The sequence below is a fragment of the Peromyscus maniculatus genome, chromosome 14 (genome assembly GCF_049852395.1).
Source record: "Peromyscus maniculatus bairdii isolate BWxNUB_F1_BW_parent chromosome 14, HU_Pman_BW_mat_3.1, whole genome shotgun sequence".
NCBI lineage: Eukaryota > Metazoa > Chordata > Mammalia > Rodentia > Cricetidae > Peromyscus > Peromyscus maniculatus.
Window position 1 is genome coordinate 87,358,457 of NC_134865.1, and position 72,089 is coordinate 87,430,545.

Below are 72,089 nucleotides of genomic sequence, written 5' to 3' on the forward strand. Positions count from 1 at the left end.
ATTGGGCTGTTATGTGTATTCTATGAAAAATACTTTAACGGTACTTTTAAACAACTTACAGGAATTATACTTAAATGAAAATATATGATGGCTAAAATTTTCTCATATTCTAAGAGGCTAAAACCGTTATTGGACTTTCCAGACAGAGTTAATAATGTAATTTTTGGTCAGTTAAGCCTTCAGTCTGCTATAGTACTATGTATTTAGCCAGTTTCTTTAACTTTCCTTTAAGAGAACATTATAATAACCAACTTTACTTGCCTTGGATTTCCCACATAATCAGCATTTTCAACATAAGAAAATGCAAAGTTCTAACCTAAATCTTGTGTTCTTCCATATTCCCGACTCAAGATTATTGCTTGTGTATTTTTATACGTGTTATGACAATCATTTGCTGAGAACAAAATATAGGTTTGAATAAATCTTATAAAAATGAATACCAAGAATAATTGAAGACAGCATACAGATAATGCTTGATAAACAATAATATTTGTAGTACTTTTTATTATTTGGGCTATTTGGAGTGATTTAACAAGGCATCACCCTCATACAACTCTCTTAAAGATATCTGTAAAGCATCCCTTCTTCCTTTTCCATGGGATGCTTTATTTGCTGTTCAATGCACAGGGAAAATAACTTTGTTAATGATGCACATGCACACACACACACGAGAGAGAAGAGAGAGAGAGAGAGAGAGAGAGAGAGAGAGAGAGAAAGAGATCGAGATCATCATATTTTACCTATTAACTATGTGGGTTAACCCTTACCCTGTAGTTTACAAAGAGATAGTGGATCCTTTAGTTTTCAACTTCACACTGTACTGTTCCTTGAGCCATGTTTATTTGTCCTGATCTCAATACTACAATATTCTATAGTCTGTTTGTTCTCCTAAAGTTCTTCACACTTAGCCAAGGTCACTATAATAATATCCAGAGAAGGCTCAACCATGAACCAGTACATATATGTTTTTCCTCTTACAGATACCTGAAATTGATCATCATTAACACTGAACCAACACCAAACATCACTTCTCCCCATGATATTTCCCTAATTCACAGATAAAATGTCCTACCTTTAGCAGAAAGAGAGAGTTCCATAGCAGTAAATATGTAGACAATCTTAACAACAAATCACTAACGAAAAGCAAAAACAGTGACGAAGAATCTCTATTGCCAAAGGGAATGGCAATAGAACAGAGACAGTAGATGACATCAGCTGGCATGTGCACAATGGTCACTCGGACTTTTCCACAAGCCAAGGGCACACAAAACATCTTCAAGGGAATCATTACATGGGCCATTGGGATAGAAAGAAATCTCTACAAGGATGCAAATCTCAAGCATGCATTGTGTGTTAAGTGATAATCACTTGTACCCTATTAGCGACCTTCACACATTGGAAGCCAGACCTATAGACAACTTGTTTTCCCACCATCTGTGAAAAATCACACAAATCCATGGAGGATCTGGCTTCTCCTCCACATGTGAGAAAAATAACAAGAATGGTTTTCACATAACTTAGAATTCCCTGAGATTTCCAACTGAATTAATAACCATCACCAACTCTTAAAATTATGGACTTTCATTGAAAAACATGGGAAGTTTTATTCTTGTTTATTCCATCTGATAGGTGACAAATGGATAGCTTAGATAGTCCATAGAGAAACAATGATATACTTATTAGAAAGTAATTAGTAGTAACTGTCATAGAATGTGAATAGCAAAGGTCTCTAGAGGATTGCTTGAACAGAAGGAGGAAACTGCATATTCTGATATTAAACAGCCATAAGCCTGCTTGTGATGAACCATGTGGTGCAGTACTGCACTTCTTACGGTTCAAGGGGCATCTACTAGTTCTGAGAAGCCTCAGCAGTTCTTAAGTATCTCTGTTGGCTCTGAGCTCCTCTGCAGGGAGGTGTGTCTGAGTTCACACTGAAGTCTCCTTCCCATTTCTCTGGCACAGTAAGACATGGTTGATAGTTCAGATTTTAAAGAAGTGGCTACTGGAGATATCCATATTAACATTGACTCTGGATTTGAGATTCCAAATAGAAGCTGTGTCTCCAACAATCAATACTATAACACCAGCATATTCTAATCTTTTTTTGGGGGGCAGGGGGATGCTGTTGTATCCAGTTAATGGGATAGTTGGTTACAGGGAATCTAGAGACAGAACATTTGAGGGACAGGACCTGTGAGTGTTTCACCAGAACAGACAAGACTCCTGCAGCTACACCTGGGAGAGGACACCCAAGAACACTGAACATTGTCATTAGTCACACACACTATGAGACACATGCTCAGCTCCCTTTCCTTAAACCCTGTGACACTCACTTCAGAGAACAGACACCAGACAGAACAACAGTCCCAAAGTCCATACTTTGATGGACCGTTGCGTGAGAATGAGATTGGAATTCATCAGCAAGGGCTGCACTTTCAGCCTAGAATTTGGGGCTGCTCTAAATGAGGGCACCTATACAGGAAATAAGTGGGTAGCAGATTTCAGGTCAATTGTCCCTCTAAGACAGTGTTATTTACCTTGAGTTTCTTGAGGAACTAGAGGTACAGATCTCAGGGATATTTTCTTTATCACAACCTTGTTTACCTACTCCCAGACAAATGAGAAATGACGTGGATCCTGCCATCCAGACATTATTCTGTGAATATTAAGATGACCTCCTCTCTTTTGTTCATCCATCAGCCTATGCCTCATGTCTACATTGCACTGTTGAGTCTGAGGTGTGGCTGTCAGTAGACAATCCTTATAACTGATGGCATTCTGTGGATCTTGGCCTGGAAGGATGTCCATCCAATTCTTTTTGTTTGTTTGTTTTTTGTTTTTTCAAGACAGGGTTACTCAGTATAATTTTTGGTGACTGTCTTAGATCTTGCTCTGCAGACCAGGCTAGCTTTGAACTCACAGAGATCCACCTGGCTCTGCTTCCTGAGTGCTGGGATAAAAGGCATGAGCCACCAGTGCCCTGCTCCATCCAATTCTTCATCCTTGGACATCTCATATTTTATGAGTCCTTGTTTCCTTACCCCTGATCTTTGGACTACAAGGGTCCATGGTGGAAACAGTGAAGAGACCACTGTTCAGTGCAGGTTCTGAGGGTTTCCCAATACTGTGCATGCTCTGCCACCTTCTTTGTGATGCTGCGAGGATTTTCAGATATTATGTCTCATTTTGGGTTTGTCTCAATTTTCATAATGGTCAGAGAATTTCAAAAAATCACAGAAATGAATGTCACTCTTGTTACACTGAATCAAGGGCCCATGTTGGGAGAGCACTTACTCTGCTGATTTTACTTTGACTATGTGGGTGAGGCACTCTCTTTCAAGATCTGCACTTGGGTTAGATCTCCGTTCCCAATACACTCTATAGGAGGATTTGATCACAAAACACAGACCAAATTCTAATAGTTCAGGTTCAGATTTATCTGCATGTATAATTTTCAGTTATCTTCTAGGTCAGAAATGAATTCTTCTCTGACACATTTAAAAATACTAATTAACAGCGTGAACATGCATATGCTAGGGATGTCTTTCTGTATGCTGTGAATGTGTTGCTCTGATTGATTGATAAATAAAACGCTGATTGGCCAGCAGACAGGCAGGAAGTATAGTATAGGTGAGATAAGCAGAGAGGAGAATTCTGGGAAGTGGAAGGCTGAGTCAGGAGACGCTGCCAGCTGCTGCCACCATGAGAAGTAAGATGTAAAGTACCGGTAAGCCACAAGTCACGTGGCAACTTGTAGATTAATAGAAATGGGTTAATTTAAGATAGAAGAACTTGATAGCAAGAAGCCTGCCACGGCCATACAGTTTATAAGTATTATAAGTCTCTGTGTGTTTACCTGGGTCTTAGTGGCTGTGGACCCCATAGGAACTGGAGAAAACTGCAGCTACATACATATTTATTTAATATGATGTTTTTAATCCTAATACCAAGTGACATATTTTCTTACACAAAATATTCAGTCTTTGGGGGGCAGTAACCATCTTATAGCAGAATCCTTGCATCTCAGCCATACACACTTGACTTTAGAAAATCCCCTCCTGTGCATTACAGGGAAGGCAATGCAGCTGCAGTGATGTGTGATTACCATGCCATTCTCTGTCTCGTTCTCTAGGTATCATAGCAATTGCTGTGTGTGAACAGTCCAGGGTATGCTCTGAAATACAGATGTTTCTGAAGGTGGAGGTGTGGACAATCAAATGTGGGGTCACGTTTTTATTGTGAAAACTATGGCCATGCTGAGGCCAGCTGAGTTCCAAAAAGCTGTTTGTTTTCAATTAAAAAAAATAAATATTCCCAAGACCAGATTGATCACTCAGCTTGTGACTAAGTACACAACCAAAAGGACAAGAAATATTACCATATAGACCATCTTGAGGGGTGCTATGAGTGAGAAATACACAATTGTGACTTTACAAAACACAGTGTTTCAGAATCAGAGAGAGAGAGAGAGAGAGAGAGAGAGAAAGAGAGAGAGAGAGAGAGAGAGAGAGAGAGAGAGAGAGAGAGATGACAGCGAAACCTCTCTGCCCTTAGGTAGTGAGAAGCAAAGTCAGAGAAAACCAGGTAGTTTTATTTCTCTGCTCTAGCGTTCCTGTGCTCAGTTAGGACTGAGCTCCCCCTGCTGGTCCTGAGCTCCTCTGCAGGGAGGTTTGTGTCAGGGCTCCTGCTGAAGTCTCCTCACTGTGTCTCCTGCACAATAGTAAGTGGCGGTGTCCTCGGTGGTCACGGAGTTCAGCTGCAGGAAGAACTGGTTTTTGGATGTTTCTCTAGTAATGGAAACGGAGCTCTTCAGGGATGGGTTGTAGACAGTTTCCCCACTGTGAGTTATGTACCCCATCCAGTCTAGGTTCTTCCCTGGAGACTGCCTCATCCAGATCCAGTAGTAACCACTGGTGATCGAGAAACCAGTGACAGAGCAGGTGAGGAATAGTGACTGTGAGGGCTTCACCAGGCCAGGTCCTGACTCCTGAAGCTGCATCTGGGACAGGAATCCTTCAAACAATAGGGTCAATTCTGTCAATCACAGGTTGTCACAACCCCTCATGGACACATGTATGAAATGGTAACACTCACCAGGTAGGGATGTCACCAGGCACAGAATAGCCGATATTCTCATCTTCTAGGATACACCTCCTTTTCCTCGGAGGAGGTCTGCCTCCTTAGAGAGATGTGAGCTTCCACAGACCAGGAGGGGATTTAACTTAGAGCTAGGTGATTCATTTGCATGTGGGGAACCAGCCTTGTCCTTATGAGGAGGGTGGATATTGACTCCCTTTGATTAATTCAACACAATCATCACAAACTTTGGCTTCCTCTTCTGTGAGTCTGTAATAAGAAAGCATGAGGATTACAGGGATCATAGGAAACACATCTTGGCATGACCCCCTCCTCTTCTTAGTCCAACCTCTACACCTATGTTCCTCTGCTCCTGTATTTGTAAGGTCTCAAGTCAGTACCAACCTTCTTTTCAAACTTGGGTTCCTGAGTTCTTGCTTTCTGATTAGCAAGCCCACATTGCTTCTGATTTTCTTCCCTTCTCTCACTCATGAGATGTGTTTCCATCTTTTCTAAAACTTGGTACACTACCATGTTTTTGTTCCACAGGATCCACCTCTGCCTCTTGGCCCATCCTTGCTGTAAAATGTAGAAAAAGCACAAACTGAGAGAACCGTCTGGACCATCAACATTTCATGCCACCTCCCTTGAGGACCTCATTCATTTTTCATATGCTGTCCTGGCTCACAGCTCACCCATGGTAGACATGTGACAATATCATGGTAGCAATCATTTGACAGACCAAATACATGGGCTAAAGATAAAAACCCTGAGGATATTTATTTTCAGACCTCTGCACACACCAAGGCTCCTCTGAGACTTTGTAACAGATATCTGCATTTGTCCACAATATAAGTTCTTCCCTCATTTCTCAACTTCTTAGTACTTTCAGCTGATGTCCAGTATAATGCTCTTCCAGGTGACTCCAGGTTTCAGTTCTGCTCTTGGGCAATTCATTTCTCACAGGAAGCTACAGAATGAGAACAGGGAGTTTGTAGACTGTATCACATAAAGTGACATAACAGTTACATTGTCAGAATAGGCATCATCAGTGTTTTCATCATCAATTAGAAATCTTAAAACACAAATTTGTCAGAAAAAAATGGGTTATTCTCTGTGTTTTTGGAATCTGGCTAACAAGTTCAGTGAAATAACTTCGATAACTCTAACAAGTTCAAGTAGAAGAGGAATTATTAGGGTTACTGTTGCTGTACTGAAACACCATGACCAAAGAGCAAGTTGGAAAGGGAAGGATTTATTTGGCTTATACATCCACATCACAGTTCATCATTAAGTGAAGTCAGAACAGGAACACAGGCAGGGAAGGAACTTGGAGGCAGGAGCAGATGCAGAGGACAGGGAGGAGTACTGCTTACTGTCTTGATTCAACTATCTAGTGTCTGGGATTCATTCAGGATATCTGAACTTCTCAAAAGGACTTGGGCCACTTCTCTGACTATACCCTCTGCAACACACACACACAACTTTTCTTCTAGGTTCCAACTGAAGAAGTTTGTCAAAATAATTGGGTAAAATAAAGTATAATGAAGGTATTTTACATAATGAAAACACACACTAAAAGAGATTTTAGTATCCATACTGATTTTAATTAAAGATAACAGCATCAAAGAAAACCATTATCAAACAACTCAGATTACTCCACAGAATATAAAAATCTGCAAGCCCAAAGAATAAATTTTCATATAGTGGTTCTTACAAAGTAAATGTTCTAACCTCTGTGAGTGCTGAAAAGCATATTCACTGCAGTGTGTATAGGTAGCAGACAGCCAGGCAGAGATCTCTTAGAAAGCCTTCGATTAGAATGCGGCCACAAACACTGATGTGTGGCTAGGTACACAACTCTCACCTAATGCAATGGAACACTAGGGTAGTAAGCTGACCTTGTATACAGAGAGCGGGGCTGGGTATTGGCTGGGAGACAGAATTTGGCATGGACCTGGTAACTTTCAAAAAGCCTGGAGTATAAAAGAGACAGAGATACACACTTTATTTACGCACTATGCACCATGTGCATTCACCGAGATGGGAACACAGGGGACACTTGTGTGAAAAGGTGTTTCTCTTACATGTCTGCAAACATAAAATGATTCAAAGTAATCTTTTGTAAAAGTCTAAATCCAACAATAAGATCATGAGAGCCTGTGAAGTAGATATCTGATGAAGTTATTGAAAACAAAGCTAGGTATACTTACATTAGTAGATGTTATGCAATGACAATTTGGATTTAAAGCCTACTCAACAAAAAAGGGAATCATGCCTGGTACTGGAAATGTAGTCAACTACTCAGGGTTACATAAATCATAGTTCTCTGAGGAGAGTCTAAACTGCAACTTTACTGAATAGCATAATCTATTACTTCATTATTACTTCATTCTAAATATTTATCCTTTTCCATAGAGCTAGTTGATGCTATCTCCACTCATTAAGGAAACTTTTGTTTGCAACATAAATTAAGTTAAAGTAAAAGAGGCAATGAATTTTAAGCAGAGAAGGGGTCTATGAAGGAGGGTTTTTAGGAGAAATGATGAAATTATAATATAAACTTTAGAAATAAAAATGTTAAAAATTATAATGGAAACTAAACTTTAGTTTGTTTATTTTATAAGATAGGCATAGTTATAATACAAACTGCTTGGGATATAGCTCAGTAGGCATGTATAAAACTCTGGAATCATTTTGTCACAGCAGAAATATCCCCTGTGATAGTGTATTCCTATGATCTCAAAAATCAGAGGGGGTGCACAATATTCTGAAGTCAAAGACAATCCTTCTCCTTATAGCAACATTGAGGTAAGCCTAGGATTTCTGCTGTGGTGATCCTCTACATATAATAAAAATATAACTCTAGAGATAATTGTACAATGAATATTACAAGAAGAGATTTCCACACACAGGAAACCAGACTTCACCTTCCCTCTGCACCTGCTGCACAGGCTGTCTTTTCAGTGTGTGCTCCACAGTACTCAAAAGACTTGGCATCTTTTTCAACCCTTAGCATCTAAGAAGGCATTGACACTGCATTCACCAGAATGCTTCCTTTGGATCATTTGTTATGCCTCCTCTCTGCTTTCCTTCCTCTTGCCCAGTCGTAAACAGTCCATAATCATGTATAATTACTGCAGTTTACAGTAAATTTGAAATGTTAAGAAAATATAAAAGTATTAAATTCAGTGTGCATGACAATTGCCTTGCAGTGCATTTCACAACCTGGATGTAAGCTGCTTCCTCCTTCCTTGTGATGAGCTGAAGCCCCAGATACTCTGAGTCTGAGAAAATTCAAGGTCTCCTATTGCTTCTATCAGAAAAATTTTAGAGGAATAAAAATCCAACACTAATGGTTAATAATATACACACAATATACTATTTCATATATAGATGAAGTTTTTAAGCAATAAACATGAGGAAATCATGGTATTCATGGAAAAATTGAAAGAATTATAGATCATCAAGTTTTTTGATGTAAGACAGTGTCACAATAGGTATCATGAATTTTTTCTTGCATAGCATACTTTTTGAAAAAGAAGACATAGATGTACACATGAGAATATTTGGATGTATTAGGAGAAGAAAAACAGATAAGAGATAACAGATAAAAAAGGATGATATAGAAGCACTCATGATTTCAAAGTATAGTAAATACACAATACTGGAAATGTCACAATTAAGCCTCAAACTATGCTTGATTAATGTATGCTAATGAAAGTGAAACATATATTATAATATTTTTCAGCTAAACTATGACAAATACATCCATAGGCATCAAACATGGCTCATAATAGAAACCCCATATGTACAAACTCATCACAGCTCTGCTCACTATGTATTAGTTGTAAAGCCTAGCATGCTATCAGTAACTGATGGATGGTGAAAGAAAATGTGATCAATATGCATGATCAAATTTTTATACCAAAAGCAGATTAAAATCTTTACAGTTCTACAAAAGTATTTAATTGGTTATCTACATATTAAGGAAAATAACACAGCTTCTAAAAGACAATACTGCAGTATCATCACATGCATCAGACTAAGCAAGAACTAGAATATGGCATTTAAGTGGAGTCTATCAGGAATACCAACAAGGAAAATGGCAAGGAAAGGGAGATTTCAAAGGTTATGAAAGAAAATATGTGACCAAAGTAAGTTATACGTGTATGAAAGCATAAGAAATTCACTGATTTGTAAGGAAGATATATGACTATATGAGAAGAAAACTATAGCATCATAATTTATGAATTTGAATGCAAAATCCTCTAAAACATCCTAAGAAATTCCATATATTGTCCCTTCAAACATAATTCACAACAGTCAACAGAGTAATCCCAAAGTTGTAGAGATGATTAAACATGAATGTCAATAAATGTGATACAGTAACATACACAAAATAAAAGTTGATGCCATTTTACAATGATTACAATATACACAATTGAAAGAATTTAATAATACTCATAAATTAGAATAGAAGAAAATATAACAACTTAAACTGAGGCAGGAAAATTTCCTCAGGGGATAAAATTGCTTCCTATGTAAGTGTAAGGTCCTGAATTTAGGTCCTGTGTAAAGATAGAGTGTAAATCTAGGTGGTGTGTATCTGTAGCCTGGGTGCTTCTATAGAAAATAGCAGGTGAAAAGCAAATACCCAGAAGCCCATGGGTCAGCTACAACATGTGACCCTACCTCAAAGAAGATAGAAAGTCCTCTGACCACAACATGTACTCTGTGGCACATTTTTGCCCACCCTCACGTGGACACAGACACACACATACACATACCATACACACTCAAACACATTAATAACTTAAAATAAAATGACAACAAGCTACAAAACAACAACATAATGAAAAGGCATAACTATATTTCTTCAATCTGGCACAACGTAATTGTCCTCCTTCAAACCAATTTACTGCAGATGGTCCTTGATACTAGTCAGAGCATCAGTCACAAAGGAAGTAAAAGTCATCCAAATTAGAAAACTGAAACAAATTTACCCCTTCAGATGACATGAATTTATAACCTGAAAACAAAGATTCCATGAAATTAGAACCAATAAACACTGATAATGATGGTAAGATAGACCAGAGCTATATTTCTATAAATCAATATTAGCTGTATTAAAAGAAATCTAGAAAGGAAAAATGAACAAACAACATGTCACCTAACCTCTCACTCTCAAACTGCTGGCCTCCTCTGTATTAACTATTACACACACACACACACACACACACACACACACACACACACACACTTATGCATAAATATATGCATACAACCTACTCAATTATTTCACTGTTGCATGTACATGTTTTCAGAGCTGAACAATTAGTATTGGAAATCTGAAAATATTTACCCTGCATAAATATCATTATGAGACTATAAACAAATATGCGGGTAACTCAGTCACAAGAAAAGAAAAATTAAAATTTTAAACACAGTAGATAAGAAATTTTTGTAATTGTGTATATTCATAGATATGCAAACAACCTCCATTTTTTGAATCATTATTGAAATGCAAATTAAATACACACAGGAATGTCCATTATACATGTGAGGATAACGTTTCATAAACAGGAGATAACAAGTGTTGATGACTATGCACAGATTGGACATTTTGTTAGTTTGTGTGTAGATGAGAATAGTCAGACTGGTCTGCACTCTTCAACAAATAAAATGCAGCATCACCATAAATTCTCCCAATCAACTAGCAGGCTATGTATAAGAGACAGTAACACGGGTCAATGAAATGTCTATACCACCAAGTGCAACCACTGCAGGTTTGTTCTAAGGGGCAGAAATAAGAAATGCCCCTCATTCTGAAGTTGAGAATGCTTTGTGGGGTGTGGGAACTAATCAGTTAAAGAGAGGTATTGCTTATGAATATCATCAGAATAAGTTATAGATGTATAAAATGATCAAAGATAAAATAAAAATAATTAGGAAGGAAATCTTCAGAGTGTTTGTGGAAAAAGGAATGGACAAAGAAAGAATGGACACAGAGAATTTATGAAAATGCTGTTATGTGGCCTTGAGATGAGGAAAATGCTGTCCTGTGAGCAAAAAAAATGTGTCACAAAATGATGGAACTGAACATGGTGAGTACTTCATCCACAGAATATTTTGATTGTTCAGTTTTATATCCACATTAATCTACCTCTAGAGTGCTAGGATTAAAGGTGTGAGTGCCACCATTTCCTAGTCTTTGTATCTAGTGGCTGTTCTCTCTCTGACTCCAGATAAGTTCATTAGGGTGTACAAAATTTTGGGGAACACAATACCACCACAAATATCTTAACCTTTTATTTTAGGAATATGTTTGGTTTTAGAGAAGGAGTAAGCCAATTCCATCGCCAAAGCCAGCTTGGTATATTTGGGAATTTGGGCGTAGCTTCTCTTACTACTTCCTTCTGGAAGGGGGTGCTGCATCTTATGGGGACACAAAGAAAATATTAGGATTATGGAATAGCCCATGAGGCTGTATTGTCTGAACCATTTGCCTTGAAACCATTCTGGATGTTAGATCATATGGGCCATGGTGTCATTGGAGACCTTTCAGGAGGTCTGTGCTGGTAAAACCTGATGTATCTTAATCTGGAACAAATCCATAGCCTCTGGCTTTCTGAGAAAACAAAAGCAGAGCCTCCTTTCCAAAGTAACATATCCTTAGATCTAAATTTTGAAGTCAAGGTACCTTTAAATTATACATATTGGTTTAACTCAACAGCTTTTACAATCAAATGTTTTTCTGCAGTTAAAAATCCCAAAGACAACACAATCCAGATTCTCTGTGTAATATCCATTTTTAAATGTTTTTTTATAATAACTTTACTGTCTCTTTAAATACTTAGTTTTAAAAACTATGTATTTCATTGTGTAACTGTATATATTCCTTTTTTTGTCTCTTTGAAGCCTGTGTATATTTTACACACATTGTAAACTATTCTATCTGAAACTGTCTTATTGTGAACCTACTGCTTTAAACTGCAGCATTCTAAGAAGAAAATTGCCCAAGTGGCTGCTAGCTCCACCCACCTCAGCTTTCCAACATGGTGGTGGTACATTTATCACCAGCTCTGGGATTCAACAACTCTCATAAGCAGCGTGTAGCCAAGACAACATTTTTAATTTAATTATGTATTTATGTATTATTTATGTATTTATGTGTTTATGTATTTATTAATTAATTAATTTATTTATTTATACTAGCAAAGACTAAATCCACCACACAGCAGCACTTTAATGTGCAGCTTGGAGACGCCTCCTTCCCGCCATACTGCCCGTCAAACTCGAACACCATGAACACACAATAGTACCTCAAACCTGCAGGCTGCCGCTAACTTGAGAGAGACAATTAGAAAGCTGTTTTTAGTTCCATTTTAAAATCTTTTTTTCTCAGGTTTTAGGTGGAAACTCTTGCCCACGTCTTGAGGGCCATTTGCTGGTAGACTTTTCCTGGTCCTCCTCGGCCTCTTCAGCATATCCTACCGGCTTGCACACCACAAATTGAACATATAGAACATCCCACAGCAGTGGATGGTTAGTACTTGGGTCAAGATGCGTTTTATTAATGGCATTGATGTAGAAAATCTTATTGGACAATTTAAAGTTTAGAAACTCACACTTTCAATAGTTGAGCAAGGGACTCATTGAGTTCAAGTGACAATCACAAAGGTAGCCTGGTTATTACTAGCTGATGCACCTTTCTTGAAAGCAAAGGTTAGAGATGAAAGGTGATGATGAATTTCTTCTGCCCATTTTTGCCCTTTGTGGGAGCCCATGGAGGTTTCCTAGTGATACCTGAGACTGCTTTACCAAGCAGGACTCCATAAGAGAATGACTGCACCACGGGCTTGGGTACCACGTGATTGGAATGGTCTTCTGCACTTGATTGTATCTAGCAAGGGGGGCTCTTTTGCCTCACTCCTTGGAATTGCTATAAAAAGCCATGTTGAATAAAGTTCTGGACTGGTAGATAAGGATCCAGGCTCTCCCAAGGTTATTCTGTGTTTCTGTCTTTCTCTCTCCTCTCTATATTTCTATCTAAATTTTTATTTCTCACTCCTCAAGAGTATCCTGGATTAAAACACTCCACAAATGGCATCCAAAGAGGGACCAGGAACGTGGCAAAAGGAAAAAGTGGGCATCATGGGAACTAGGAGGCCTGCTGGTGAGGAACGTAAAAATAAAGGTGACAATATGTTATTCACAGGAGTGAAAGTAAAGTGGCTGAAAGATGTCCAAGTGAGGTTACAGCATGTATCTCTTTCTACGTTTCTCTTTTTTCTCTTCTCTCTCAAATTTCTACTAAAATTAGGTTTAAAAATGATAGAATAAGTAAGTCATAGAGATGTAGGCTTAGGTATAATGGGGTAGAATAAGTTTTAGGCATAAGGATATTGTGTAGGCTTAGATATATAAGGATAGATTAAGTTTTAAGCATAAAAATATTTTGTAGTCTTAGCTATATTAGGGTAAAATAAGACTTAGGTATATTAGAAATTTATAATAGAGTATTTTCCCCCCAAGCATGGATAGGACCTGGGGTGCACAGGGAAGCATCGAGAACTTAGCAGCCACTGGGAGCTTGGCAGTCTGAGCAGCTTCAGAAGATACAGGAACCACCAACAACAGGGGACACCAGAGCCAGTGCAAGTGGCAACAATCAGACATTGGCAGCTGAGACCTGTGGAACATCAGTGCAATGCAGGTGGCAGATGTCCCAGATGAGAAAAAAATATAGTAATAGGAGGGAAACATCAAGGAAGGAAGATGTAGAAGGAGAACTTCAGGGATCTTGTTGAAGGAGATCAATTAGTAAGAAGAGGAAAAGAGCAGGGTAAAGAACAAAACAGAGAGAGAACAGTGTAGGAATGGCAGAAAGACAAAAATAAAATGAAGAACAAAGATTTGGCCCTCAGGAAAATTTCCTGTGTGTGTGCAGTTGTGCTGACCCCACACCTCTTCAGGACCTGACCTACTGAGGGCTGGTCCCTTAGCAACTGGCTCCACCAAATTTCAAATTAATTGCTGACTGCTCCAGCCACTACACAGCTCTAGGTGTTCCCTCAAAATCTGCATCCCAGAAAGATTCAAGGTAGCCAGCACCAGGTGGTCCAGCCTTACAAACTGCTGCAAATTTTGTCTGCAAGCCCCTGACCCAGAAGGTGCTGTAGAACCTGGTCAGCAAGTGAAACAGTCTGCTCTTCCCAGACTGGGCCAGCACCCCAGCTTCCTTGGGCCCCACTCACCAGTGACGTTCCTGTGACAGCATGGAATAGTTAGTCATAGATAAGATTACATGTCATTACTATCCTTTATTTATAAGAAAAAAAAAAGGCTGGGGTGTTAGATATCAACCTGGGAAAAATGGCAGATGTTTCTATTTAACATATCAAAGCAGACACCAGCTGCCAGGTTCTCCCTGCCTCCCTCAGTCCCTAGCTGTTACAGGGTCATCCTTGCAGGCAAACCCTCCTCTACCCTAAATGTCTCCAGTCAAGGAGATGGGCTTCTTTTCCCCAGCTGCCCTTCCCTATGTAATCCAACTATTTTAGTTACCTGCTCCTTCTCTTCTCTCCTTTGGGTTCCCTGGCTGCTGCACCCTGTTCCCCTCTCTCCACCCTCCTTTCCATCCTCTCTCCTGACACTGGTCAGTGTAATCTTCATTCTGGACTCACCACATGCCCTGCCTCTGGCTATGCTCTCCACGTGTATATAATAAACTTTCTCCTCCACCATACCTGGAAGCAGTCACGTTTCTTTGTTTATTATTTTTTTTTTTATTTTTCACTCACCAAAAACCTTCCCCAGTCACCCCTCCTCCCACAGAGTTACACCTTAGGCACCAGCTGAGTTTGCAATCAGTAGCTTCCTTCTATGTTTAGAACAAAGGCCAGAAGTTATGAACAAAATGCAATGAAAGATATGATGATGAAAGTTACAGATTTAGTAACAAAATCAACTATGAATACAAACAGGTCAGATCTGTGCCTGATGTGTATGGTTATCAGGGAAATCAGAAAGACTTGAGAACTTTTGGTGTGTGTGGCCTCACCTCCCTCATGGCTCCCCCAGTATGAAACGCTGTTCTAATCAGAACAACACTGAGGCTTTGCCCTGAAAGTCCTGATGGAGAAAATTCACAAAGCCTGCGGACCTTCAAAGAAGTTCATCCTGGTGACCTGAGCAGAGTCATTTCTGCAATCAAAGGTGATTTTCCACACATAGTTCGTGTTAGACTGTGTGATGTACATATTTAAAACTTCAGAAACGCAGAACTGTTTTCACAAACCATAAATGTAGAGAACATTCTGAGAAGTGAGTAGATAAAAGGACAGCAGTGACCACATAAACAGCAATCAACTGTTCCTGCTCCTGATCTGAACTGCTCCTCCTCTCCGTGTGCGCTTTGCGCCCCCTGCTGGTTCTGAGCACTGCTGCAGGGAGGTTTGTGTGTGGGTTCTCACTGAAGATCCCTCACTGTGACTAGTACAGAAATAAATGGCGGTGTCTTCGGCTCTTAAGCTGTTCATTTGCAGGTAGAGGCTGCTTTTGGAATCATCTCTTGAGATGGTGAATCTGCCTTTCACAGACTCCGCATAATGTGTTGCATAATTATTAGCTTTGTTTCTAATTTCTGCAACACACTCCAGCCCCTTTCCTGGAGCCTGGCGGACCCAGTTCATCCAAGCATTACTGAATGTGAATCCAGAGGCTGCACAGGAGAGTTTCAGGGACTTTTCAGGCTGCACTAAGCCTCCCCCCGATTCCACCAGCTGCACCTCACTCTGGACACCTGAAAAGACAGAGCATCCTGTCAGTAAGCGCTCACAGATATCCACTGACCCTCACACTCATGTCCACTCACACACCCAGTATCTCTCCTTATCTGTAAATTACCTTTTAAAAGAGCAAGAAGGAAAACCCAGCTCAGTCTCAACTCCATGCTGGAAGTTCTGTGTTCAGTGATTAACACTGAATGAGAGGACTTGTCAACCCCGAGTTGGGTTCCTCTGTCAGAGCTGTAGGGTCAAGGCTGGTTTTCATGAGCAGAGGAGAAAATTATTTGCATGTCTTCCTGCTATATCATGTACTTAGGGGCAGGAGCCTTAGAGAAGATGAATAATGCTTCAGTTGTCTGAGGTGAAGTAAGAATCTAAGTGGCATTTATAACATCAAAGTATCAGTTATTTTCTCAGTCATGTAGTTTAGTTGGTAGAGTATTTTTGGCATGCCTGAAGCCCCGTGTTCATTCCCATCATTTCATGCTAGGCAAGAGGTTGGAGCAGGAGAATCATAGGTTTGAGTTATACTTGGTCTATATGAAACTGTGTGTCAACAGAGAAAATGAAAGAAAGAAGGCACATTAAAAAGACAGTTATTTAGTATGAATTTATGGTTTTACATAGAAATATAAGTTTTCAGTCTTACTTTATTATACTGTGTAGTTATAAAAATTACCACTGTGTTTTCATAAATTATTAAATTATTAGGAAATAAAGATTAGAAAAACTAATATATAAACATTTAGAAAATATTATATTAGTCAGGCAGTGTTGGCCCACACCTTTAATCCCAGCACTTGGGAGGCAGAGGCAGGCAGATCTCTGTGAGTTCAAGGCCAGCCTGGTCTACAGACTGAGATCCAGGCAGCGTCCAAAGCTACACAGAGAAACCCCGTCTTAAAAAAAGAAAGAACTGTTGTATAAGATTCAGTAAATTAAAAAAAAATGCATTCATTAACTGGAATTAACAACCAACATTGGTTGAGGCCATAGCTCAATGGTATAGTATATCACACATAAAGCTCAAAGATTGATCCACAAAAAATAAAATAACTATTATATAAATATAAGTACAATCTGAGATTATTTTTTAATAATGATAAAAATACACTTCGAAGACCTGAGTTTACCATTTAGCTCCATCAGGGCTGATCTTCCCCATCTATGTACGATATAGACCTGTTCTTCCCCATCACAAAGGTACTGCCAATATTTCTGTGACCCCCCCCAAACACCCAGTAACCCTATTTCCTTCCATGCCATATCCTTCTGCTCTCCAGATCTTCAAGAACTTGCCTTTCTCTCACTACCAGTCATGTCTACTGTTTTCCATAGCAAAGGTCCACCTGGACCTTGAGAGATTTGCCTGCCCTGGACCGCCAGGGAATCCATCTCCATCCTCTCCCACAGGCTACTCTCTCCTCATGCCATCTTGTTATCATTGCTCTTTCCCATGTCTTAGGCAGTGTTCACCATGGTCTTTTTTTGTCCGAAGTGCTATTTAGACATTGCTCTTTCTTAGCACATAGGTCTCCTACATCTCAATGTTCTTGCTTTCCATTGATGCCAGACTGCCCAGCCTTTTCAGAATTTTTTGTCCCTATGCCTTCTTTAGCAGAAGAGTAGTTTGGGATTTCTCCTCATCCCCAGGGCTATCTAGTATCAGCTTCTCAGGCACCCGAGCAGTGTCAAGAATGGGCACATGCTCATGGAGTAATCCTAAAGTACAAACAGATATTTTTTGTTACTCCAACACAATGTACTCTGCCTGCACAATATCCAAGCAGAAAGGTAAACACCAACCCAGCTACAAACCCTGTGACTTACAATGGTGTCCTTCCTTCAAGACACAAATATGTTTTCTGACTGTGTTTTAAAAACATATCTTTATACCCTCAGATGAAAGCTCTTACTCTCTCATTATTGAGGCTATTGTTTTTAATTACAGAGATCAATATCAGGTAAACATGCAGAGAACAAGTGACCCTGGGGTGGCCAACTACACTTGATACCTCTTCAATGTAAATTCTACAATGAAGGCTCAGGGAAAGACCTGAGAAGAAGACAGAAAGATTGTAAAGTCTAGAGGACAGGATGCCACTGTGAGATGGTATCTTCTGTGCAAGACTGGGAGGTTGCACCCCTGAAATTTCAACAATATTGATGCCTAAATTAGACCTCCTCAGTATAGGAGGAAACCTGTCAGGTCCCCACTCCTCAATGAGGAACTACAGGTAATCAATGCTTGCTGAGGGAGGGAGAATCTTTTTTCTTCAAGGACAAGCTCCCTTATAGGCTATTGAATTCCAAGTTCACTGCTCTAAACACATGTGCATATACATAACAATAACCTGGCTCAGAATATATCACACATATACACAAACACACACACACACACTCACAGAGGTAAAAATATTTATTAAGTTGATGAATTCATGAATTTGGGAGGTAGTGAGTATTGGACATAGGAAGAATTTGAGTGGGTATCTTGAATGTGTACAGTACTTGGGTTAAGAAAATTCTCAAAAATTATTTATTTAAAACCCACAAGGAAATCTATTCTCATACACAACACCTTGGTAAGTGGTGTGTGTTCAGTGCTAAACACTGAATGGGCAAACTGGAGTATACCAGCGCTGGGCAGGGACAGACTTTGTTTGCATTTCCTGCTGCTGTATAATGAGTTTTGTCATGAAAGCACTACACAGCAGATTGCCTAGAGCAAACAAAAGAGAAAAACCTGAGTTATTGGGAAAAGATTAAATAATTACCTATTATTTATTACATATTTGTTATATAATTCAATGTCTTATTTCATTGTGCTTTTTACCACACACAACTCTGTGCCTAATTTACTCCACAGAGGTCATTATGATAAAATTTTCATAATACTAGGACTAACAATTTTTGAATGTTGAATCCTGATGTTAAATTGAAGATATTTGTTTCAAGTGCGTAGCTTAGTGTAGATTCATATAAAATGACTTGTTTGTGATACCCAGTATTGACAAACCATGATAGAGTATTCTTTAGAGTATTATAGTATTCTTAGAGTATTATTCTTTAGAGTATTATTTTCCTATAAAAATTCTAAAATTTGAACAATTTTATATTTATCATCAGTCTGGTGTGGGCTGTGTTGAGTGTAACACTCCTGTATGTCAGGTTACTATTTTTCAACATTTTCAAAGTAATAAAGGAACCAAGTCTGTGAGTTCCAAAATGTGGAGAGAAATATAGAGCCTCCACCCTAGGTCTGTGCTCTGATGTCGTTCCATGTCTCCAGTCCTGCATTCTCCCTAGGACATGACACTCCATACTGATGGGGGTAAAACTCAGCATGAAAAGACTTGAAATTGCCTCTCCATTGTAAAAGATTGTCAGACTCTAGTTTTCCAACTGATGAATTTGTCCTTCTGTGAGATAAAGTGTCTTCATGGTGACTTAAGAAGCCCATTGAATGATGTCATTTCTGCTTCTGTAGCATTCCCGGGCAATTGACATAGATTTTAGGAATTACCTGAATTTGTCCCTGTCAGATCTTGATTCCTACTAGAGGAATTCCTTATAACTGCTGTAGGAGATGGTCTTCTAGTCCTCATATGTGTTTAAATGAGAGTAAAAAGCTTTGAGTAGAGCCAGGAAACACCATTTCTGGTTCCTCTGCACTTACTCCTCAAACTCTGTATAACTAATTTATTTTGGTGTTCTCTTTTTGCTGTTTCATGGCAAAAGTATTTAGCAACATTATTGATTACATAAACTCGACATCATTTGAAAATGATAATATACAATATCTGACTGTGTCCCTCTGTGTTCCCTCTGTGTTTACTTTGATAGGACATGATCTCCAGTTGATTAATCTCACTTCCATGTAGTATTGCTCTAAAATGTTTGTAGGTAGTTTATAATCACATAGCAATTCTGTACAGGTCAGGAAGTTTGCCCTAGGAACTTTGTGTAACTGTGATGCACCAGGACAGCCATAACATGAAATTCTATAAAGGATGGAAGCTTTGTTTCTCCTTGAAAAAATCCAACCTAGCCCATAGGAAGTCAGCCGTTTGAAACATGCATGAGTCCAGGTAGTTCAAATCTAACAGCAACCCAAATTCATTTCACAATACTTTTTTGGTAAATGATTGCCCAAAAAAACATAGTTAAGGGAACCCTTCTTTCCTTTCAATACTCACTCTGTGGTTTATATTTGAACAAGAAAACTCATGATGGTGTTGACACCTTACATTGCACAGAGGACAAAGACACATACACAAAGATGCTACAATTTTTAGAAACAGAGGAATGATCACCAAGTGCTCTTGATGACATGAAGAAGGCTCTTACATTCCCAGCTGGAATCACACTGCTCTGGCCCCAATGTTAACTAAGTAGCAGTCCAGCTTGTTGCCAAAGTAGCAATTTCTACACCTTGAGGACTCTACACCATGACATCCAGCTACATCTCCAACAATAAAATAATAAGGAATTTGATTGCTAATACCAAAAGCAATTCAGGATTAGACTTAACTATAAATAAATATATAAAATGACATTTATTATGAAAGACAAAGTGACCACTTACAAATCTATGGGGACAAATTACAACAAAGTATTTGATGTGTCAGGTAAATCAAATTGAATTTTGAAAGGGCATTTTGTTTGTGCTGATATTGTTGATTGATTTGTATTTTATTGGCCAAAATAATATTATAGTTTATTCACAACTACTCCAGCAACATTTCCAGTCTCTAATATGTCTGAAATATCATATAATTATACATATCTGATATATATATATAATGTATATATAATGTATGATAATGTGTTACCACAGCTTTTTTTGTTTGTTTGTTTTAGTTATGAAGAATTGTGTCAATAGTGGTGGTCACTAAGAAAGATCTGGTCAAAATATGGTGTACTCTATGGCATTGTGAATCAGCCTCACTTTATTTCAAGCAGTCCTTTTGAAAAGTTTACATAGATTCTATAAGACTGTGACGTGGATTGGACCAAGAGGTGAGTGACTCTTCTCCAACCCAGAGAGTAATGCCTCAAGGACCTAGACTGTGGGACACAGGCAGTCCCCAGGAACCTCCACCCATCTCTGCCCCATTTGCTTGCCTGGAGGAAAACTGCAGGCAACCTCCTCACCAAGATACCCGCATCAGACCCTGATATCTACAGCACCCATGCCCTACCACAATACCCATCCCTCTGTGACCACAGTGGTTTCCTGAGAAACAGAATCTGTCTGCTCTCTTTGGTCCAGGATATGCTGACCAGCAGCGAAAAGACCTGGGAACAGGCTCCTCCACCAAAACTCCCCATTGGACCCACCAAACTATAAGACCCATGCCCTGCCTCAATGTTCTTCCCCCTGCAACACCAGTGGCTTCTTGAGACACAGAATCTGCCAGCTCTCATTGTACCAAGAACGGCTTCCTAAGACACAGAATCTGCAGGCTCTGACTGGATCAAGAACATCTGATAAGATGCTGATAAGACCAAGAGCATCTTCCTGAGTCAAGAACCAGCCACCTTGGATTAGACCAAGAGCAGCTCTCTAAGATACAGAATCTGCCAGCTCCAATTAGATCAAGAGCTAAGTTTTGACCCAGAGGGGCCCCCTGAAACACAGACACAGCAAGCACAGACTGGACTAATAGCAGCTCGCTCAGACACAGGCATTTCTTGCACCTATTGGAGGAAGAGATGGGTAGATGCCAGTGCAAAAATACTTACAACATAAAAACGTGTCACCAGAATGTAGCCCTTCTACAACAGCAAGACCTGAACATCACAATGTAGAAGAAGCAAAAGAAAGTGACCTTAAAAATAGCTTCAAGTAGATGTTAGAGACCATTAAAGGAGAAATGATAAATTCCCTTAAAGAAATCGAGGAAAAGACAAACAAAAAATTGGAAGAAATCAATAAAACCCTTAAAGAAAGCCAAGAAAACCATGAAAAAACAATTAAATATATGAAGGAAATAGTTCAATACCTGAAAAGTGACATAGAAACAATGAAGAAGACACAAACAGAGGGAAGGCTGGAAATAGAAAATAGGAGAAAAGGAACAGAAAACACAGATGCAAGCATAACCAACAGAATACAAGAGATGGAATATAGAATTTCAGGTGTAGATGATACAATACAGGAAATAGATTCACCCATCAAAAAAATACCAAAGCCCAACAGTCAGAACACAAAATGTACAGGAAATTTGAGACACCATAAAAAGGCCAAACCTAAGAATAGCAGAGACAGAAGGAAAAAAATATCAACTCAAAAGCACAGAAAATATATTCAACAAAATTGTAGAAGAAAATTTTCCCAATTCAAAGAAGGAAATAACTATAGAAGATAGAAGAAGCTTATAGAACACCAACTAGACTAGACCCCAAAAAAACAGTCTCTTTGCCACATGATAACTAAACCACTAAACACACAGAATAAAGAAAGAATATTAAGAGCAGCAAAGGAAAAAGGCCAAGTGACTTATAAAGGCAGACCCATCAGAATAACACTCCACTTCTCATTGGGAACTCTGAAAGCCGAAGGTCTTGGGCAGATGTAATTCAGATACTAAGAGACCATGGATGCCAGCCTATACTAATATACCCAGCAAAACTTTCAATCACCATAGACAGAGTAAACAAGACATTCCAAGACAAAACCAGATTTAAACAATATCTATCCAACTATCCACAAATCCAGCCCTACAGAAAGTCAGATATACCCATGAAAACACAGGCAATAGATAACACACCATCAGTATATCCCAAAGAAGAGACATACACACACACACACTATCACCAAAAATCAATAGGAATTAACAATCACTGGTCATTAATATCCCTTAATATCAATGGATTCTATTTACCCATAAAAAGACACAAGCTAACAGAATGGATATGATATCAGGACCTATCCTTCTGCTGCATACAAGTAACAATTTCAAAGACAGATACTACCTCAGAGTAAAAGGATGGGGAAAGACTATCCAATCAAGTGGACTTAAGAAGCAAGCTGGTGCAACTTTCCTAATATCCAACAAAATAGACTTCAAACTAAAATCAATCAAAAGAGATCAAGAAGGGTATTAAATACTCATTACAGGAAAGATCCACCAAGATGAACTTTCAATTCTGAACATGCGTGCTCCAAACCCAAATGGACCCACATGTGTAAAAGAAATATTACTAAACTTAAATCACATATCAAACCCCATATGTTAATAGTGGGAGACTTCAACAACCCACTCTTAACACTGGACAGATCTGCCAAACTGAAACTTAACAGAGAAATAAGGGACCTAACAGATATTATGACTCAAATGGACTTAATAGATATCTACAAAACATTCCACCCTAACAGAAAAGAATACATCCTTTTCTCAGAATCCCATGTAACCTTCTCTAAAATTGACCACATACTCAGTTATGGTGGTATTTTATTTGTACTGAAATGTGATTTTATTTGTATGTTAATAAATAAAGTTGCTTGGGGGTCAGAGCTAATAGCAAGCCATAGCAGGGCTGGGCATTCATGGCACACACCTTTAATCCCAGCACTTGGTAGAAGAGCTAGGTAGATCTCTGTGTGTTCAAGGATACAGCCAGCATTGGAGACACACGCCTTAAATCTCAATACCATAGAAGACCTAGAGGGCTGTACAAACAAGCAGTGACGAGGCAGTCATGTGTTTGGGTTTACAACCAATGAGAAGGCAGAACAGAAAGACTATATAAAGATAAACACACAGGAAGTAGCTCTCTTTTGGAGAGGTCTCTTGCCTGAATAGGCTAGCTGCAGCAGGTGGTAAGGCTCTTAGCTCTGATCTCTTGGCTTTCTTCTTTGCATTGGTTCTGTGCTTTTTATTTAATAAGACGGTTGGTTACATCTACACTCAGTAACAAAGCAAACCTCAACAGATACAAATAATTAGAATAACCTCCTGTATTCTATTGGACCACCATGGCATAAGTTAGATTTCAACAACAACAAAAATTACAGAAAGACTACAATCTCATGGAAACTGCACAATATTCAACTGAAGAACCAAAGGGTAAATGAATAAATAAAGAAATTAAAGACTTCCTAGAATTCAATAAAAATGAAAGTACTATACACCAAAACTTATAAGACTCTATGAAAACAGTGCTAAGAGGAAGATTCATAGCACTAAATACCCACATAAAGAAGTTGGAGATATCTCACATAAGTGACTTAAATACAAATAAAAGCTCTAGAACAAAAAGAAGCAAAGTCACTTCAGATGAATAGATGTCAGGGAGTAATCAAATTGAAAGCTGAAATCAATAAAATGGAAACAAAGAAAATAATACATAGAACCAATGAAACAAAGCGTTGGTTCTTTGAGAAAATCAACAAGATAGACAAGCCCTTATCCAAATAAACCAAAAGGCAGAGAGAGAGAGAAAAAGAGAGAGAGGGAGAGGGAGAATCCAAATCAACAAAATCAGAAGTGAGTCATAACAACAGGCAATGAGGAAATCCAGAGAATCATCAGGTCACACCATTACTCTCCAAAATTGAAAAATCTAAAAGAAATGGATAATTTTCTGGATAAGTACCACATACCTAAGTTAAATCAAGACAATTTAAATAGACAAATAACCTCTAAGGAAATAGAAACAGTCATTAAAATTTTCCCAACCAAAAAAAAAAGGTCAGGACCAGATGGTTTCAATGCAGATTTCTACCAAAAAAGAGTTAATACCAACACTCTTCACATTGTTCCACATAAGAAACAGAAGGAACATTATCAAACTCCTTTTATGAGGCCTCAGTTATTCAGATACCTAAAAAACACAAAGATGCAACAAAGAAAGGGAATTACAGATCAATCTCCCTCATAAACATTGATGCAAAACTACTAAATAAAATATTGGCAAACAGAATCCAAGAACACATCAAAAAATTATCCATCATGATCAAGTAAGGTTTCATCCCAGAGATGCAAGAATAGTTCAACATATGACAGTCTGTCAATGTAATCCACCATGTAAACAAACTGAAAGAAAGAAAACTACATGATCATTTCATTAGATGCTGAAAATACCTTTCACAAAATCCAACACACCTTCATGATAAAGGTCTAGGAGAGATCAGAAATACAAGGAACACAACTAAACCTAATGAAGGCAATTTACAGCAGGTCAACAGCCAACATTAAATTAAATGGAGAAAATTTCAAAGCCATTCCAATAAAATCAGGAACAAGACAAGGCTGTCTACTCTCTCCATATTTATTCAATATAGTACTTGAAGTTCTGGCTAGAGTAATAAGACAACAAAAGGAAATCAAGGGGATACAAATTGGAAAGGAAGAAGTCAAACTTTCACTATTTGCAGATGATAAGATTCTATACATAAGTGAACTCACAAATCTACCAGGGAACTCCTATACCTGATAATCACATTCAGTAATATGGCAGGATACAAGAATAACTCAAAAAAATCAGTAGCCCTCCTATATACAAATTATAATTGGACTAAGAAAGAAATCAGACAAACATCATCCTTTACAATAGCCACAAATAATATAAAATACCTTGGGGTAACTCTGAATAAGCAAGTGAAAGCCCTGTATGACAAGAACTTTAAGTCTCTGAAGAAAGAAATTGAAGATTTGGAAAAGTTCTCCCATGTTGATGGATGGGTAAGACTAATATAGTAAAAATGGCAATCTTACCAAAAGCAATCTACATATTCAGTGCAATCTCCATCAAAATCCCAACACAATTCTTCACAGACCTGGAAATAACAACACACAACCTCATTTGGAAAATCAGAAAACCCAGGATAGCTAAAAGAATCCTGTACAACAAAGCCACCTCTGGAGGCAACACCATCACTGATATCAAGCTCTACTACAGAGCTATAGTAATAAAAAAAAACGCTTGATATTAGCAAAAAACGGATATGTGGACAAATGGAAAGGAACTAAAGATCCTGACATTAACCCATACACCTATGAACACCTGATTTTTGACAAAGAAGCCAAAACTGTACAAAGGAAAAAAGAAAGTATCTTCTTCAACAAATGGTGCTGGCATAACTGGACATCAACTTGTAAAAGATATATATATATCACCATGCACAAAACTCAAGTCCAAGTGGATCAATGACCTCAATATAAAACCAGTTACACTGAACCTGAAAGAAGAGAAAGTAGGAAGTAGTCTTGAATAAATTCACACAGGAGACCACTTTCTAAATATAACACCAGTAGCACAGACACTGGGAACAAAAATTAATAAATGGGACCTCCTGATACTGAAAGACTTCTGTAAGGCAAAGGACACAGTCAATAAAACAAAACAGCCTACAGAATGGGAAAAGATGTTTCCCAACCCCACAACTCACAGAGGGATCATCTCCAGAATAAATAAAGAACTAAAGAAACTATACATCAAATCATGAACAATCCAGTTTAAAAATGAGCTATAGAGCCAAACAGAGAATTCTCCAAGGAAGAATTTCAAATGGTCGAAAGACTTATAAGGAATTGCTCACCATGCTATGTCATCAGGGAGATGCAAATCAAAATGATTCTGATATACCATCTCACACCTGTCAGAATGGCTAAGATCAAAAACACCGAAGAGAGCTTAAGTTGGAGAGGATGTAGAGTAATGGGTATGCTCATCTACTGTTAATGGGAGTGCAAACTTGCACAGTCACTTTGGAAATCAGTGTGGCAGTTTCTCAGAATGTGAATCAATCTTCCTCAAGATCCAGCTATACCACTCTTGGGCATATACCGAAGGAATGCTCAGTCATACCACAAGGACACATGCTCAAATCAACTATAGTCATAGCAGTACTATTTGTAATAGCCAGAACCTGTAAAAAAAAACCTAGATTCCATTCAACAGAAGAATGGATTAAGAAATTGTGGTATGTATACACAATGGAGTACTACTCAGTAGAGAAAAAAATGACATCATGAAATTTGCAGGGAAGAGCATGGAAATAGAAAATATCATCCTGGGCGAGGTAACCCAGACTCAGGAGGATAAACATGGTATGTACCCACTCAGAAGTGGATACTAGATGTAAAGCAAATGATAACTAAACAACAACTCACAGTTCCAGAGAAGCAGGCTAATAAGGAAGACTCAAAGAGGGAAGCATGGATCACCCTAGGAAGGGGAAATAGATGAGAGCTCCATGAATAAACTAGGGATGAGGGGTGGGCAATAGAGTGTAGGGGATAGGGGATGGGATGGTTGAGCTGGAACAGGGATGGAGTGGGAAAACAATGAAAGAGATACCATGATGGAGGGAGAAACAATGGGGATAGAGAGAAACCCATTGCTAGGGAATTTGCCAGGAATTCCCAAGGATGACCCCAGCTTGGAATACTAGAAATAGTGGAGAGGGTTCCAGAAATGAACTGGCGTACCTCAGTGAACTGTGAATACTCTAATTATCATCATGGATCTTTTCTTCAGTGACTGATGGAAGCAGATGCAGAGATCCACTGCCATACACCAGGCAGAGCTCCAGGACTCCAGCCAAAGAGAGAGAAGAGGGATTCTATGAGCAAGCTCATCAAGAACATAATGTGGAAACCTGCAGAGATGACCAAACCAAACTAGTGGGAACTCATGAAAGTTGGATCAACAGTTGTGGAGCCTGCATGGGACTGGACTAGGCCCTCTGCATGGTTAGACAGTTGTGTAGCTTGATCTGCTTGGGGAGCCCCTGGCAGTAGGATCAGGATCCATCTCTGGTGCTTGACCAGGCTTTGTGAAGCCCACTACCTATGATGGGACACCTTGTGCAGACTTGAGGCAATGGGAGGAGCTTCGACTTGCCTCTATGGTATGTGCCTTCCCATGGAAGCCTTGACTTCTTGTGGGGGAGAGTGGATGGTGGATTGGGAAGGGGAGGCTTGGGGAGTTGGGAGGAAGGAAGAGGGGAAACTTTGATTGGTGTGTAAAATGAATGAAAAATTTTTCTTAATTAAAAAAAGTCTGTGTAGTGACAAAAGGACTTCAGAATGATGATATTTGAACAAGTCTCCAGTCTAATCTTCTCTGTCATCTCAGTCCCAGGGCAGCTTCCTGCTCCTCCAGGGTTTCTGACACACTCAGGATGTGGGCTGTAACACTGTGTGTTGCACAGTAATAGACTGCAGAGTCCTCAGATGTCAGGCTGCTGAGCTCCATGTAGGCTGTGCTGGAGGATTTGTCTACAGTCAGTTTGGCCTTGCCCTGGAACGTCTGAATGTAGTATGTATTACCATTTCCAGGATATATGTTTCCAATCTACTCCAGGTCCTGTCCAGGCCTCTGCTTCACCCAATTCATATGGTAGCTGGTAAAGGTGAAGCCAGAAGCCTTGCAGGACAACTTTACTGAGGCACCGGGCCTCACCAGCTCAGCCCCAGACTGCTGCATCTGGACCTGGGAATGGACACCTTGGAGGAAAAGACAGAGTGGATGTCATTGTCACTTTATTCCCAGTTTCCTCTTCAGGTTTCAACTGGAAAGCCCCTTACCTGTAGTTACTGACAGGAGGAAGAGGATGATCCAGCTCCATCCCACGGTGAGGACCTGTGTGCTCAGTGACTGTGGAGAGGACACTGATCATATGTTTGTTTTTGGTGTGGATATCTCTGTATTTACCACTGTAGACTCACACGATTTGCATATTCATGAGGCAAGGTACTTCTTATATAAGGACCTATTCCAGCTGGAGAAGGTGGCAGAGTAAACCTGGGTCAGGCAACAGGATCCTGAGATCAAAATCCTTATCCTGTCTGAGGAAGTATCCTTCCCCTAGACCTGTGGAGTCCACATTGGTATAACATCAAGGCCTAATTTCTAAATTTAAAAGTAGAATTTGTATCTGAGACCTTTGTTCCAATTTGTACCAAAATTTATTTATAGATGGTAGTTGTTATGAGGATAACAGTGTCTGGAAATTGTAAAACTCTTAAATTAGGAGCATTTGTAATCTTTTTTCATATGCAACCTATTAATATTTGCTTTTCCAGTAGATTGCAGGTGTGTAACTCTTGGATTTGTTTTTAAATCCCTTTTTGTCATTTGTTTACATTTTGTATAGAGAAAAAATGTTATGGAGTTGAGTGGTAGGGAGGTGGGGAGGTGGGGAGGATTAGGGAGGAGCTGGGTAGGATAACCATGGCCAGAATATATTGTATAAAAATGTTTTTTACAAAATCAAAAATAAATAACTAAATCTTGAGAAAATAAAAATCTGTGCATTATTTACCAAAGAACTTTTACTGTGTTTGAGCATGGAGACGTCCCATATCAACTGCAGCAGGTGTTGTTCAGCTAACAGACTTTGGAAGGGCCTCCACAGAGGCTGCAGAGTCCCCTCCACTCCTCATCTCATTTCATCCTATTGACTATTGGCTCCACTGTGCCCCCTCTTGGTCCTGAACTCCTCTACATGTTGTATGGCTTGGTTTATACTGAAGTTTTTATGGTTGGTTGTGTTTGTTTAATAAAGAAAACTGAAGGGTTTTTCTAATTATCAAAAAAAATCAGAAGTCAAATGTTGTTATAAGAAAGATCCAAGAAGCAGGGGAACAGCCTACAGTAACTTCCTACCTCTTCTCTTCTTTGTTCCAAAAGGGCTAAGATCCTCTCTTAGCCTCAACTTATTACTTCCTGTCTCATATCGGTCCACGGTGCTCCAAACTTCTATGGTCAGTTTTAGTCAGCTACTGGCTAGCTCTGCCCTCTGACTCAAAGCAAGCTTTACTTTCACAATTAAATCAAATTATCACACGACAGAAAATATGTTTCTTTATTATATGGCAAAAAAGCAGTAGACATGACAATAATAGAAAAAGCAGCTTGATTTGGCACCCTCCCTTCTTTCTGCATTATTGAAAACTAAAATTATTTCCTTATACATGTTAAGCCAGCACTCTACCACTGAGCTGGATCTGCATCCCATGTCTTCACTTTAAACCAAATAGAGGCTAGGTATAGTATTATATACCTGTAACCCCAGCAGGACAAGACAGGAGGACAGGAGTTCAAGGTCTACCTCTATGACCTAGTGACTTTGAAGACTACATTAAATTCACCCCCTTTCTCTCTATATGTATGTATACCTAGGAAGATGCTAGCTGCCGAGCCTGATTCCCTGAGTTCTATTCCCAGAATCCACAAGATAGGAGAGAAAGGTTGTCCTCTGATTTTCACCTATGAATCATTACATGTGTATATGAGCACATAAAAAAGACAAATAAATATCTTTATTAAAATTTTGGAAAAATATATTAAGGTCTGGGATGTAGTTCAGTTGGTGGTATGCTGACTAGAATGCATGAAGCCCTGCTTTAAATCTCTCACTCCACATAAAGTGTAGAAACCCTAGCACTGGGGAAGTGGACACAGGAACATCAGAAGTCAAAAGTCATCCTTGACTATACAATGAGGTTTCATCAGTGAGTCTTCCTCTCACATCTCTGCTTCCATCTTCATTCCTTGGGAACCCCTGTCCCCAGTGCATGGCCTGCCCTCAAACCCATGTCACACACTCTCATTTTAACAATGTAAACAAAAATGGAACATCCCATTCAGCATCAGTCTGTCAATTCCAAGGAAAGCTTATGAGTTCTTCTACTCTGACCATACACCATTCCATGAACCAATTGAGTTCCAGGGAAATTAGCTATTATTGGCCAGTCATGGTTACATCTGTGCTCTTCTAGGAAGGAAGATAGGATTTATGACTATCAAACTAGAGATGGGATATTTAACATCCCAATATAAAAATCACACATCACACCACAAACTAATCTTTGGCTTCTTTATAACCATACATTGCCTTCTTCTATAGCCATGATTTCTGTTCCTTATTTTTATTAAGAGATTATGTATTCATTTTCCATATCAACCACAGATTCATTCCCCTGTCCTTCCTCCTCTGATCCCCAGGCACCCCTCCCCCAAACCACCCCTCATTCCCACCTCCTCCAAGGGAAGGTCTCCCATGGACAGTTAGCAGAGCCTGCTACATTCAGTTGAGGTAGGTACAAGCTCCTTCTCCCTGCACCAAGGCTGTGCAAAGTCTTACCATAGGCACTAGGTTCCAAAAAGCCGGTTCATGCACAAGGAACAGGCCCCGTACACACTGCTTGGGCGTCCCCTGTGGCTGTGATTTTTAAGAATGCCTCTGCCCAATAACTATCCCATTTACTGCTGAAAACAGACTCATCTTCTCCCTAGAGGCAGCCATTACAGAAACTATGACCGCCAATTCCAACCCAGGGATCTCTGGAAGTGGTTCTTCATGGTCTGTGATCATTATAGTGAAGTTTACCTGTCTCTCTTGAACAGTAATGTGTGCCTGAAAATTCAGTGCTCACATAACTCAACTGCAGGAAAAATGACTTTTGGTTTTCTGGAGATACTGAACATGTGTCAGAGATTCATTTTATTTGTGCTTCTATGGTCGTTAGTGTTTCTCATAGTGAAGAGTCTTTCATGGTGTCAGATGGATCCAGCTCCAGCACTACCCGCTGGTACTACTGAGTCACTAAATGATTATAGCATGCCAAATCGCTGTGCCTAGAAAAAAATAAGCATATTGCTTTGGCCTAGAACCATCATGTTTTGCAGGAAATAATGGAGTTGACCTGGCCTTATTGCTTTGAAAGGCACATGTCAGAAGTTTTCAGTTAGAGTCCTTGGCTCCTAGGGCACTATGTGCCTTTCAGAAAAACTGAGGCATTCCCTCATTAGTGAAGCTTTCAAGTCACCTCTGTTTCTCTATTTTCCCTAGAAGACTACAAAGCATATAGAAGATGGAAAGGGCAACTGGTCTTAGACATCAATCTTTCATAACCTGCAAACTGGCAAAAGTCATTGCATCTGGAATATTCCATTTCACTGATCCTTGAAATAATCATTATATTCTGATTCTGAAAAGAGTATAGCAAGTCCAAGAAGAAGACAAACAGCAGGGTAAAAGAACAGAACAGAGAGATAACACAATAGGAATGACAGAAAGACAAAAATAAAATGAAGAACTAAGATTTGGCCCCAGAGAAATCTCCTGTGTGTGTGCAGTTGTGCTGACCCCACACCTCTTCAGTACCTGACCTGCTGAGGGCTGGTCCCTTGGCAATTGGCCCCAACAGATTTCAAATTAATTGCTGACTGCTCCAGCAACTAGCAAGCTCTAGGTGTTCCCTCAAAATCTGCATCCCAGAAAGATTCAAAGTGGCAGCCCCAGGTGGTCCAGCCTTACAAACTGCTACAAATGCTGTCTGCAAGCCCCTAACCCAGAAGGTGCTGTAGAGACTGGTCAGTAAGTGAAACAGTCTGCTCTTCCCAGACTGGGCCAGCACCCCAGCTTCCTTGGGCCCCATTCACCAGTGACATTCCTGTGAGAGCATGAAATAGTGAGTCATAGATAAGATTACATGTCATCACTGTCGTTTATTTATAAGAAAAAAAGGCGGGAGTGTTAGATTTAGACCTGGGAAAAATGGCAGATGTTTCTATTTAACATATCAAAGCAGACACCAGCTGCCAGGTTCTCCCTGCCTCCCTCAGTCTCTAGCTGTTACAGGGTCATCCTTGCAGGCAAACCCTCCTCTACCCTAAATGTCTCCAGTCAAGGAGTTGGGCTTCCCTTTCCCAGCTGCCCTGCCCTATGTAATCCAACTATTTCAGTTACCTGCTCCTTCTCTTCTCTCCTTTGGGTTCCCTGGCTGCTGCACCCTGTTCCCCTCTCTCCACCCTCCTTTCCATCCTCTCTCCTGACACTGGTCAGTGTAATCTTCATTCTGGACTCTCCACATGCCCTGCCTCTGGCTATGCTCTCCACGTGTATATAATAAACTTTCTCCTCCACCTTACCTGGGAGCAGTCACGTTTCTTTAATTCTTATTTCTTTTTTTTCATTCACCAACTTTCCCAGTCACCCTCCCTTCCCACAGAGTTACACCCTAGGCCTCACCTGAGTTTACTATCAGTGGCTTGTGTCATTGTTTAGAAAAATGGCCAGAATTCACGAACAAAATGTAATGAAAGATATGAAGATGAAAGTTACAGATTTAGTAACCGAATCAACTATGAATACACACAGGTCAGATCTGTGCCTGATGTGCATATTTATCAGGGGAATCAGAAAGACCTGAAATCTTTTGGGGTGTGTGGCCTCAACTCCCTCATGGCTCCCCCAATGTGAAATGCTGTCCTAATCAGAACAACACTGAGGCTTTGCCCTGAATGTCCTGAGGGAGAAAAATCACGAATGCTGTGTACCTTCTAAGAATTTCATCCTGATGACCTGAGCAGAGTCATTTCTGCAATCAGAGGTGATTTTCCACACATAGTTCATGTTAGACTGTGTGATGTACATATTTAAAACTTCAGAAAAGCAGAACAGTTTTCACAAAGCATAAATGTAGAGAACATTCTGAGAAATGAGTAGATGGAGCGACAGCTGTGACCAAATAAACAGCAATCAACTGTTTCTGCTCCTGATCTGAACTGCTCCTCATCTCCGTGTGCGCTCTGCGCCACCTGCTGGTTCTGAGCACTGCTGCAGGGAGGTTTGTGTCTGGGTCCTCACTGAAGATCCCTCACTGTGACTAGTACAGAAATAAATGGCGGTGTCTTCGGCTCTTAAGCTGCTCATTTGCAGGTAGAGGCTGCTTTTGGAATCATCTCTTGAGATGGTGAATCTGCCTTTCACAGACTCCGCATAGTATGTTGCATAATTATAAGCTTTGTTTCTAATTTGTGCAACCCACTCCAGCCCCTCTCCTGGAGCCTGGCGGACCCAGTTCATCCAATAGTTACTGAATGTGAATCCAGAGGCTGTACAGGAGAGTTTCAGGGACTGTCCAGGGCGCACTAAGCCTCCCCCAGATTCCACCAGCTGCACCTCACACTGGATACCTGAAAAAGCAGAAAATCCTGTTAATAAGCTCTCACAGATATCCACTGACCCTCACACTCATGTCCACTCACACACCCAGTATCTCTCCTTATCTGTAAATTACCTTTTAAAAGAGCAAGAAGGAAAACCCAGCTCAGTCTCAACTCCATGCTGGAAGTTCTGTGTTCAGTGGTAAACACTGAATGAGAGAACTTGTCAACCCCGAGTTGGGTTCCTCTGTCAGAGCTGTAGGGTCAGGGCTGGTTTTCATGAGCAGAGGAGAAAAATATTTGCATGTTTTCCTGCTATATCATGAACTAGAGCAGGAACCTTAGAGAAGATGAATAATGCTTCAGTTGTCTGAGTGAAGTAAGAATCTAAGTGGCATTTATAACATCAAAGTATCAATTATTTTCTGAGGCATGTAGCCTAGTTGATAGAGTATTTTTTGCATTCTTGAAGACCTGTGTTCGTTCCCATCATTGCAATGCTAGGCAAGAGGTTGGAGCAGGAGAATCATGGGTTTGAGTTCTGCTTGGTCTGTATGAAAGTGTGTGCCAACTGAGAAAAGAGAAGAAAGAAGGGATGAAAAGAAGACAGTTATTTAGTATGAATTTGTGATTTTGCATAGAAATATAAGTATTCAGCTATACTTTACTGTGCTCTGTAGTTGTAAAAGTTTCTGCTGTGTTTTCACAATTATTAAATTTATTCAAATGAAGTTAAGATAAAAAACTAAAATATAAACATTTAGGTAATGTTATATTAGTCAGGTGGTTTTTGACCACACCTTTAATCCCAGTGCTTAGGAAATAGAGGCAGGAAGTTCTCTGTGAGTTCCAGGCCAGCCAGGTATATAGAGAGAATTCCAGGACAGCGTCCAAAGCTACACAGAGAAAGCCTGTCAATTCAGTAATTAATGAATTTGTTCATTAATTGGAATCAACCAAGTGTGCTTTAGGCCATAGATAAGTGGTACAGTGAGTTATGCATAGAGCTTGAAGCTTGATCCTCAAACAATGAAAGAACTATTATATAAATATAATTATCATTTGAGATTATTTTTTAATAATGATAAAAACACATTTGAAGACCTGTGTTTATCATTTAGCTCCATCAGGGCTGATCTTCCCCATCTACCATATAGACCTGCTCTTCCCCATTACAAAGGAACTTCCAGCTCTTCTGTGACCTTCCTGAGAAACCCAGTAGGCCTATTTCTTTCCATGCCATATCCGTCTGCTGGAGAGCATATCCGCCTGCTCTCCAGATCTTCAAGAACTTGCCTTTCTCTCATTACTAGCCATGTCTACTGTTTTCCATAGCAAAGATCCACCTGGACCTTGAGAGAGTTGCCTGCCCTGGACCACCAGGTAATCCATCACCTTCCTTTCCTACAATCCACTCTTCCTGTGATCTTCCTCCTCATGCCATCATGTTATCATTGCTCTTTCCCACATCTTAGGCAGTCTTCACCATGGTCTTGTTTGTCTGAAGTTCTGTTTAGACATTGTTTTTACTTAGCACGTAGGCCTCCTTCTCCTCATTGTTTTTGCTTCTCAGTATTGCTAGACTACAGAGCCTTTTCAGAATCTTTCCACCCTATGCCTTCTTTAGCAGAAGAGGGGTTTGGGTTTTCTCCACATTCCCAGGGCTATCTAGTAGCAGCTTCTCGGTTACCTGAGCAGTGTCAAGAATGGGCATATGCTCATGAAGTAGTCCTAAAGTACAAACAGATTTTTTGTTACTCCAACACAATGTTCTCTGACTGCGTGGTATCCAAGCAGAAAGGTAAACAGCAACCCAGCTACAAACACTTGGACCTACAATGTACAATGGAGTCCTTCCTTCAAGACACAAATATGTTTTTTTTTTAATTTTTTTATTTTAATTTTTATTATTTTTATTTTACAATACTATTCAGTTCTACATAACAGCCACAGATTCCCTTGTTTTCTCCCTTCCTGCCCCCCTCCCCTTCCCCCCAGCCCACCACCCATTCCCATCTCCTCCAGATCAAGGTCTGCCCCGAGGACTGGGATTGACCTAATAGACCTAGTCCAGGCAGGTCCAGTCCCCTCCCAGATTGAGCCAAGAGTCCCTGCATAAGTTCCAGGTTTCAAACAGCTAACTCATGCAAGATGCCCAGGACCTGGTACCACTGCCTAGATGCCTCCCAAACAGATCAAGCCAATCTACTGTCTCACCTATTCAGAGGACCTGATCCAGCTGGAGGCCCCTCAGCCTTTGGTTCATAGTTCATGTGTTTCCATTCATTTGGTTATTTGTCCCTGTGCTTTATCCAACCTTGGCTACAACAATTCTCACTCATATAAACCCTCCTCTTTCTCGCTAATTAGACTCCCAGTGCTCGACCCAGGGCCTAGCCGTGGATGTCTGCATTCAGATTACTCAGTCCTTGGGTGGGGTTTCTGGCACAACTATTAGGGTTTTTGGCCATCCCATCACCAGGGTAGGTCAGTCCCGGCTGTCTCTCGACCATTGCCAGCAGTCTTTTGTGGGGGTATCTTTGTGGATTTCTGTGGGCCTCTTTAGCTCCTTGTTTCTTCCTTTTCTCATGTGGTCTTCATTTACCATGGTCTCCTATTCCTTGTTCTCCCTCTCTTTTCTTGAATTGGGCTTTAGAACTAAACAGAGAATTCTCAACAGAGGAAACTCAAATGGCTGAAAGACATTTAAGGAATTGCTCAGCATCCCTAATCATCAGGGAAATGCAAATCAAAACAAGTCTGAGATACCACCTTATGCCTGTCAGAATGGCTAAGATCAAAAACACTGAAGACACTTTATGCTGGAGAGGATGTGGAATGAGGGGAACTCTCCTCCACTGCTGGGGGGAATGCATATACCCCAGAAATGCTCAATCATACCACAAGAGCACTTGCTCAGCTATGTTCATATCAGCATTGTTTGTAATAGGCAAAACCTGGAAACAACCTTGATCCCCTTCAACTGAAGAATGGATAAATAAATTGTGGCACATATACACAAGGAAATACTACTCAGCAGAGAAAAACAATGACATCATGAGGTTTGCAGGCAAATGGATGGATCTAGAAAAAATCATCCTGAGTGAGGTAACCCAGATTCAGAAAAACATATATGGTATGTACTCACTCATAGGAGGATACTAGATGTGGAACAAGGATGACTGGACTGCTACTCACATCACCATTGAGGCTACCTGGAAAACAGGACCCCAAGAAAGACACGGAGAAATGGCTGAGATCTTCATGAACAGCCTGGACATGAGTGGGAGCAATGAAGGGCGAGGGTCGAGGGAAAGAGAGCGGGAGTTCCTAGCTGGAACAAATATGTTTCTAACTGTGTTTTAAAAACATATCATAATACCCTCCGTGAAAGTTCTAACTCTCTCATTAATGAGGCTCTTGTTTTTAATTGCAGATAAAAACTATTACAGAGATCCAAATCAGGTAAACATGCACAGAATAAATTACCCTGGGATGGCCAAGTACACTTGATACATTTTCAATGTAAATTCTATATGAAGGCCCAGGGAAAGATCTGAGTAGAAGACAGAAAGATTTAAAGGTCTAGTGGACCAGAATGCCACTGTGAGATGGTCTCTTCTGTGCAAGACACGGCTGCTGTACCATTGAAATCTCTACAATATTGATGCCTAAACTAGACCTCCTTAGTACAGGAAGAAACCTGTCAGTTCCCTCCCCCTCAGTGAGGAGGAATTACAGATAAACAATGACTGCTGAGGGAAGGAGAATCTTTTTTCTTCAAGGACAAACTCCCTTATAGGATATTCAATTCCAAGTTTACTGCTCTAAACACATGTGCATATACATAACCATAACTGGGCTCTGTATGATACACACACACACATACATACACACACATACACACACACACACACACACACAGAGCAAATATTTGTATTAAGTTGAAGAACTTGTGAATTTGTGAAGGAGTGAAAGTTGGACATGGGAAGAATTTGAGTGGGTATATTGATGTGTACAATACTAGGGTTAAGAAAATTCTCAAAAAATATTTAATTTTAAATGTCACAAGGAAATCTCTTCTCACACACAACTCCTTAGTAAGTGATGTGTGTTCAGTGTTAAACACTGAATGGTGAAACTACGGTATCCAGGGCTGCGTTCCTCAGCCAGAGCTGGGTGGTCAGGGGGAGGCTTTGTTTGCATTTGCTGCTGCTGTATAAGTAGTTTTGTGGTGGAAGTATTAGACATCTGATTGCCTAGAGCAAACAAAACAGTCAAACCTGAGTTATTGGGAAGAAATTAAATAATTACCTATTACATATTACATATTGGTTACAAAGCTCAATGTTTTATTTCATTGTGTATTTTGCAAGACACCCCTCTGCCTTATTTTCTTCACAGAGGTCATTATGATAAAATTTTGATAAATTTACAAAGACTAGCAAAGTTTATGTATGTTGAATCATGACAATAAATTGAAGACATTTGTTTCAAGTATGTACCTTAGTGTAGATTCATGCAAAATGACTTGTATGTGATACCCAGTATTTAAAAACAATTATATGTAAATTCCTTAGAGTATTATTTTTCTGTGAAAAAATTCTAAAATTCGTACTCTAATTTTATTATTAGCCTGGTGTGGGCTGTGTTGAGTTGTAGCACTCCTGTATATCAGGTCACTATTTTTCAACATTATCAAAGTAATAAAGGAATCAAGTCAGTGAGTTCCAAAAAGTGGAGGGAAATATAGAGTCTTCACCCTAGGTTCTTTGCTTTGTGTCATTCCATGTCTCTAGTCCTGCATCCTCCCTTGGACATGACACTCCATACTGATGGGGCTAAAACTCAGCATAAAAGGACATGAAATTGCTCTCCATAATACAAGATTGTCAGACTCTAGTTTCCCAACTGATGAATTTGTTCTACTATGAGGTAAATTGTCTTCATGATAACTTAAGAAGGCCTTTGAATTATGTCATTTCCATTTCTGTAGCATTCCCAGGCGATTGATCTAGATTCTAGGACTTACCTGAATTTCTCCCTGTCAGATGTTGATTCCTTCTAGAGGAGACTTGTAACTGCCACAGGAGATGGTCTTCTAGTCCTCATGTGTGTTTAAATGAGAGTAAAAACTTTGAGTAGAGTCAGGAAACACCCTTTCTGGTTCCTCTGCACTTACTCCCCAGACTCCATATAACTAATTTATTTTGGTGTTCTCTTTTTGCTGTCTCTTGGCAAAAGTATGTAACAACACTATGGATAATATGGAGTTGATGTCATTTGAAAATGATAATATACAATTTCTGATTCTGTCCCTCTGTGTTTACTTTGACAGGACATGGTCTCCAACAGATTAATCTCACGCCAATGTATGGAAGACTCTGAAATGCTTGTAGTCAGTTTTAAAATCTCTCAGCAATTCTGTACAGGTCAGGAAGGTTGTCCTGGGAACCTAGTATCACTGTGATGCATCAGGACAGCCATGCCATGGAATTCTGTGAAGAATGGAAGCATGGTCTCTCCTTGAAAAATGCAGCCTGTCCTGTTGGAAGTCAGCCCCTTGAACCTTGTATGGGTCCCTCTAGTTCAAATCTAACAGAAACCAAACAATCACATCATTCAATCCCATTTTAGAAAACAGAGGAATGAGCACCCAGTGCTCCTGATGACATGAAGAAGGCTCTTACATTCCCAGCTGAAATCACACTGCTTTGGCCCTAATGTTATCTAAGCAGGAGCCAAGCTTGTTGCCAAAGTAGCAATTTCCACACCCTGAGGACTCCACTCCATGACATTCAGCTCCATCTCTAACTCTACAATAATAAGTAATTTGATTGCTACTACCAAAAGTAATTCAGGATTACACTTAACTATAAATAAATATATAAAATGGCATTTATTGTGAAAGGAAAAGTGACCATTTACAAATCTAGAGGAGAGAACAAAGTATTTGATATGTCAGGTAAATCAAACTGAATTTTGAAAGGGGATTTTGTTTGTGCTGATATTGTTGATTGATTTGTATTTTACTGGCCAAAATAATAATATTAATAGTTTATTCTCAACTACTCCTTCAACATTCCCAGTGTCTTGCATATCTGATTGCTGTGGGATGTTCTGTATGGCAAATGTGTTGCTCTGATTGGTCAATAAATAAAACACTGATTGGCCCATGGCTAGGCAGGAAGTATAGGTGGGACTAACAGAGAGGAGAAAAGAAAAAACAGGAACGCAGAAGGAGTCACTTCCAGCTGCCGCCAAGACAAGCAGCATGTGAAGATGCTGGTAAGCCACGAGCCACATGGCAAGGTATAGATTTATGGAAATGGATTAATTTAAGCTATAAGAGCAGTTAGCAAGAAGCCTGCCACAGCCATACAGTTGTAAGCAATATAATTCTCTGTGTTTACTTGGTTGGGTCTGAGCAGCTGTGGGACTGGCAGGTGAGAAAGATTTGTCCTGACTGTGGGCAAGGCAGGAAAACCCTAGCTACACCTTATGTTTCATATATCATGTAATTATATAGGTCTGATATATATATATATATATATATATATATATACTATATTATAATATATTACCATATATATGATAAAGTGTTGCCACAGCTTGTTTTTTTTTTTTACTTTATTAATGAAGGGTCATGTCAATATGTGGTCACTGAGAAAGATCTGGTCAAGGTATGGTGCACTCTAGGAGCATTCTGAATCAGCCTCACTTTACTTCCAGCAGTCCTTTTGAAAAGTTTACATAGACTCCATAAGACTGTGAAGTGGATTGGACCAAGAGATGAGTGATTCTTCTCCGACCCAGGCCTAGGCCCTGGGATACAGCCAGTCCCCAGGAACCCCCACCCATCTCTGACCCAGTTGCCTACCAGCAGGGAAACATCCAGTGGGCAGGCTCCCCCACCAAAACCCCCAATCAGACACTGTAATCTGCAGGACCCATGTAAAACCCCAATACCTATCCCCATGTGACCCCAGTGGCTTCCTGAGACACAGAATCTCCCTGCTCTCATTGGACCAAGAGTTGCTGACCAGCAGGGAAGACTCCTGGGAGCAGGTTCTCCCACCAAAACCCTCCATTGGACACACTGATTTGCAAGACCCATGTCCTGCCCCAATATCCATCCTCCTTCAACACCAGTGGCTTACTGAGCCACAGAACCAGCCAGCTTGGACTAGATCAAGAGCATCTCCCTGAGATACAGAAAATGCCAGCTCCAATTAAACCAAGAGCTAAGTTTGGACCCAGAGGGGCCCCTTGAGACACACACACAAGCACAGACTGGACCAATAGCAGCTTTCTCAGACACAGGCACCTCTTGCACCTATTGGAGGAAGAGAAGGGTAGATACCAGTGCAAAAATACATACAACAGCATAAAGAACAATATGGCATCACCAGAAACTATCCCTTCTGCAACAGAAAGACCTGAACATCATAATGTACAAGAAGCAGAAGAAAGTTACCTTAAAAATAACTTCATGAAGATGTTAGAGGCATTTAAAGAGGAAATGAAAAATTCCCTTAAAGAAATTGAGGAAAAGACAAACAAAAAATTGGAAGAAATCAATAAATCCCTTAAAGAAAGCCATGAAAAAGCAATTAAACATGTGAAGAAAGCAGTTCAAAACATGAAAAGTGGCATAGAAACAATAAAGGAGACACAAACAGAGGGAAGGCTGGAAATAGAAAATCTGAGTAAACGAATAGGAAACACACATGGAAGTATAACCAATAGAACACAAGAGATAGAAGAGAATCTCTGCTGTCCAGTATAGAATAGAGGAAATAGATTTGTCAGTCAAAGAAAACACCAAACCCACCGGGCGGTGGTAGCTCATGCCTTTAATCCCAGCACTCGGGAGGCAGAGCCAGGTGGATCTCTGTGAGTTCCAGGCCAGCCTGGGCTACAGAGTGAGTTCCAGGAGAGGCGCAAAGCTACACAGAGAAACCCTGTCTTGAAAAAACCAAAAGAAAAAAAAGAAAAGAAAAAAAAAAGAAAAGGAAAACACCAAACCCAAAACAGTCATAACATAAAATGTCCAGGAAATCTGGGACACCATGAAAAGTCCAAACCTAAGAATATTAGGGATAGAAGAAGGAGAATACCAACTCAAAAGCACAGAAAATATATTCAACAATATTATAGAAGAAAACTTTCCCAACTTAAAGAAGAAAATACCTATGAAAATACAAGAAGCTTATAGAATACCTAATTGACTAGACCACACCCAAAATGTCCCCTCACCACATGATAATTAAACTAATAAATAAACAGAATAAAGAATATTAATAGCAGCAAAGGAAAAAGGCCAAATATCGTATAAAGACAGACCTATCAGAATAACAATGGCTTCTCAACGGAGACTCTGAAAGACAGAAGGTCCTGGACAGATATGATGCAGATAGTAAGAGACCATGAATGCCAGCCTAGAATAATATAACCAGCAAAACTTTCAATCACCATAGATGGACTAAACAAGACATTCCAAGATAAAAACAGATTTAAACAATACCTATCCACCTATCTATAATTGCAGCCCTACAGAAAGCACTAGAAGGAAAATACGAACTTAAGGAAGTCAGATACACCCATGAAATCACAGGCAATAGATAACACCACAACAGTAAACCCCAAAGAAGAGAAATACACACACACTAACACCAAAAAAAAAATAACAGGAATCAACAATCACTAATCATTAGTATCCCTTAATATCAATGGACTCAATTCAGCTATAAAAAGACAAAGACTAACAGAATGGATATGATATCAGGACCTATCCTTCTGCTGCATACCAGAAACACACCTCAACTTCAAAGACAGATATTATCTCAGAGTAAAAGACTGGGAAAAGACTTTCCAATCAAATGAACTTAAGACGCAATTTGGCATAGCTATCCTAATATCAAACAAAATAGACTTCAAACTAAAATCAGTCAATAGAGATTGAGAAGGACATTACATATTCATCACGAAAGATCCACCAAGATGAAGTTTCAATTCTGAACATGGATGCCCCAAATACAAAAGCACCCTCATGTGTAAAAGAATTATTACTGAAGCTTAAATCACACAACAGCCCCCACATTAATAATGGGAGACTTCAATACCCCACTCTCACCACTGTACAGACCTGCCAGACTGAAACTTAACAGAGAAATAAGGGAAATAGTAGATGTTATGACTCAAATGGACCAAAATATATATCTACAGAACATTTCACCCTAACAAAAAAGAATATACCTAATATAACTTCTTTTCAGCACCCCTTTGAACCTTTTCTATATCTATATCTACAGAACATTTCACCCTAACAAAAAATATACCTAATATAACTTCTTTTCAGCACCCCTTTGAACCTTTTCTAAAATTGACCAATACTCAGTCACAAAACAAATCTCAACACATACAAAAAAAAATAGAATAACCCCTCATATTCTATTGAACCATGATTGCTTAAAGTTAGATTTCAACAACAAAAATTACAGAAAGCCAGCTCCTGACTTCCGTTCTGGACCATAGGTGAGTATCCGGGTCCAACCCGGACCCCATCCCTGGGCACCAGCCACTCTGAGAAGACCTGCCCAACTTGGCCACAGGTTCTAGGCACGGGGCGGGTCCCCTTCTAGCCCCACCAGGAGGGATCCCCTTTTCCAAGCCCCCCGGCAGCCCCTGCAATCTCCACGCCCTGCCCCCACGCCCATCTGCCTGAGACCCCAGCCACTTCCTGAGATTTAGAGACCGGCCACCAACTCCCATCCTGCCCCCGACTTCCCTTCTGGACCAGAGTTGGACAAGAGAACTCCCTTTTGGACAAGATAGAGGGACTTCCTGAATCTGTCAGCTCTTTCTGAAACAAGTACAATGATAAAACCAAGAAGGAACCACAAGGAGATGGGCAGATGTCAAGGCAGAAGTACATACAACAAAATGAAGAGCAATACAGCATCACCAGAACCTAGCCCGCCTCCAACATCTAGACCTGAACATCAAAAATTGGAAGAAGCAGAAGAAAGTAGCCTTATGAATAACATCATGAAGAAGGTAGAGGCTTGTATAGAGGAAAAGACAAGAAAATTGGAAGAATGCTGTAAACAACTAGAGGAAAGGGCAAACAAATTAGAAGAAAACAATAAAGCCCTGCAAAAAAACAATAAAGTCCTGGAAGAAAACAATAAAGTCCTGCAAGAAAACAATAAAGTACTGGAAGAAAACAATAAAGCACTGAAAGAAAATCATGAAAAAGCAATGAAACAAACAAAGGAAACAGTCCAAGAACTGAAAAGGGAAATTGAAAAAATGAAGAAGACACAAACAGAGGGAATGCTGGAAATAGAAAACCTGAGTAAAAGATCAGGAACTTCAGATGCAAGTATAACCAACAGAATGCAAGAGATGGAAGAGAGGATTTCTGACATTGAAGATACAGTAGAAGAAATAGTTTCATCAGTCAAAGGAAACACTAAAGCCAACAACGTCATGAACCAAAGTGTCCAAGAAATTTGGGACACCATGAAAAGGCCAAACCTACGAATTATAGGGATAGAAGAAGGTGAAGAATACCAACTCAAAGGCACAGAAAATATATTCAACAAAATTATAGAAGAAAACTTTCCCAACTTAAAGAAGGAAATGCCTATGAATATGCAAGAAGCCTATAGAACACCAAACAGACTAGACCCCAAAAAAAGTCTCCTCGACACATAATAATTAAACAACTAAATGTACAGAATAAAGAAAGAATATTAAGAGCAGCCAAGGAAAAAGGCCAAGTGACCTATAAAGGTAAACCCATCAGAATAACACCTGACTTCTCAATGGAGACTTTGAAAGCCAGAAGGACCTGGACAGATGTAATGCAGACACTAAGAAACCATGGATGTCAGCCCAGACTAATATGCCCAGCAAAACTTTCAATCATGATAGACGGAAGGAACAAGATATTCGAAGACAAAGCCAGATTTAAACAATACCTATCCACAAACCCAGCCCTACAGAAAGCACTAGAAGGAAAATTCCAACCTAGGGAAGTCAGATACACACTCAAAAACACAGGCAATAGATAAAGCCACAACAGTAAACCCCAAAGAAGAAAGTACACACACACTACCACCAAAAATAACAGGGATGAAGAATCACTGGTCGTTAATATCCCTTAATATCAATGGACTTAATTCACCTATAAAAAGACATAGACTTACAGAATGGATACGTAAGCAGGACCCATCTTTCTGCTGCATACAAGAAACACATCTCAAATTCAAAGACAGACACTACCTAAGAATAAAAGGCTGGGAAAAGACTTTCCAATCAAATGGTTCTAAGAAACAAGCGGGTGTAGCCATCCTGATATCCAACAAAATAGACTTCAAACTAAAATCAATCAAAAGAGATCAAGAATGGCATTACATACTCATCACAGTTAAGATCCACCAAGATGAAGTTTCAACTCTGAACATTTATGCCCCAAACATAAGGGCACCCACATATGTAAAAGAAACATTACTAAAGTTTAAACCACATATAAAACCCCACACATTAATAGTGGGAGATCTCAACACCCCACTTTCACCACTGGACAGATCTCCCAAATTGAAACTTAACAGAGAAATAAAGGACTTAACTGATGTCATGACCCAATTGGACCTAATAGATATCTACAGAACATTCCATCCTAACAAGAAAGAATATACATTCTTCTCAGCACCTCATGGAACTTTCTCTAAAATCGACCACATACTTGGCCACAAAGCAAATCTCAACAGATACAAAATAATTGGAATAACCTCCTGTGTTCTATCAGACCACCATGGTTTAAAGTTAGATTTCAACAACAACAAAAACTACAGAAAACCTACAATCTCATGGAAACTGAATAATGCCCAACTGAATCACCAATGGGTTAAGGAAGAAATAAAGAAAGAAATTAAAGACTTCCTAGAGATCAATGAAAATGAAGACACCACATACCCAAACTTATGGGACACTATGAACGCAGTGTTAAGAGGGAAATTCATAGCACTAAATGCCCACATAAAGAAGTTGGAGAAATCCCACACTAGTGACTTAACAGCACATCTGAAAGCTCTAGAACAAGAAGAAGCAAAGTCTCCCAGGAAGAATAGACGCCAGGAAATTATCAAAGTGAGAGGTGAAATTAATAAATTAGAAACTAAGAGAATAATACAAAGAATTAATGAAACAAAGAGTTGGTTCTTTGAGAAAATCAACAAGATAGACAAGCCCTTATCCAAACTAACCAAAAGACAGAGAGAGAGAATCCAAATCAACAAAATCAGAAATGAAAAGGGGACATAACAACAGACATTGAGGAAATCCAGAGAACTATAAGGTCATATTTCAAAAACTTCTACTCCACAAAACTGGAAAACCTAAAAGAAATGGACATTTTTCTAGATAGGTACCACATACCTAAGTTAAATCAAGACCAGATAAACTATTTAAATAGTCCAATAACCCCTAAGGAAATAGAAACAGTCATTAAAAGTCTCCCAACCAAAAAAAGCCCAGGACCAGATGGTTTCAGCGCAGAATTCTACCAGATCTTCAAAGAAGAGTTAATACCAATACTCTCTAAATTGTTCCACATAATAGAAACAGAAGGAACATTACCAAACTCCTTCTATGAGGCTACAATTACCCTGATTGCTAAACCAAACAAGGATGCAACAAAGAAAGAGAACTACAGACCGATCTCCCTCATGAACATTGATGCAAAAATACTCAATAAAATACTGGCAAACAGACTCCAAGAACACATCAGAACAATTATCCACCATGATCAAGTAGGCTTGATCCCAGTGATGCAAGGGTGGTTCAACATACGAAAGTCCATCAATGTAATACACCATATAAACAAACTCAAAGAAAAAAAACCACATGATCATCTCACTAGATGAAGAAAAGGCATTTGACAAAATCTAACACCCCTTCATGATAAAAGTCTTGGACCGATCAGGAATACAGGGAACATACCTAAACATAATAAAGGCAATATATACCAAACCAACAGCCAACATCAAATTCAATGGAGAGAAACTCAAAGCAATTCCACTAAAATCAGGAGCGAGGCAAGGCTGTCCACTCTCCCCATACTTATTCAATATAGTACTTGAAGTTCTAGCCAGAGCAATAAGACAACATAAGGAGATTAAGGGGATTCAAATTGGAAAGGAAGAAGTCAAGCTTTCCCTATTTGCAGATGACATGATAATATACTTGAGTGACCCCGAAGATTCCACCCAGGAATTGATAAAGCTTATAAACACCTTCAGCAACATAGCAGGATACAAGATCAACTCAAAAAAATCAGTAGCCCTCCTATACACAATGGACAAAGAAGCTGAGAAGGCAATTAGAGATATATCACCCTTTACAATAGCCAAAAATGACATAAAATCCCTTGGGGTAACACTAACCAAGCAAGTGAAGGACCTATATGACAAGAACTTTAAGTTCCTGAAAAAAGAAATTGAAGAAGATGTCAGAAAATGGAAAGATCTCCCATACTCATGGATAGGCAGGGTTAACATAGTAAAAATGGCCATCTTACCAAAAGCAATTTACAGATTCAATGCAATCCCCATCAAAATACCAACACAATTCTTCACAGACCTGGAAAGAATAATACTCAACTTCATATGGAAAAACAAAAAACCCAGGATAGCTAAAAAGAAACCTGTACAATAAAACAACTTCTGGAGGCATCACAATCCCTAACTTCAAGCTCTACTATAGAGCTACAGTAATAAAAACAGCTTGGTATTGGCATAAAAACTGACATGTGGACCAATGGAATTGAATTGAAGACCCTGACATTAATCCACACACCTATGGACATATAATTTTTGACAAAAAAGCCAAAAGTGTACAATGGAAAAAAGAAAGCATCTTCAACAAATGGTTCTGGCATAACTGGATATCAACATGTAGAAGGCTGCAAATAGATCCATATCTGTCACCGTGCACAAAACTTAAGTCCAAGTGGATTAAAGACCTCAAAATAAATCCAGCTACTCTGAACCTGCTAGAAGCGAAAGTAGGAAGTAGTCTTGAACGCATTGGCATAGGAGATCACTTCCTAAATATAACACCAGTAGCGCAGACACTGAGACAAACAATCAATCAATGGGACCTCTTGAAACTGAGAAGCTTTTGTAGAGCAAAGGATACGGTCAACAAGGCAAAGCGACAGCCTAGAGAATGGGAAAAGATCTTCACCAACCCCACATGTGATAGAGGACTGATATCTAGAATATATAAGGAACTCAAGAAATTAGACATCAAAATGACCAACAGTCCAATTGAGACATGGGCTTTAGAATTAAACAGAGAATTCTCAACAGAGGAAACCCAAATGGCTGAAAGACATTTAAGGAATTGCTCAACATCCCTAATCATCAGGGAAATGCAAATCAAAACAACTCTGAGATACCACCTTACGCCTGTCAGAGTGGCTAAGATCAAAAACACTGTAGACACTTTATGCTGGAGAGGATGTGGAACTAGGGGAACTCTCCTCCACTGCTGGTGGGAATGCAAGCTTGTACAACCACTTTGGAAATCAATATGGTGCTTTCTTAGAAATTTGGGAATCAATCTCCCCCAAGATCCAGCTATACCACTCTTGGGCATATACCCAAGAAATGCTCAATCATACCACAAGAGCACTTGCTCAGCTATGTTCATATCAGCATTGTTTGTAATAGCCAAAACCTGGAAACAACCTAGATGCCCTTCAACTGAAGAATGGATAAATAAATTGTGGCACATATACACAATGGAATACTACTCAGCAGAGTAAAACAATGACATCATACCATTTGCAGGCAAATGGATGGATCTAGAAAAAATCATCCTGAGTGAGGTAACCCAGACTCAGAAAGACAAATGTGGTATGTACTCACTCATAAGAATATGCTAGATGTGAAACAAGGATGACTGGACTGCTACTCACATCACCAGTGAGGCTACCTGGAAAACGGGACCCCCAAAAAAGACACGGAGAAATGTACGAGATCTACATGAACAGCCTGGTCATGAGTGGGAACAATGAAGGGCGTCGGTCGAGGGAAAGAGAGTGGGAGATCCCAGCTGGATCAAGAAAAGAGAGGGAGAACAAGGAATAGGAGACCATGGTAAATGAAGACCACATGAGAAGGGGAGGAAGCAGAGACCTAGGGAGGCCCACGGAGATCTACAAAGATACCCCCACAAAAGACTGCTGGCAATAGTCGAGAGACAGCAGGAACTGACCTACTCTGGTGATGGGATGGCCAGAAACCTGATAGTTGTGCCATAAACCCCATCCAAGGACTGAGGAATCTGGATGCAGACATCCATGCCTGGGCCCCTGGTGGAGCACTGGGAGTCTAATTAGTGAGAAAGAAGAGGGTTTTTATGAGCGAGAATTGTTGAAGCCAAGGTTGTATAAAGCACAGGGACAAATAACCAAATGAATGGAAGCACAGGATCTATGAACCAAAGGCCGAGGGGCCCCCAACTGGAACAGGCCCCCTGAATGGGTGAGACAGTCATTTGGCTTGATCTGTTTGGGAGGCAGCTGTGCGTTGGTGCCGGGTCCTAGGCTCCTTGCATGAGTTGGCTGTTTGAATCCTGGGACTTATGCAGGGACACTTGGCTTGGTCTGGGAGGGGGGGAATGGACCTGCCTGGACTGAGTCTACCAGGTCGATCCTGGTCCTCGGGGGAGACCTTGATCTGGAGGAGGTGGGAATAGGGGGTGGGCTGGGGGAGGGGGAGGGGGACGAGAAGGGGAGAACAGGGGAATCTGTGGCTATGAGGTTGAACTGAATGGTGTTGTAAAATAAAATGAAATTTAAAAAAAAGAAAAAAAATTACAGAAAGCCTACAATCTCATGGAAACTGAATAATGCTCCCCTGAACCTCCAATGGGTTAAGCAAGCAAGCAAGAAAGAAATTAAAGACTTCCTAGAATTTAATGAAAATAAATGTATTAGATACCCAAACTTATGGGACGCTATGAAAGCAGTGCTAAAAAAAATTCATAGCACTAAGTGCCCACATAAAGAAGGTGGAGAAATCTCTCACTACTGACTTAACAGCACACCTGAAAGCTCTAGAACAACAAGAAGCAAAGTCACCCAGAAGGAATAGATGCCAGGAAATAATCAAATTGAGAGCTGAAATCAATAAAATAGAAACAAAGACAACAATACAAAAAATTAATGAAACAAAGAGTTGGTTCTTTGAGAAAATCAACAAGATAGGCAAGCCCTTATCCAAACTAAACAAAAGGCAGAGAGAGAGAGAGCATCCACATTAAGAAAATCAGAAATGAAAAGGGAGACATGACAACTAACACTGAGGAAATCCAGAAAATCATCAGGTCATATTTCAAACAAATCTACTCCAAAAAAACTAGAAAATCGAAAAGAAATGGATAATTTTCTGGATATGTACCACATACCTAAGTTAAGTCAAGACCAGATAAACTATTTAAATAGTCCAATAACCCCTAAGGAAATAGAAACAGTCATTAAAAGTCTCCCAACCCAAAAAAGCCCAGGAACAGATGATTTCAATGCAGAATTCTACTAGTATTTCAAAGAAGAGTTAATTCCAATACTCTTCAAATTGTTCCACACACTAGAAGCAGAAGGAACTTTACCAAACTCCTTTTATGAGGCTACAGTTATTTTGATACATAAACAACACAAAGATGCAACAAAAAAAGAGAATTACTGACCAATCTCTCTCATGAACATTGATGCAAAAATGCTCAAAAAAATGTTGGCAACCCAAATAAAAGAATACATCAAAAAATTATCCTCCATAATCAAGTAGTCTTCATCCCAGGGATGCAAGGATGGTTCAACATACTAAATTCTGTCAATGCAATACAACATATAAACCAACTGAATGAAAAAAAATGATTATTTCATCAGATGCTGAAAAGGTCTTTGACAAAATCCAACACCCCTTCATGATAAAGGTCCTAGAGAGATCAGGAATACAAGAAACATACCTAAACATAATAAAGGCAATTTACATCAAGCCAACAACCCACATTAAATTAAATGGAGAGAAACTCAAAGTGATTCCACTAAAATCAGGAACAAGACAAGGCTGTCTGCTCTCCCCATATTTATTCAATATAGTACTTGAAGTTCAAGCTAGAGCAATAAGAAAACAAAAGGAGATCAAGGGGATACAAATTGAAAAGGAAGAAGGCAAACTTTCACTCTTTGCAGATGATATGATATAATACATAAGTGACCACCAAAATTCTCCCAGGAAACTCCTACAGCTGATAAACACCTTCAGTAATGTGGTAGGATACATGATTAACTAAAAAATCAGTAGCCCTCTGATATACAAAGGATAAACAGACTGAGAAAGAAATTGGAGAAATATTACCCTTTACAATAGCCACAAATAAAATAAAATACCATGGGGTAACTCTGACTAAGCAAGTGAAAGGCCTTTATGACAAGAACTTTAAGTTTCTGAAGAAAGAAATTGAAGAAGATATCAGAAAATGGAAAGATCTCCCAAACTCACGGATAGGTAGAATTAACATAGTAAAAATGGCAATCTTACCAAAAACAATCTACAGATTCAATGCAATCCCTATCAAAATCCTAATACAATTCTTCACAGACCTGGAAAGAACAATACTCAACACATGGAAAAACAAAAAACCCAGGATAGCTAAAAGAATCCTGTACAATAAAGCAACTGCTGTAGGCATCATGATCCCTGACTCTACTATAGAGCTACAGTATTAAAAACAACTTCGTACTGGCATAAAAACTGACATGTGGGCCAATGAAATTGAATTGAAGTCCCTGACATTAATCCACACATGTAAGAACATATGATTTTCGACAAAGAAGCCAAAACTGTACAATGGAAAAAAGAAAGCATCTCCAACAAATGGTGCTGGCATAACTGGATGTCAACATGTAGAAGACTGCAAATATGTCCTTATCTGTCACCGTGCACAAAACTTAAATCCAAGTGAATCAAAGACCTCAACATAAACCCAATTACTCTTAACCTGATAGAACAGAAAGTAAGAAATAGTCTTGAATGCATTGGCACCAGAGATTACTTCCTAAATGTAACACCAGTAGCACAGACACTGAGAGAAACAATTAATAAATGGGACCTCCTGGAACTGAGAAGCTTTTGTGGAGCAAAGGACATGGTCTATAAGAGAAAACTGCCAGGTGTTGGTGGCACACGCCTTTAATCCCAGCACTCGAAAGGCAGAGGCAGGCAGATCTTTGTGAGTTCAAGGCCAGCCTGGTCTACAGAGTGAGATTCAGGAAAGGCTCAAAGCTACACAGAGAAACCCAGTCTTGAAAAAAAAAAGACAAAACGACAGCCTACAGATGGGAAAAGGATTCATCAACTCCATATCTGACAGAGGGCTTAACCCTAGAAAATATAAAGAACTCAAGAAACTACCTATCATAATACCTAACAGTCTAATTTAAATATGGTCTACAGAGCTAAACAGAGAATATCCAACAGAAGAAGCTCTAATGGCCAAAAGGACATTTAAGGAATTGCTCAACATCCTTAGGCATCAGGGAAATGCAAACAAAAACCTGTCTGAGATACCATCTTACACCTGTCAGAATGGCTAAGACCAAAAGCAATGCAGACAGCTTATGTTGGAGAGGATAGGGAGCAAGGGGAACACTCCTCCACTTTGGTAGGAGTATAAACTAGTATAGCCACTTTGGAAATCAGTGTGGCAGTTTCTCAGAAAACTGGGAATCTATGTTCCACAAGAGCCAGCTACACCACTCTTTGGCATATACCCAAGGAATGCTCAGTCATAACACAAGGACACATGCTCAACTATGTTCATAGCAGTATTATTTGTAATAGCCAGAACCTGGCAACAACCTAGATACACCTCAACTGAGGAATGTATAAAGAGAATGTGGTACATATAAACAATGGAGTACTACTCAGCAGAGGAAAACAATGACATCATGAATTTTTCAGGGAAGTGAATGGAACTAGAAAATATCATCTTGAGTGAGGTAACACAGACTCAGAAGTATAAACATGGTATATACCCACTCATAAGTGGATACTAGATGTTAAGCAAATGAAAACTAAACAATAATCCACAATCCCAGAGTAGCCAGCTACCAAGGAAGATACAAGTGGGAAGCATGGATCACCCTGAGAAGGGGAAATAGATGAGATCTTCATGAATAAACTAGGGATGAGGGGTGGGCAATGGAGTGTAGGTGATAGGAGATGAGAACATAAGGAATAGAAAGGGTGGAGTTGGAACTGGGATGGAATGGGAAAGCAATGAAAGAGATACCATTATGGAGGAAGAAACCATGGGGATAGAGAGAAACCCGGTGCTAGGGAATTTGACAGGAATTCTCAAGGATGACCCCAGGTTGGACTACAAGAAGTAGTGGAAAGGGTACCTGAACTGAACTGGCTTACCCCAGTGATCAGATCAGTGAATAGCCTAACTGTCATCACAGAGTTTTTCTCCAGTGACTGATAGAAGCAGATGCAAAGATCCACAGCCAAACACTAGGCAGAGCTCCAGTCTAGTCAAAGAGAGAGATGAGGGATTCTATGAACAAGTGCATCAGGATCATGACGGGGAAACCTATAGAGAAGACAAAACCAAACTAGTGAAAACTCATGAAATTTGGATCAACAATTGTGGAGACTTCATGGGACTGGACTAGGCCCTCTGCATGGGGAGATAGTTATGTAGCTTGATCTGCTTGTGAGGGCCCCTGATGTTATGATCAGCATTCATCCCTGGTACATGAGCAGTCTTTTTGGAGCAAACTACCTTGTGCAGCCTTGAGGCAGGGGAGGAGCTTGGACCTGCCTCTACTGAATGTGTCTTCCCATGGGGGGCCTTGCCTTCTTGTGGGTGAGAATGTGGGGTGGGTTAGGAGGGAGAGGCTGGGGAGAAGGAGTAGGGAAGATGAGGATCTTTGATTGGTGTGTAAAATGAATGAAATATTTTCTTAATTAGAAAAAAGAAAAAAATGACTATGAAGTGACAAAGGGAGCTTCAGAATGATGATATTTGGGCAAGTCTCCAGTCTAATCTTCTCTGTCATCTCAGTCCCAGGGCAGCTTCCAGCTCTTCCAGGGTTTCTGACACATTCAGGATATGGGTTGTAACACTGTGTCTCTCCCACAATAATAGACAGCAGAGTCCTCAGATGTCAGGCTGCTAAGCTCCATGTAGGCTGTGCTGGAGGATGTGTCTGCAGTCAGTTTGGCCTTGCCCTTGAACTTCTGATTGTAGTCAGTACCACCATTTCCAGGATAAATATTTCCAATAAACTCCAGGCCCTGTCCAAGCCTCTGCTTCACCCAGTGCATCAAGTAGTTAGTGAAGGTGTAGCCTGAAGCCTTGCAGGACAACTTCACTGAGGAACCAGGTTTCTTCAGCTCAGGACCAGACTGCTGCAGCTGGACCTGGGAGTGGACACCTGTGGAGAGAAAGGAAGAGTGGATGTCATTGTCACCTCAGTCCCTGTTCCTTCTTCAGGTTTGGAACTGGAAAGCCCCTTACCTGTAGTTACTGACAGGAGGAAGAGGATGATCCAGCTCCATCCCATGGTGAGGACCTGTATGCTCAGTGACTGTGGAGAGGACACTGGTCATAAGTTGGTGTTTGGTGTGGACATCTCTGTCTTTACCACTATAGACTCACATGATTTGCATATTAATGACACAGGATACTTCATATATAAGGACCTAGTCTAGATGGAGAAGTTGGCAGAATAAACCTGGGTCAGGCAGCAGGATGCTGAGATCCAAATCCTCATCCTGTCTGAGGAAGTATCTTTCCCCAAGACCTGTGCAGACCCTGTTTGTATAACTTCAAGGCCTGATCTCTCAATTAAAAAAAATAGAATTCCAACCTGAGACATCTGGTCTACTTTGGGCCAAAATTGATTTTCAAGTGGTGATTGTGATGAGGATAATAGTGTCTGGAAATTCTAAAACTCCTAAATTAGGAGCATTTGTAATCTTCTTTCAAATGCAACCTTTTAATATTTGCTTTTCTAGCAGGTTGCAGGTGTGTAATTCCTGGATTTGGTTTTAAATCCTTTCTTGTTTATTTGTTAACATTCAATATAGAGATGAAAAGGTTATGGAGTTGAGTGGTTGGGAGGTGGGGAGGTAGCAAAGATTAGGGTGGAGTTGTACAGGAAAACCATGGCTAGACTATACTGAATAAAAATGTTTTTCACAAAATCAAAAATAAATAAATAAATCTTAATAAAATAAATGAGAAAAAAATAAATCTGTGCACTGTTGAAAAAAGAATTTTTACTATGTTTGAACATGGAGACTTCACCTATCAACTGCAGCAGGTGTTCAGCTAACAGACTTTAGGAAGGAAAGGAGTCCACAGAGGCTGTGGAGTCCCCTCAATGCCTCATCTCATTTCGTCCTATTGATTATTGGTTCAAGTGTGCCCCCTGCTGGTCATGACCTCGTCTGCATGTTGGTATGGCTTATTTTATTCAGTTTTTGTTTTTGTTTTTGTTTTGTTTTGTTTTTAACAAAGAAAACTGAAGTGTTTATTTCGTTATTCTTTACCAATAAAAAATCAGAATTCAGATGTCTGTGTAATAACCTGAAAGATCAGAGAAGCAGGGGAGCAGCCAACAGTAACCTCCTACCACTTCTGTTCCTCGTTCCAAAAGGGCTGAGATCCTCTCTCAGCCTCACCTTATTACTTCCTGTTTCGTATCTGTCCATGGTGCTCCAAACGTCTATGGTTAATTTTGGTCAGCTACTGGCTACCCCTACCTTCTGACTCAAAGCAGGCTTTATTTTCACAATTTAATCAAAATATCACAAAGCTGTGCAAAAAAATGTAGTAGGCATGACAATAATAGAAAAAGCAGCTTGATTTGACACCCTCCCTTCCTTCTATAGTATTGAAAACTAAAACTATCTCCTTGTACATGCTAAGCAAGCACCCCACCACTGAGCTGTATCTGCACCTTATGCCTTCACTTTAAACCAATTAGAGGCTAGGTATAGTATCATATACCTGTAACCCCAGCAGGTCGAGACAGGAGGACACTAGTTCAAAGTCTACATGACCTAGTGACTTTGAAGACTACATTAAATTCACCCACTTTCTCTCTATATGTATGTATATCTAGGATGATGCTGGCTGCAGAGCCTGATTCCCTGAGTTGTAGTCTCAGAACCCACAAGACAGAAAGTTTGGCTTTGACTTCTTATAAATCATTACATGTGTATGTGAGTACAGAAACAAATACAAATAATAAACATCTCTATTAAAATTTAAAAGAAAAATATTAGGTTCCAGGATGTAGTTCAGTTGGTAGAATGCTGCCTAGCATGCATGAAGCCCTGCTTTAAATCTCTAGCACCACATAAAGTGGAGGAACCCTAGCACTGGGGAAGTGGAGGCAGAAGCATCAGAAGTCAAAGGTCATCCTTGACTTTACAGTGAGGCTTCATCAGCAGGAGTCTTCCTCTCACGTCTTTTCTTTGATTCTGTCTTCATTCCTTGGGAAAACTCCCTCCTCAGTGTATGGCCTCTGCTCATGCTTATATCACACATTCTCCTTTTAACAAATTAAACATAAATGAAACTTTTCATTCCAAGCATCAGTCTGTCAATCCCAGGAAATGCTTGTGATTTGTTCCATTCTGACTATATAGCATTCCCCGAACCAATCACGTTCCAGGGAGGTTAGCTATTATTGGCCAGTCATATTCATAACTATGCTCTTCTAGGAAGGAATATAGGATTTATGACTATCAATCTAGAGATGGAATATATACCAGCCAAATATAAATTCATACATCACACCACAAACTAATCGTTTGGCTTCTTTATAACCACACGTTGACTTCTTCCATAGCTTTGATTTTAAGAATGACTCTACTCAATAATTATCCCATTTCCTATTGAAAACAGACTCATATTCCACCTGGAGACAGCCATGTGGGAACCATGAGAGACAATTCCAACCCAGGGCTCTCTGGATGTGGTTCTTCATGGTCTGTGATCATTATACTGAAGTTTATCTGACTCTCTTGAAGAGTAATGTATGCCTGCAACTTCAGTGCTCAGATAACTCGATTACAAAGAAAAGGCCTTTTATTTTTCTGGAAATACTGAACATGTGTCCGAGATTGATTATAAATTGTGCTTTTTCTGTTATTAATATTTCTCACAATGTAAGGGTCTTCTGTAAATGTCTTCCATGTTGGCAGATGGATCCAGCTCCAGCACTATACACTGGTATTATAGAGTCATTAGAAAAAATTGTAGCATGACAAATCACTGCGCCAAGAAAAAATAGGCATATTACTTTTGCCTAAACCCAAGAAATTATGGAATTGACCTGGTCTAGCTGCTTTGTAAGGCATGTCAGATGTTTCCAGGTTAGAGTCCTTGGTTTCTGGAACACTGTGCACCTTTCAGCTCCTAAGAAATTGAGGCATTCCCTCTGTCAGTGAAGCTTTCAAGTTACCTCTGTTTCTCTACGTTTCTTAGAAGTCTTCAAAGCATATAGAAGATTGAAAGGGCAATTGGTCTTAGACGTTCATCTTTTATACCCTCTAAACTTGCAAATGTCATTGTATCCTGGAATATACCATTGTATTCATTCTGGCAACTGCCATTATACTCTCATTTGGATAAGAGTAGAGCAAGTCCAATTGCTTGCAATAAAATTGTCACATGTCAGTGTTGATGAGACCCCTCTATCATGGCCTGGTTAAAATTCAGTTATCACTGACCATAATCAGGCCAACTTGACTTGGTAACTAAATGTTAGCATCTTAAAAGGTTTGTATCAATTGGACTTATATCTTTTTTTTTTTTTTTTTGGTTTTTCGAGACAGGGTTTCTCTGCGTAGCTTTGCGCCTTTCCTGGAGCTCACTTGGTAGCCCAGGCTGGCCTCGAACTCACAGAGATCCGCCTGGCTCTGCCTCCCAAGTGCTGGGATTAAAGGCGTGCGCCACCACCGCCCGGCCTGGACTTATATCTTTATTAAAGACTTTTTTGCCCAAATGCCAGCAGAACAAGCTCTTTTCACATTTATTAAATATTAAACATACATTTATCTCTTTCCTTCAACAGACATAGGAGGTATTCAGAAGTTAATCCTCAAACACCTGGTGGACACAGTGTGCTCAATCTGCAATTTCACTGTGGTCATCACAAGTCACTGACAGCAATGTGGGCTGATGCTCACGCTTGTGTTAAATAACAGACAGTGCATCCCTTGGTTTTCACCTTCCTACTCTACTATTTCGTGAGTTGTGTTTGTTATGATCTCACTAATGTAACACTCTAAAATCCATTTGTTCTCCCAAAATTCTTCACATATATGTGATCATGATAATAGTGTCCAAAGAAGACTTAGCCTTGGACCAGTAGATTCTTTTTTCCTTGAACATGTGCTAAAATTGTTGACCATTAACAATGAACCCAAACCAAATAGCACTTCTCCTTGTAATGCTTCTCTAAACCACAGGTAAACATTCCAGCTTTCCTTCCTTCACTATCAACAGACATATCACAGTAAGCATCTGGCCAATGTTAACAAGAAAACACCAGCAAAGAGCAGAAAACTGTGATGAGGATCTTTGTTGGCAATGGGAAGAGAGTTAGAACAGTATGTAGATGACATCCACTGGCATGTGCAAAATGGTCACTAAGACATTTCCACAAGCCAAAGGTACACAAAACACCTTCAAAGGAATCATTACATGGGAAATTGAGTCAGAAAGTATTCGTTGCAAGGATGGAAACCTCCAACATGCACATGCATTGTATGAAAAATGATAGTCACATGTACCCTATTAGAGACATTCAGACATTGGAAGCCTGAAACATAGACAACTTGTTTTCTCATCTATATGTGAAAAATAACATTAATTCATGAAAGAACTGGCTTCTCATCCCCATGGGAGAAAATAATGAGAATGGTTTTCAGATGATTTAGAATATCCTGAGATTTCCAACTTTGCTAATAACTATCACCAACTCTTAGACCTACAAATATTGGCTGAAAAATATGGAAAATTTTATTATCATGTTCACTCTACTGGATAGAAAGTGTCAAATGTACATCTTAAATGCTCCATAGGGAAATAACGGTATGCTTATGAAAAAGTAAACAAATAGTAACTGTCATAGCTGTCATAGACTATGACCTAGCAAAGGGTCTCTAAAGAATTGCTTGAGCAGGAAGGAGAAACCACAAAGTCTAACATATAAATAGCCATAAACCTGTTTGTGAAAAGAGCATGGGGCAGTCTTCAGTGTCCTATGATCTAAGGGATGTCTATAAATTGTGAGAAGTCTCAAGAGTTCCTAATTGTCTCTCTCTGTGTCTCATTCGACCCTGAAGTCTCCTTCTGATGTCCTTGGCAAAGTAAGGTGTGGCAGGTGGTTCAGAATTTAACAATTGGCTATTAGGGATATCCCTATTAATACTGACTCAGGATGTGAGGTTGCAATTAGAAGCAGTGTCTCCCACAAACAACACTATAAGTCCAGAATATTATAATCCTGTCAGTCTTGATTGGCCTGGTTGGATGTCCATCCAATTCTCCATCCCTGGAAATCTCATATGTGAGTCCTTGTTCCTTTATGTCTGATCTTTGGGCGATGCATAGCTGTAGTAGAGACTTCTCTTAGCAATCGGGAGGCAGCTGTCCAGTGCAGGGTCTGAGGGACTCCCACCACTATACATGCAATGCAACCTTGTTTGTGATACTATGAGAATCTCAGAGATATTGTTCAGACATAACGCCTCATCTTTGGTTTGTCTCAAATTTTCTTAATGGTCAATTAGAATTTTTTAAAGATATCATGGAACTGTCACTCTTGTTAACTGAATCTAGGTTCCTTGATATGAGACCTCTTACATTGCTGATTTTACTTTGAATACACATGTTTGAGGAACTGTCTTTCAGGATCTACACTTGGATTAGATTTCCATTCCTATGACACTCTGTAGGAAGACATCACACAACACAGACCAAAATCGATTTGTGCACGGGAAGGTGTATCTGCGTGCATAATTTTCAGGTCTCTTCTGCATAAGAATTGGATTCTTCTTGAATACAATTTAAAAACATTAATTATCAGTGTGTACGCTAATAATTATTTAGTATGATGTTTTTAATCATGATACCAAATGATGTATTTCCTTGCCTTACTTTATTATGCTGTGTAGTTGTAAAAGTTTCTGCTGTGTTTTCATGAATTATTAAATTAATTCTTAGGAAATTAAGATCAGAAAAACTAAAATATAAACATTTAAGAAATGTTACATTAGTTAGGTGGTGTTGGCCCATACTTTTAATCCAAGCACTTAGGAGGCAGAAGCAGATGAAACTCAGTGAGGTCCACGCTTCCAGGCTAGTGTGGTATACAGAGGGAATTCCAGGACAGGATCCAAAGCACAGAGAAATCTGTTTCAAAAAAAAGAAAGAAATGTTGTATAAGGTTCAGAAAATCATGAATGCATTCATTTACTGTAATTAACCAACTGTGGTTGAGGCCATAACTCAATGGTATAGTATATCATACATAAAGTTTGAAGATTTATCATCAAACAATAAAAGAACTATTATATAAATATAAATATCATCTGAGATTATTTTTTAATAATGATAAAACTCATTCTGAAGACCTGTGTTTACCATTTAGCTCCATCAGGACTGATCTTCCCCATCTACAATGTAGAATGGGCACACAGTCATGGAATAGTCCTAAAGTACAAACAGATATTATTGTTAGTCCAGCAAAACGTACTCTGCCTGCATGGTATCAAAGCAGAAAGGTAAACACCAACCCAGCTACAAACACTTTGACCTACAATGGTGCCCTTCCTTTAAGACACAAATATGTTTTCTAACTGTGTTTTAAAAAAATATCTTTATACCCTCAGAAGAAAGCTCTATCTCCCTCATGAATGAAGCTCTTGTTTTTAATTGCAGATGGAGACTATTACAGAGATCCATATCAGGTAAACATGCAGAGAACAAGTGACCCTGGGATGGCCAACTACATACACATCATACATCTTCAATGTAAATCCTACACTGAAGGTTCAGGGAAAGTCCTGAGGAGAAGACAGAAAGATTGTAAGGTCTAGTGGACCTGGATGCCACTGTGAGATTGTATCTTTTGTGCAAGACAGAGATTTGGCACACATGAAATCTCAACAATATTGATGCCTAAACTAGACCTCCATATATAGGAGAAAACCTGTAGTTCCCAACCCCTAAATAAGGAACTACAGGTAATCTATGACTGCTAAGAGAGGGAGAATCTTTTTTCTTCAAAGACAAGCTCCCTTATGGGTTATTCAATTCCAAGTTTACTGCTCTAAACACTTGTGCAAATACATAACCATAACCAGGCTTAGTATGTTACACACACACACACACACACACACACACACACACACAAACACACAGAGGGAGAGAGAGAAAGAGAGAGAGAGAGAGAGAGAGAGGTAAAAATATTTATTAAGTTGATCAACTTGTGAATTTGGGGGTGAGAGTTGGACATGGGAGGAATTTGAGTGGGTATATTCATGTGTACAGTATTAGGGTTAAGAAAATTCTCAAAAAATATTTTATTTAAATCCACAAGGAAATCTGTTCTCACACACAATTCCTTGGTAAGTGGTGTTTGTTCAGTGCTAAACACTGAATGGAGAAACTGCAGTATCCAGGGCTGGGTCCTCAGCCAGAGCTGGGTGTTCAGGGGGAGGCTTTGTTTGCATCTCCTGCTGTTGTATAAGGAGTTTTGTGGTGGAATTTTTAGACATCTGATTGCCTAGAGCAAACAAAACAGACAAACCTGAGTTATTGGGGAAAAATTAAATAATTACCTATTATTTAGTTCATATTTGTGGTATAATTAAATGTTTTATATCATTGTGCTTTTTACCACACACTCACCCTTGTCTTATTTCTTCCACAGAGTTCATTAGGATAAAATTTTGATAATTTTAGAAGGACTAAAAAAGTTTATGAATATTGAATCCTGATATTAAATTGAAGAAATTAATTCAAGGATGTAGCTTAGTATTGATTCATACAAAATGACTTATGTGTGATACCCAGTATTGAAAAACAATGTAAATTCTATAGAGTATTATTTTTCTGGAAAAAGGACTTCTAAAATTTGAATAATTTTATATTTATTATCAGTCTGGTGTGGACAGTCTTTGGTGTAGTGCTCCTATATGTCAGATCACTATCTTTCAGCATTTTCAGAGCAATAAAGGAACCATGTCTGTGACTTCCAAAAAATGCAGAGAAATGTAGAGCATCCACTCTAGGGCTTTGCTCTGATGTCCTCTTTCTCTCCAGTCCTGCATCCTCCCTAGGACATGACACTCCATACTGACTTGGAATAAGAATCAGCATGAAAAGATTTCAAATTTCCTCTCCATGATACAAGATTGTTAGGCTCTAGTTTCCCAACTGAGGAATTTGTTCTACTATGAGATAAATTGTCTTCATGGTGACTTAAGAAGGCCTTTGAATTATGTCATTTCCATTTCTGTAGCATTCCCAGGCAATTAACCTAGATTCTAGGACTTACCTGAATTTCTCCCTGTCAGATGTTGATTCCTTCTAGAGGAGACTTGTAACTGCCATAAGAGATGGTCTCCTAGTCCTCATGTGTATTTAAATGAGAGTAAAAGCTTTGACTGGAGTCAGGAAACACCCTTTCTGGCCCCTCTGCACTTACTCCCCAGACTCTGTATAACTAATTTATTTTGGTGTGGTGGTATTGTGTTCCCCAAAATATTGTGTACCTTAATAAACTTATCTGGGGTCAGAGAACAGAAAAGCCACTTGTTAGGCAGTGATAGCACACGCCTTTAATCCTATCATTCCAGAGGCAGAAATCCATATGGGATCTCTGAGTTCAAGGCCACATTGGAAACAGCCAGGCATGGTGACTCACGCCTTTAATCTCAGGAATCAAGCCTTTAATCCTAGAGAGTGATGGCAGAAAGCAGAAAGGTATGTAAGGCGTGAGGACCAGAAACTAGAAGCACTTGGCTGGTTAAGCATGTGGCTGGTTAAGCATTTGGCTGGTTAAGCATGTGGCTGGTTAAGCATTCGGCTGGTTAAGCTTCAGGCTTTCTAGCAGCAGTTCAGCTGAGAGCCATTGGGATGAGGACACAGAAGCTTCCAGTCTGAGGAAACAAGACCAGCTGAGAAGTTGACCAGGTGAGGTTAGCTGTGGCTTGTTTTCTGATCTTCTAGTTCACCCCAATACCTGGCTCCGGGTTTGATTTTATTAGTAAGAAATTTTAAGATTCCTGCTACATAGCACAGTTCAGCTGGGATTCATTCTGGATGAGGACTCAGAGGCTTCCAGTCTGAGGAAACAGGACCAGCTGAGGAAGTGATGAGGTGAGATAGCTGTGGCTTGTTCTGTCTCTCTGACCTTCCAGTATTCACTCCAATAACTGGCCTCAGGTTTGATTTTTATTAATAAGAACTTTGAAGATTCCTTTTACATCTGGCGCCCAACGTTTGTGGTACGAATTCACGAAAAAGTGCCGGTTGTGGTGGCACGCCGGAAGGATTTGCTGAAGGAAACAGAGACAGGAGGATCCTGAGTTTGAGGCTGGCCTAGGAGGCTTGGGAGAAGCTTCAGCCCGGACTGAACCACAAACAGTGGTGGGACCATGGAAGCAGTGGCTACTGCTCCATGTTTCCAGCTCCTTCTCATCATGTTGGTGACTGCAGTGATGCTCTATCTGGGACGAAGGGTTTACTGCTGCTGGTTTAGAGAAGAATTGCCAGGACCATCATGTTACAAGAAAGCATCGGCAAAGGTCAGTTTGGAAAAGTTTGGCAAGATAAATGGTGGGGAGAAATTGTTGTGAAGATTTTCTGTTCTAGGGAAGAATGTTCATGGTTCTGAAAGACAGCCATTTATCAGACTGTGATTGCTCCAAACCACAGAGGACACACAAAAAAAGAAAGAAAGAAAGAAAGAAAGAAAGAAAGAAAGAAAGAAAGAAAGAAAGAAAGAAAGAAAGAAAGAAAGAAAAAAAGCCTGCATGAAACCATTACCACACCTAACAGCAACTTTGAAATCTTCAAAAGGACTATGGTAAAGCCATTAAGCTGATTAACACCACAGAAAGATCTGCTTTGGACTACAAACTGCTTAGGAAATTTGAAATGGCTAGCTGAGATGATCCAGCCTGACAGACTACTTGAACAAGGACTTGAAACAAGCCCTGAACTTTCCTTTTATGCAGAGACTGGACAAATGATACAGGACTTGACAATTAACCCAAAAATTTTCTTTTCTAGATTCCCTAAAGATATCTTCACCCCTAGAAAGCAAAAAGAAAAAGAGAATATGATATGAGATAGATCATTGTTTCTAGTCTAAGAAAAAATATAAAGAAATAATAGGATAAATAGGTAGATCATTGAATCTACACTGAAGAAAAAGGGGAAGATATAAAAATGACAAAAGGTAGACTACTGAATGAATTATGAAAAGAAAAAAGAGAGAATATGGATATGATAAGATAAAAAGGGAGATTATGGAATCTACTTTTAAAAAGGAACTACTTGTTTTAAATAAGACAAGCAATGAAAAATTTTTGGTCTGAGTTTATCAGATGTTACTGGATTGGACATTGTTAATATATATATATATATACATATATATATATATATGAGGTTTTATCTGAATATGTCAAATGTTAATGGACTAGACATCATTAATGTAATTTTGGCTGTATATATTGTATATACTTATTGGATACTTTTTCTTGTTTTAGTTATAAGCTTTCTTTAATTTTAGACAAAAAGAGAGGAAATGTGGTGGTATTGTGTTCCCCAAAATATCGTGTACCTTAATAAACTTATCTGGGGTCAGAGAACAGAAAAGCCACTAGTTAGGCAGTGATAGCACACGCCTTTAATCCTAGCATTCCAGAGGCAGAAATCCATATGGGATCTCTGAGTTCAAGGCCACATTGGAAACAGCCAGGCATGGTGACTCACGCCTTTAATCCCAGGAAGCAAGCCTTTAATCCTAGGGAGTGATGGCAGAAAGTAGAAAGGTATATAAGGCATGAGGACCAGAAACTAGAAGCATTTGGCTGGTTAAGCTTTAAGGCTTTGAAGCAACGCAGTTCAGCTGGGATTCATTCTGGATGAGGACTCAGAGCCTTGCAGTCTGAGGAAACAGGACCAGCTGAGGAAGTGATGAGGTGAGATAGCTGTGGTTTGTTCTGTCTCTCTGACCTTCAAGTATTCACCCCAATAACTGGCCTTAGGTTTGATTTTATTAATAAGTACCTTTATGATTCCTGCTACATTTTGGTGTTCTCTTTTTGCTGTCTCATGGCAAAAGTATTTAGCAACACTATTGATTATATGAACTTGATGTCATTTGAAAAGGATAATATACAATTTCTGACTGTGTCCCTCTGTGATTACTTTAACAGGACATGGTCTCCAACTGATTAATCTCACTCCCATGTAGGGAATGCTCTGAAATGTTTGTAGTCAGTTTTATAATCTCTCAGCAATTCTGTACAAGTCAGGAAGGATGTCCTAGGAACCTTGTGTTACTGTGATGCATCAGGACAGCCAAACCATGGAATTCTATGAAGGATGGAAGCTTTTTCTCTCCTTGAGAAATCCAGCCTGTCCCATTGGAAATCAGCCCTTTGAAATATGCATGGGTCCAGCTATTTCAAATCTAACAGCAACCCAACATTCATTATCACTCTTAGTCTTTTGATAAATGGTTTTCCAAAATTCACAGATAAGGGAGGCCATCTTTGCTTCCTATCCTGACTCTGTGGTTTTCATTTGAACAAGAGAGCTTATGATGATATTGACACTTTACATTGCACAGAGGACAGTGAAAGAGCACTAGGACTTGGAAGATAAGAAAGTTCTGTCCACCATTACCTGGTGCAGGGAACATTTCCTGAGTAACATGTGCAGGAAAAGGTCCAGAAGATAAGGAATGATAATGAAGAACTGTGAGAATAAATACCAGGAGAAAATAGAAAATTAAATGCACTGGATGGAAAACAGACATCTCAAACAATTCTCAAACTGAAGGTGTTCATGTATTTGAGAAGAGCCAAGTCAGATGCAAAACTAATTTGCAATCACAAGGTTTTGTTTCCACAGCTTATTGGGTTTGGTCTGAGAAAAAAAAACTTTAAACGAGAGAATCCTATTTTGTTATTGTTGTTTTAACCAAAGTAAATTGTAGTCATGCTATCAGTGGCAGAATTATTTCTTTTCTTGCCATTCAGCCTTTGTATACCCCAAGTGTGTGTTCTCCTAAACGAAAACAAAACCAAACAATACAAAAAAAGCATATTTAGACAGATGATTGGATTCAGACATGTTAAAGTTATAACAGAACTAAAAATCAAGGTAGATCCTAGGTTGCCCTCGCTGCCTCTAAGAAAATAATAAAGTATATGGATGGAATTTGTGCACTATATACTGATGTCTATTCAGTGTCAATCTAGAGCTTGTGACGAAGACAGTACAATTTTAGAAAACAGAGGAATGAGCACCCAGTGCTCTTGATGACATGAAGAAGGCTCTTACATTCCCAGCTGGAATCACACTGCTTTGGCCCTAATGTTATCTTAGTAGGAGCCCAGCTTGTTGCCAAAGCAGCAATTTCCACACCCTGAGAATTCTACTCCATGACATCCAGCTCCATCTCTAACCCTACAATAATAAGGAATGTGACTGCTACTACAAAAAGCAATTCAGGATTAGACTTACCTATTAATAAATCTATAAAATGACATTTATTATGAAAGGAAAAGTGACCACTTACAAAACTATGGAGAGAACTTTCAACAAAGTATTTGATATGTCAGGTAAATCAAACTAAATTTTGAAAGGGGATTTTTGTTTGTGCTGATATTGTTGATTGATTTGTATTTTACTGGTCAAAATAATATTATAGTTTATTCACAACTACTCCAGCAACATTCCCATTGTCTTACATATCTGATATTTCACATATCATGTAATTATACATATCTGATTTTTATAATATATAATATATTATAATATATTACCATATATAAATGATAATGTGTTGCCACAGCTTTTTTTGTTTTATTAATGAAGGGTCATGTCAATACTTGGTCAGTGAGAAAGATCTGGTCAAGGTATGGTGCACTCTAGGAGCATTCTGAATCAGCCTCAATTTACTTCAAGCAGTCCTTTTGAAAAGTTTACATAGACTCCATAAGACTGTGAAGTGGATTGGACCAAAAGTTGAGTGACTCTTCTGTAACCCAGAGAGTCCTGTTTCAAGGGCCCAGGCCCTGGGATACAGCCAGTACCCAGGAACCCCCACTCATCTCTGCCCCAGTTGCCTGCCAGCAGGGAAAACTCCAGTAGGCAGGCTCCTCCACCAAAGCCCCCATCAGACACTGTAATCTACAGGACCCATGTCCAAACCCAATACCTATCCCCATGTGATCCCAGTGCCTTCCTGAGACACAGAATCTCCCTGATCTCATTGGACCAAGATTTGCTGACCAGCAGGGAAGACTCCTGGGGGCAGGCTCTCCCATCAAAACCCTCCATTGGACATACTGATTTGCAAGACCCATGTCCTGCCCCAATATCCATCCCCCTGCAACACCAGTGGCTTCCTGAGACACAGAATCTGCCAGCTTTGACTGGACCAAGAGCCCTTATAAGGCTAAGAGCAGCTCCCTGAGCCACAGAACCCACCAACTTTATTGGACCAAGAGCAGCTCCCTGAGATACAGAATATGCCAGCTCCACTTAGACCGAGAGCTAAGTTTGGACCCAAAGGAGCCCCTTGAGACCCAGACACAACAAGCACAGACTGGACCAATAGCAGCTTTCTCAGACACAGGCACCTCTTGACTCTGTTGGAGGAAGAGATGGGTAGATACCAGTGCAAAAATACATACAACAGCATAAAGATCAATATGGCATCACCAGAAACTATCCCTTCTACAACAGAAAGACCTAAACCTCATAATGTAGAAGAAGCAGAAGAAAGTGACTTTAAAATAAATTTCAGGAGATGTTAGAGGCATTTAAAGAGGAGATGAAAAATTCCCTTGAAGAAATTGAGGAAATGTCCTGGCGGTGGTGGCGCATGCCTTTAATCTCAGCACTTGAGAGGCAGAACCAGGTGGGTCTCTGTGAGTTCGAGGCCAGCCTGGGATACCAAGTTAGTTCCAGGAAAGGCGCAAAGCTACACAGAGAAACCCTGTCTCGAAAAATAAAAAAAAAAAAAGAAGAAGAAGAAGAAGAAGAAGAAGAAGAAGAAGAAGAAGAAGGGAAGGAAGGAAGGAAGGAAGGAAGGAAGGAAGGAAGGAAGGAAGGAAGGAAGGAAGAAAGAAAGAAAGAAAGAAAGAAAGAAAGAAAGAAAGAAAGAAAGAAAGAAAGAAAGAAAAAGAAAGAAAGAAAAGAAAAGAAAATTGGGAAAAAATCAATAATTCCCTTAAAGAAAGCCAAGAAAACCATGAAAAAGCAATTAAACATGTGAAGAAAGCAGTTCAAGATATGACAAGTGGCATAGAAACAATGAAGGAGATACAAACAGAGGGAAGGCTGGAAATAGAAAATATGAGTAAATGAACAGGAAACACACATGCAAGCATAACCAACAGAACACAAGAGATGGAAGAAATAATGTCTTGTGTAGAGTATAGAATAGAGGAAATAGATTTGTCAGTCAAAGAAAACACCAAACCCAAAACAGTTATAATACAAAATGTCTAGGTAATCTGGGACACCATGAAAAGGGCCAAACCTAAGAATAATAGGGATAGAAGAAGGATAAGAATACCAACTCAAAAGCACAAAAAATATACTTAACAAAATTATAGAAGAAAACTTTCCCAACTTAAAGAAGAAAATACCTATGAAAACACAAGAAGCTTATAGAATACCAAATAGACTAGACCACACCCAAAATGTCCCCTCACCACATGATAATTACATTAATAAATATACAGAATAAAGAAAGAATATTAAGAGCAGCAAAGGAAAAAGGCCAAGTAATTTATAAAGGCAGACCTATCAGAATAATCCTCGACATCTCAATGGAGACTCTGAAAGACAGAAGGTCCTACACAGATATAATGCAGATACTAAGAGACCGTGAATGCCAGCCTAGAATACTATACCCAGCAAAACTTTCAATCACCATAGATGGAGTAAACAAGACATTCCAAAGCAAAACCAGATTTAAACAATACCTATCCACTTATCTAAAAATCCAGCCCTACAGATAGCACTAGAAGAAAAACATGAACTTAAGACAGATACACCCATGAAAACACAGGCAATAGATAACACACAAGCAGTAAATCCCAAAGAAGAGAAATACACACACATTACCACCAAAAGAATAACAGGAATTAGCAATCACTGGTCATTAATATCCCTTAATATCAATGGACTCAATTCACCTATAAAAAGACAAAGACTAACAGAATGGATATGAAATCAGGACATCTACTTCTGCTGCATACCAGAAACACACCTCAACTTCAAAGACAGACATGACCTCAGAGTAAAAGACTGGGAAAAGACTTTCCAATCAAATGGACTTAAGAAGCAAGTCGGTGTAGCCATGCTAATATCAAACAAAATAGACTTCAGATTAAAATGAACTGAAGGAGATCAAAAAGGACATTTCATACTCATTACAGGAAAGATCCACCAAGATGAAGTTTCAATTCTGAATATTCATGTCCCAAATACAAGGGTGCCCACATATATAAAAGAAACATTACTAAAGCTTAAATCATACATCAAACCCCATACATTAATATTGGTAGACTTCAACACCCATTCTCACCACTGTACAGACCTGCCAGACTGAAACTTAACAGAGAAGTAAGGGACATAACAGATGTTATGACTCAAATGGACTAAATAGATATCTACAGAACATTCCACCCTAACAAAAAAGAATATGCCTTCTTTTCAGAACCCCATTGAACCTACTCTAAAATTGACCACATACTCAGTCACAAAGCAAATCTCAACAGATACAAAAAAATTAGAATAACCTCCCATATTCTATCGAACCACCATGGCTTAAAGTTAGATTTCAACAACAACAACAAAAAAAATTACAGAAAGCCTACAATCTCATGGAAACTGCATAATGCTCCATTGAACCATAGGTGGGTTAAGAAAGAAAGAAATCAAAGGCTTCCTAGAATTCAATGAAAATAAATGTACTACATACCCAAACTTATGGGATGCTATGAAAGCAGCGCTACAAAAATTCATAGCACTAAATGCCCACATAAAGAAGTTGGAGAAATCTCACACTAGTGACTTAACAGCACACCTGAAAGCTCTAGAACAAAAAGAAGCAAAGTCACCCAGAAGGAATAATGCCAGGAAATAATCAAATTGAGAGCTGAAATCAATGAAATAGAAACAGAGAACAGTACAAAGAATCAATGAAACAAATACTTGGTTCTTTGACAAACTCAACAAGATAGACAAGCCCTTATCCAAACTAAACAAAAGGCAGAGAGAGAGAAAGAGAGAGAGAGAGAGAGAGAGAGAGAGAGAGAGAGAGAGAGAGAGAGAGCATCCAAATTAAGAAAATCAGAAATGAAAAAGGAGTATAATAACAGACAATGAATAAATCCAGAGAATCCTCAGGTCATACTTCAAAAACCTGTACACCACAAAATTGAAAAATCTAAAAAGAAATGGACAATCTTCTGGATAGGTACCACATGCCAAAGTTAAATCAAGACCAGATAAACAATTTAAATAGACAAATAACCACTAAGGAAATTAAAGAGTCATTAAAAGTCTCCCAACCCAAAAGAGCCCAGGAACAGATGGTTTTAATGCAGAATTCTACTAGTATTCCAAAGAAGAGTTAATAGCAATACTCTTCAAATTGTTCCACACAATAGAAACAGAAGGAACTTTACCAAACTCCTTTTATGAGGCTACATTTACACTGATACCTAAACCACACAAAGATGCAAAAGAGAGAGAGAGAGAGAGAGAGAGAGAGAGAGAGAGAGAGAGAGAGACAGAGAGAGAGAGAGACAGAGACAGAGAGAGAGAGAGAGAGAGAGAGAGAGAGAGAGAGAGAGAGAATTAATGACCGATCTCCCTCATGAACGTGATGCAAAAATACACAATAAAATGTTCGCAATCCAAATCCAAGAACACATCAAAAAAATCATCTACCATCATCAAGTATTCTTCTTCCCAGGGATGCAAGGATGCTTCAACATATGAAAATCTGTCAAAGTAATACAACATATAAACAAACTGAAAGAAAGAAAACTACATGATCATTTCATTAGATGCTGAAAATACCTTTCACAAAATCCAACACACCTTCATGATAAAGGTCCTAGAGAGATCAGGAATACAAGGAACACAACTAAACCTAATAAAGGCAATTTTCTGCAAGCCAACAGCCAACATTAAGTTAAATGGAGAGAAACTCAAAGCGATTCCACTAAAATCAGGAACAAGACAAGGCTGTCTGCTCTCCCAATATTCATTCAATATAGTACTTGAAGTTCAAGCTAGAGCAATAAGACAACAAAAAAAGATCAAGGGGATACAAATTGAAAAGGAAGAAGGCAAACTTTCACTATTTGCAGATGATATGATACAATACATAAGTGACCACCAAAATTCTACCAGGGAACTCCTACAGCTGATAAATACCTTCAGTAATGTGGCAGGATACATGATTAACTTAAAAGAAACAGTAGCCCTCTGATATACAAAGGATAAACAGACTGAGAAAGAAATTGGAGAAATATTACCCTTTACAATAGCCACAAATAAAATAAAATACCATGGGGTAACTCTGACTAAGCAAGTAAAAGACCTTTATGACAAGAACTTTAAGTTTCTGAAGAAAGAAATTGAAGAAGATATCAGAAAATGGAAAGATCTCCCAAACTCATGGATAGGTAGAATTAACATAGTAAAAATAGCAATCTTACCAAAAACAATCTACCGAGTCAATGCAATCCCTATCAAAATCCTAATACAATTCTTCACAGACCTGGAAACAACAGTACTCAACACATATGGAAAAACAAAAAACCCAGGATAGCTAAAAGAATCCTGTAAAATAAAGCAACCTCTGGAGGCATTACAATCCCTGACTTCAAGCTCTACTATAGAGCCATAATAAAAACAACTTGGTACTGGCAT

General features: G+C 39.4%; 2 gene segments (V, D, J or C); both read right to left on the minus strand.

Annotated features, from left to right (window-relative positions):
* Positions 1–33,402: 33,402 nt before the first annotated feature.
* On the minus strand, positions 33,403–33,956 carry LOC102920001 (immunoglobulin heavy variable 3-49-like). The segment is given in 2 exon segments: positions 33,403–33,806; positions 33,911–33,956. Coding segments are annotated over 2 exon segments (450 nt in total).
* A 16,983-nt stretch (positions 33,957–50,939) lies between these two features.
* On the minus strand, positions 50,940–54,426 carry LOC102919690 (Ig heavy chain V region 108A-like). The segment is given in 3 exon segments: positions 50,940–50,967; positions 53,985–54,297; positions 54,381–54,426. Coding segments are annotated over 3 exon segments (387 nt in total).
* Positions 54,427–72,089: the final 17,663 nt, after the last annotated feature.